Source organism: Salmo salar, chromosome 18 (genome assembly GCF_965601325.2).
Source record: "Salmo salar chromosome 18, fSalSal1, whole genome shotgun sequence".
NCBI lineage: Eukaryota > Metazoa > Chordata > Actinopteri > Salmoniformes > Salmonidae > Salmo > Salmo salar.
The window spans coordinates 85,962,965-86,035,053 of NC_138308.1; the positions used below are offsets into that span (position 1 = coordinate 85,962,965).

A 72,089-nucleotide genomic window follows, 5' to 3' on the forward strand; every position below is an offset into this window, starting at 1 on the left:
GCGTGACATCATGACACATACTGTCAAGTCCTAATTATTTTTGGGGGTATTTACAGCCTCCAAGTCAAAGAGAACAGTGGTGAGGATGAAGATCCAATCAGATGCTGATCTGACAGACCAGGCGGTCGGTGACCAGCTCCTACAGCAGGTGAGAGAGAGGGAAGGGGGACAGAGAAAGAGAGAAATATAATGTCTTTGTTTATGAACATTTGTGCGAAAGAGAGAGGGAGAAAATAAAATCTAACTGCTTGTGCTTTCATCTAGCTGCGTGTAGAGTTTCTGAAGCAGGGTCTGTCAAAGGTTCAACTACGCTGGAGGCCTCAACCAGATGGACAGATTTTCCACCGTGAGGAAGAAGAGGAGGATGGACCCACACAGGAAGGTAACAGCAAGGAACGTATTAGACTGTTTTCCTTATTGCAACAGACAGGCATTGAAGACATTGTGCTTTCATCAGAGTTGGCATCTGTTCCATTTCAGAAAATAAATAGAACATATTATTCCAATATTCCTCAATGTGTTTCAATTATGAAACACATAATTGAAACCCTAATTCTGGGTCTTATTATCTTATTGCCAAGTTGTTATTGTAAGAAGAGAACGTGTTAGCGAGTGATAACTCAATTAGTACATGAAAGAGTTGTTGTATGTCATTTCTCTTCCAGGTGTCTGCAGACCTGAAGGGGGCTAACCTGGTGAGAGACTCCAAGGAGACAAAATAGTTTTAAGATTGGACTGTATTGATGACATAATCTATCTACTGTAAAACTTCAAAGAAATTAACTTCAATTAAAAGTCTCAAATATCCGCCTGTCATTTTAAATAGCCAGGCAACAGCACACATTTCAGCAAATAAACACCTGTTTCAAATAAACACAGGGTCTAAAATTGTTTACGGGGATACCGTGAATTACCATGGATTGTTTATAAGGTTTAATGTTTGATTTTAGCAAGCACAACACCAGTCAACAACTTTGGGAGTACAGACCCACAGAAATTGTTATAATTGACCAAAATGCAGTCAAAGATGCCCTGCAGAAATGTAGTTAACATAATAAAAAAAATCCCCATCGAAATCAGAGATGTTTTTTTTTGCATGGCCAATGTCTCAATCCACCATATCTGTCAATATTGCCCTTCCGCATCTCACAAAACATCTGTAGCATACTAACGGTTTGGGCCACACACACTAATATGACCCCTCTGTGGAAAGCTGAGACCATGGTGTTTGCTCTAGGACGCGCACAAGCCTCACAAGACTCGTCTGAAGGTCCCAAGCATCAGTAAAAAAAAAAAAAAAAAAAGGAAGTATCATTTCAATTGTTTCCTGATCTTTCTTATATCTCTCAGATATAGGATAGAAACTTCAGAACAAACTCCCGTTATATTTTCTTCAATCTGTTATTCAATGTGTTTCTATTGGGTAATAGCATTAATGCCAAATTCAATGTGTCAAATATATATATTTTTTGATTCCTTAAAGTGTCTTAAAATTCAAAATCAAATAGCTGATTGATCCCTGGTATGACCGTCTGTCACCGTTGTCTGAAGATGAAGTGGACCAAAGCGCAGCGTGATTATCGTTCCACATATTTTATTAAACTGTGAAACTATGTGATACATACAAAATAAACTGAACGAACAAAACGTGATGAAGAATTGCAACATACACTACTCAAAATGAATCTCCCACAAACCCATGTGGGACAAACACCTACTTAAGTATGATCTCCAATTAGAGACAATGATGACCAGCTGCCTCTAATTGGAGATCATCCCAAACAAAGCCAAACATAGAAATACAAAACTAGAACATCACAACATAGAAAAACTACACTAGAAAAACCCTCCTGTCAAGCCCTGACCTACTCTACCGTAGAAAATAACAGCTTTCTATGGTCAGGACGTGACACCGTCTTAAAAACAATTCCATATGTTATCTTAGTAGACCCCCCCCCCCCCCCCACATTTAATATGATTAAATACAATAACCTTAGAAATATCGCAGTGTATTGTCTGCTCTTGGAATGCACCTGCTGTATTACAATGGATATTCACTCATTACTGTATTTCAACTGATTCACTCATTCATAAGTGCCAGGGAAGACCAAGACTACTGTATTTCAACTGATATTCACTCATTCATAAGGGCATTTATACATACACATACGTTTTATTTAACCTTTATTTTGTCAGCGAATCATACTGAGACCAAGGTCTCTTTTACAGATGAGCCCTGAATTACATCAAGTATAGAAAATACACACAAAATGTAAGTATAAAACGTAAGCAAAAAGAAAAACAGGGTCATAAAATTAAAAAAAAAATCTGTAATAAGGTCCTCAATCAGCTTTTCGTAATATCCCTCGAGGCACCAAAACATCAAATGTAGGAACATTTCGAAGATTTTTCTTGAACCATATTTGTGGAACACTAATAGCTGATTTACCTAGCTAACTCATTAGAGACCAAAGGAATTTCCAGAGTTAGACATCCCTGTGGTAACTCCTATGTCTCAAGTTTAGCAAAGAGGTTCATAGCCTACAGTGGGACTTTTTGTAAAAAGGCTTTATAAACGAAAACATAGCAATGTATAAACCTTTATGACATCAAAGGCGGCCAACAAACTTTCTGGTAGAGAATACAATGATGAGTACTACAATTCTTGCCCATAATGTTAAAATGTGCTCTTAACATTCCTATTACATCAGAATGACTATGATTTATAAGTTTCCACTTATTTGGAAGTGATGTGACGATGAAGAGAGGTGGGTTGGGAATGCGAACTTGGCACGTACTACAGTGTTCTTTCGGTCACACCATTTCCTGGAAAACTAACATGTACATCTGCCACAAAATAATATGCAAAACATATTTAGTCATATTAGCTGGCTAACCCACTGATCCTGCTTTGTTGTAAACCCCTCAGGTCTAAAACCTGTATGTGTATTTTATCCAACAGAATCATTTCTTTGTATATTTGAATATGTCACAATGGGGGATAATCTTCCAAGTCCATGAAAAACATAGAAAATACAGTATTATAACAAATTGATTAGGGGACCATATTTTGTAACCTTGATATGGCTGTGGAGGAGTCCAGTAAGATATACAGTCAGGAACTTTCATATTTTTGTTAGAAATACATGTATACCTTAATGCATTTCCTGTGATAATGCTGCACATTTTGCAGGAAAAAGAAACAAAGCACCATTCACAACCATCCAACTCGGTTTGATTTACAGTGAAATGTAACTGAAGTTAAGAATGACATATTAATCATCACTGGCATCCAATCTGTCCAGTTCATCCAGTTTACCTTGGAAACTTGGCACAGACTGATGCATAGAGACTAACTACACAGGGGAAAAACATCAACCTGAACCTGTTTGAATGTGGGTGACTCAACTCAAATTTGACTATAAAAGGACACATCATCCAGGGCCAGCCACTGCATTACACGAACCAAGACAGGTAATAAAGTAGCAACCTACGATTATTAACCAGAAAATGCATGCAATAAAAAGGTTGTACCTTTAGATTAACCTTATTTCAGATAAAAGTAATTGATTCTCTGAAGTTTTACAGATAATGTAACTGTGATATCATGCGTTCCTTTAAAGATTCGGCTGTGATTCCCACAAAAAGATTGAAGACGGTTCTAACAGACAAAGGTAACGACAATGCCAATTTTTTATTTTCCATTTTGTATCGGTATACATTTGTATTGCCGAAGTTCAGTGCTATAGCGCACTTGAAATGTAAAGATAATTTATTGTTGAGCCGACTCATGCAGCATTTACCGTGAATGTAGTCTCCACGAACACATTGCCTTTAAATTCAAATCACGCTGTAATGCAGAACTTCAGCATTATGGATTAAATTGAGCCATTAGTCAACAACGTTCAGAATTATAAGATGATTGATTAACTTTACACTCGAGGGAATTGGCATATATGGACTGGGCCAAATTTCGAACAAAATCAATGTATTTATTTTACATGGACAATGCACATCAATTATCCCATACAAGTCTAAGGGGGGGGGGGGGTTCTGCTAAGCTAACATATGGAATTATTTTAAGATGGTCATACCATGGATCATTTTGCAATTTGATTTTGAATTTTAGGACCCCTGTAGGGAAGGGAAAAAAAAGTATATATATATATACACACTATCAAAAAAATAAAGGGAACACTTAAACAACACAATGTAACTCCAAGTCAATCACACTTCTGTGAAATGAAACTGTCCACTTAGGAAGCAACACTGATTGACAATACATTTCACATGCTGTTGGGCAAATGGAATAGACAACAGGTGGAAATTATAGGCAATTAGCAAGACAGCCCCAATAAAGTAGTGTTTCTGCAGGTGGGGACCACAGACCACTTCTCAGTTCCGATGCTAACTGGCTGATGTTTTGGTCACTTTTGAATGCTGGCGGTGCTTTCACTCTAGTGGTAGCATGAGATGGAGTCTACAACCCACACAAGTGGCTCAGGTAGTGCAGCTCATCCAGGATGGCACATCAATGTGAGCTGTGGCAAGAAAGTTTGCTGTGTCTGTCAGCGTAGTGTCCAGAGCATGGAGGCGCTACCAGGAGACAGGCCAGTACATCAGGAGACGTGGAGGAGGCCGTAGGAGGGCAACAACCCAGCAGCAGGACCGCTACCTCCGCCTTTGTGCAAGGAGGAGCAGGAGAAGCACTGCTAGAGCCCTGCAAAATGACCTCCAGCAGGCCACAAATGTGCATGTGTCTGCTCAAACGGTCAGAAACAGACTCCATGAGGGTGGTATGAGGGCCCAACGTCCACAGGTGGGGGTTGTGCTTACAGCCCAACACCGTGCAGGAAGTTTGGCATTTGCCAGAGAACACCAAGATTGGCAAATTCACCACTGGCGCCCTGTGCTCTTCACAGATGAAAGCAGGTTCACACTGAGCACATGTGACAGACGTGACAGAGTCTGGAGACGCCGTGGAGAACGTTCTGCTGCCTGCAACATCCTCCAGCATGACCGGTTTGGCGGTGGGTCAGTCATGGTGTGGGGTGGCATTTCTTTGGGGGGCCGCACAGCCCTCCATGTGCTCGCCAGAGGTAGCCTGACTGCCATTAGGTACCGAGATGAGATCCTCAGACCCCTTGTGAGACCATATGCTGGTGCGGTTGGCCCTGGGTTCCTCCTAATGCAAGACAAGGCTTGACCTCATGTGGCTGGAGTGTGTCAGCAGTTCCTGCAAGAGGAAGGCATTGATGCTATGGACTGGCCTGCCCGTTCCCCAGACCTGAATCCAATTGAGCACATCTGGGACATCATGTCTCGCGCCATCCACCAACACCACGTTGCACCACAGACTGTCCAGGAGTTGGCGGATGCTTTAGTCCAGGTCTGGGAGGAGATCCCTCAGGAGACCATCCGCCACCTCATCAGCAGCATGCCCAGGCTTTGTAGGGAGGTCATACAGGCACGTGGAGGCCACACACACACACTACTGAGCCTCATTTTTACTTGTTTTAAGGACATTACATCAAAGTTGGATCACCCTGTAGTGTGGTTTTCCACTTTAATTTTGAGTGTGACTCCAAATCCAGACATCCATGGGTTGATAAATTGGATTTCCATTGATTATTTTTGTGTGATTTTGTTGTCAGCACATTCAACTATGTAAAGAAAAAAGTATTTAATGAGATTATTTCTTTCATTCAGATCTAGGATGTGTTGTCTAAGTGTTCCCTTTATTTTTTTTGAGCAGTATATATATATATATATATATACATATACATATATATACATACACACACACACACACACACACCAATTATTTGATTCAACATTGAATTTGACCTTAGTCCATAGGAACGCATTGAACAACATGTTCATAGATGGCAAACTATACTAAACAAAAATAGAAACGCACTATGCAACAATTTCAACGATTTTACTGAGTTACAGTTTGTATAACGAAATCAGTCAATTTAAATAAATTCATTAGGCCCAAATCTATGGATTTCACATGACTGGGCAGGGGTGCAGCCATGGGTGGGCCTGGAAGGGCATAGGCCCAACCACTTGGGAGCAAGGCCCACCCACTGGGGAGCCAGGCCCAGACACTCAGAATGAGTTTTTCCCCCAAAAGGGCTTTATTACAAACAGAAATACTCCTCAGTTTCATCAGTTGTCAGGCGGTCCTGCAGGTAAAGAAGTCGGAGGTGGAGGTCCTGGGCTGGCTTGGTTACACATGCTCTGTGGTTGTGAGGCCGGTTGGACGTCCTGCCAATTTCTCAAATTATGTTGGAGGCAGTCTATGTTAGATAAATAAATATGAATTCTCTGGCAACAGCTCTGGTGGACATTTCTGCAGTCAGCATGCCAATTGCACACTTCCTCAAAACTTCAGACATCTGTGGCATTGCGTTGTGTGACAAAACTGCACATTTAGAGTGGTCTTTTAGTGTCCCCAGCACAAGGTGCACCTGTGTAATGGTCATGCTGCTTAATCAGCTTTTTGATATGCCACACCTGTCAGGTGGATGGTATATCTTCGCAAAGAACAAATGCTCACTAACAAGGATGTAAACGAATTTGTTCACAAAATTTGAGAGCAATACACTTTTTCTGCATATGGAACATTTTCTGGGATTTTTTATTTAATCTCATGAAACATACACCTTACATGTTGTGGTTATATATTTCTTCAGAGTTTTAGACCTAATTACCACTAAAATTCCATGAAAACAATAGAATGACAAACATAATAAATATGTAGGCTATAGCAACCTATTGGTAGGTAGCCTAAATCGTGGTTTCTACCCTGTATTCTTTGTATATGGCGCTGGCCTGAATGATTTACTGTAGGCGTGTGTGCAGAGGCCCGTCCATTGGAGACGTGACCAGATTGTTTTTTGACTAACAGGAAGTTTGTTTTGAAGTGTCTGAGAGCTATAAGAAAGATCAGGAAATTATAGAAAACATTGTGACCCATATTTAACCCCTTTTTGGCACTAAACTACTTCCATATATACAGTGCATTTGGAAAGTATTCAGACCCCTTGACTTTTTTCACATTTTGTTGGGTTACAGCCTTATTCTAAAATGGATTCAATTGTTTTTTTCCCCCTCATCCATCTACACACAATACCCCATAATAGCAAAGCAAAAACAGTTTTTTTGGACTGAGGAGTCCAATCAAGTTGTACAAACATCTCAAGGATGATCAATGGAAACAGGATGTACCTGAGCTCATTTTCGAGTCTCATAGCAAAGGGTCTTAATATTTATATAAATAAGGTATTTCGGTTTTATTTTAAAATCAATTTGCAAACATTTCTTAAAACTGTTTTCATTTTGTCATTATGGGGTATTGTGTGTAGATTGATGAGGAAGTTTATGTATTTAATCCATTTTAGAATAAGGCTGTAATGTAGCAAAATGTGGAAAAAGTCAAGGGGTCTGAATACTTTCCGAATGCAATGTACTTCCATTCATTTTTTTAACTGGTACTGGGCTACTTTCAGATGAGTCTTATGAGGCTTTAGGACATCCTAGAGCAAAACAACCAACGTACGTGTTCATGAGAGTCTCACCTTTCGATGGTGGGGTCATATTATTATCATACTATTTGGACACTACAGTTATTTTCGAAGACCTATTTTCGGTTGTCTCCTGGTCTGACAAACACTGCTGTAGCTCTGTCACCTTCCACTGCAGAAGCGGAAGGCCTACATCGGCAGATGCGGTGGATTGAGACGCAGCCCATGCAAAAGACAACTCTTGCTTAAAGTGGCAATCAACAGTAGAAACAACAAAGTGTACTCCCCACCCTTGAGCTGAGGGATGGGGCTGGATAAATTAAACCACTCAAATTCATGAACAGAGTTATGGACTGACCATGCATGATATCAAAATGATACACTACATGGCCAAAAGTACGTTGACACCTGCTTGTCGAATATCTCATTCCAAAATCATGAGCATTAATATGGAGTTGGTCCCCCCTTTGCTGCTATAACAGCCTCCACTCTTCTGGGAAGGCTTTCCACTGGATTTTGGAACATTGCTGCGGGGACTTGCTTCCATTCAGCCACAAGAGCAATAGTGAGGTTGGGCATTGATGTTAGGGGATTAGGCCTGGCCTGTAGTCGGCATTCCAATTTATCCCAAAGGTGTTCAATGGGGTTAAGGTCAGGGCTCTGTGCAGGCCTGTCAAGATCTTCCACACTGATCGCGATAAATCATTTCTGTATGGACCTCGCTCTGAGCACAGGGGCATTGTCATGCTGAGACAGGAAAGGGCCTTCCCCAAGCTGTTGCCACTAAAGCTGGAAGCACAGAATCATCTAGAATGTCATTGTATGCTGTAGTGTTAAGATTTCCCTTCACTAGAACTAAGGGACCTAGCCCGAACCATGAAAAACAGCCCTAGACCCTCCGCAAAACTTTACAGTTGGCACAATGCATTCGGGCAGGTAGCGTTCTCCTTGCATCCGCCAAACCCTGATTCGTTCGTCGGACTGCCCGATGGTGAAACGTGATTCATCACTCCAGATAAGGCATTTCCACTGCTCCAGAGTCCAATGTCGGCGAGCTTTACACCACTCCAGCCGATGCTTGATTTTGCGCATGGTGATCTTAAGCTTGCCCATGAAATCCCATTTCATAAAGCTCCCGACAAGCAGTTTGTTGTGCAGACGTTGCTTCCAGAGGCAGTAGTGAGTGTTGCAGAGGACAGAGTTGATTTTTACGCGCTTCGGCACTCGGCGGTCCCGTTCTGTGAGCTTGCAAGGCCTACCACTTCGCAGCTGAGCTGCTGTTGCTCCTAGACAATTCCACTTCACAATAACAGCACTTACAGTTGACCAGGGGCAGGGCAGAAATGTTATGAACTGACTTGTTGCAAAGGTTGCATCCTATGACGGGACCATTCTACTGCCAATGTTTGTCAATGGAGATTTCATGGCTCTGTGGTCAATTTTATACACCTGTCAGCAACGGGTGAGGCTGAAATAGCCGAATCCAGTAATTTGAAGGGGTGTCCACATAGAGTACCAGTCAAAAGTTTGGACACACCTACTCATTCAATGGTTTCTCTTTATTTTAACTATTTTCTACATTGTAGAATAATAGTGAAGACATCAAAACTGCGAAATAACAAATATGGAATCAGGTAGTAAACAAGAAAGTGTTAAACAAATGAAAATATATTTAGTATTTGAGAATTTTCAAAGTAGCCACACTTTGACTTGATGAAAATTTGGCACACGCTTGGCATTCTCTCAACCAGTTTCATCTGGAATGCTTTTCTAACAGTCTTGAAGGAGTTCCCACATAGTGCCTTGCAAAAGTATTCCCCCCCTTGGCATTTATCCTATTTTGTTGCATGACAATCTGTAATTTAAATTGATTTTTATTTGGATTTCATGTAATGGACATTCACAAAATAGTCCAAATTGGTGAAGTGAAATCAAAAAAATAACTTGTTTCAAAAAATAAAAAAAATGGAAAAGTGGTGAGTGCATATGTCTTCACCCCCCTTGCTATGAAGCCCCTACATAAGATCAGGTGTAAGTAATTACCTTCAGGAGTCACATAATTAGTTAAATAAAGTCCACCTGTGTGCATTCTAAGTGTCACATGATCTCAATATATATCACACCTGTTCTGAAAGCCTCCAGATTCTGCAACACAACTTAGCAAGGGGAACCACCAAACAAGCGACACCATGAAGACCAAGGAGCTCTCCAAACAGGTCAGGGACAAACGTGGAGAAGTATAGATCAGGGTTGGGTTATTAAAAAATGTCAGAAACTTTGAACATCCCAGAGCACCATTAAATCCATTATTTAAAAAATGGAAAGAATATGGCACCACAACAAACCTGCCAAGAGCGGGCCGCCCACCAAAACTCACGGACTAGGCAAGGAGGGAATTAATCAGAAAGGCAACAAAGAGACCAAAGATAACCCTGAAAGAGCTGCAAAGCTCCACAGTGGAGATTGGAGTATCTGTCCATAGGATGACTTTAAGCCATACACTCCACAGAGCTGGGCTTTACAGAAGAGTGGCCAGAAAAAAAGCCATTGCTTAATTAAAGAAAAAAAATAAGTAAACATGTTTGGTGTTCGCCAATGGGCATGTGGGAGACTCCCCAAACATATGGAAGAAGGCACTCTGGTCAGATGAGACTAAAATGTTGCTTTTTGGTCATCAAGGAAAACACCATGTCTGGCACAAACCCAACATCCCTCATCACCCCGAGAAAACCATCCCTGCTGTGGGGATATCCTTCATTGGCAGGGACTGGGAAACTGGTCAGAATTAATGGAATGATGGATGGTGCTAAATAAAGGGAAATTCTTGAGAAGCCTGTTTCAGTCTTCCATTGATTTGAGACTTGGACAGAGGTTCACCTTCCAGCAGGACAATGACCCTAAGTATACTGCTAAAGCAACACTCGAGTGGTTTAAGGGGAAACAAAGTATTGACTTTGGGTGTGTGAATAGTTATGTACGCTCAAGTTCAGTTTGTCTTATTTCACAATAAAAATAAATATTTTGCACCTTCAAAGGGGTTGTCTAAATCAAATTCGAAAGCCAAGATAACCTCTTGAGGATACCCTAGGATAGGGGGCGCCACAAGATAACAAACAGATCACCTACTATTTCGAATCCCACCGTACCTTCTCCGCTATGAAATCATGGGTGCACCTCAGCCACGCTCAAGGTCCAAAACGATATCATAACCTCCATCTATAAAAGACAATACTGTGCAGCCATCTTCAGCGACCTGGCCAAGGCTTTCGACTCTGTCAATCACCGCATTATTATCGGCAGACTCAACAGCCTTGGTTTCTCAAATGACAGCCTCGCCTAGTTCACCAACTACTTCTCAGACAGACTTCAATGTGTCAAATCGGAGGACCTGCTGTCCGGACCTCTGGCAGTCTATGGGGTGCCACAGGGTTCAATTCTAGGGCCGACTCTTTTCTCTGTATACATCAATGATGTTGCTCTTGCTGCTGGTGATTCCCTGATCCACCTCTACGCAGACGACACCATTCTGTAGACATCTGCCCCTTCTTTGGACACTGATAACAAACCTCCTGACAAGCTTCAATGCCATACAACACTACTTCCAACTGCTCTTAAATGCAAGTAGAACTAAACGCATGCTCTTTATCCGATCACTGCCCGCACTCGCCCACCCGTCCAGCATCCCTACTCTGGACGGTTCTGACTTAGAATATGTGGACAACTACAAATACCTAGGTGTCTGGTTAGACTGTAAACTCTCCTTCTAGACTCACATTAAGCATCTCCAATCCAAAATTAAATCTAGAATCAGCTTCCTATTTCGCAACAAAGCATCCTTCACCATGCTGCCAAACCCTCGTACAACTGACTACCCTACCGATGCTTGAATTCAGCGACGTCATTTACAAAATAGCCTCCACTTGTACAGTCAGTACATATCACGTTCAATCTCACTCGTATAAAAGGGGACTATTTTGCTGAGGGCTTCACGACTCACGACTGGTCTGTGTAGATGTCTGCCAAAGTAAAGTGTCTAGACAGGGATACTGATTATAAGTGTGTGAGCTGAGGGCTCCTGATCCTGAAGTAACCTTCACGGGGGTCCTAAGATCTCAAAAACACCTAAACAAACTCTATAATTGCACAGTCACGGCCACCACTTTCTTTGGGGGAAAAAACTGCCTTCTCTCCTATTGCCTCGAAACGCACCTCTCCCCACACCCCCTCTTTCCCTACCCCCAAGTGCCAATGACCAAGACTTTTATTTCCATCGCAGTTTCTGTGATCTGGTTTTGTATTGCTCGCTGTTAAACGTATAGTGTTGGAACTTATTAGTATCCTATGCACTTATCTTTGATATATACACCTTCACATGTATTATCCTCATTATGTAAACCAGGGACTGTAATCATGAAACGCTTTAGAATAGGATTCCTGATCTAGGATCAGGTCCCCCTGTCTATATAATCATTATGCATTATAATCTGAAAGGCAAAACTGATCCTAGATCAGCACTCCTACTCTGATACTAATGAATGCGTCCCAAACTACTGAACTGAGTCAAAAATAGTATTGTAAATATATTCAGGGCGAGTTGTTTGTAAGGTTGATTGCCAAGCAAGCCCCCCGTAGGAAGCCAGCACCCCTTTATGGTGAAGCGGTGGCTGCTGTTAATGAACCCTGTGCCAAAATGTGTAATCTGATCCTAGATCTGTTGTTTGGTGCGACTTCTAATCTACTGTAATTTGTGCTGAATGGGTTATGGTTAGGATTATCTGTTGCTAGGGAGCAGCAGTTCGTATTGCAGGCAAGGGCAATCAGTTGTACTTACCGCTATGATCTGTGGGTGCTGGTAGACAGGGTAGATATGTGCTCACCTTGCTGGAGGAAGAGTTTGTGTCAGATGACCATTATAGATCCTCTTAGGCTTACTATTTCACTTACTACTAACAGCTGAAGAAAAGCAGAGAAATTGTCATAACAGTAATAGGGAGTTATAAACAAAGTGTGTCCAAAAACAAAAATACATATTTTTAAATATTTTTTTTTGTAGATTTTTAAGAGGATCGCAAGGGAGGTGTTTTTTTGTCTTGTTTTTGTTTTGTGTGTTAAAAAAGATACTTAAACTGTAAGTAGGGATGTTTGAATCCGTGTTTGTGACCATGTTGCTTAGGTATTTTTTTCATGTCAGAATTCCACAATGGTTAATGGACTGTGCCATGTTAGCGATTGTGTGGTAGGATGTCAGTAGATAGAGTGATGGGTGAACCTCACACACACACACCGATAAACTCAATAATACAAATCAATTGCCCTGTACCAATAAGGACCAACCTTCACGATTCTCCTCATATCTAAACACATTTGTATTTGGGATTGTTTACGTGTTGTTGTAGCTACTGTAGCCTATGCATATTTTTATATTTCAGCCCAGAAAATGAATTCAAGCAGTGAGGAAGTTGCCATATGTTTTACTAAGAATGCAACCCCCCCCCCCCTCATTCCTGTTCTCAGAAAAAAACACTGAAAGCACCTTTCTCTCTTTCTCACTTCCCCCTCTTCCACATATCCTCTTCCACTCCCTTCCTCCCTCCCAATGGCAACTCTGATATAGTCCTTTCCCCATTGGCTACAATGCAAAGACAACAAGGAAGGACTCACACTGTGTGAGATACAACCATAGGTTCTTAGGTGACGTTTTAATTTCTTGGTTTCTTTTTAATCCAAGCTTACATATGCCAAGTACAGTAAAATTGATAGAACTGGTCGTAGCTAAGAAGGCAGAGAAATTGTTCAATTCTGATTCATTGGGGCTTTATGACATCAGCCTAATGTTCTATACCTATGGTAAAATCTCAAACCCATAAGGCTCTGTGTGGATTTCATATCTTTCTGATTGGTTAGAAATTATGTGTATGACATCGTTTAGCTTTTTATGTGGCCATTGGCAGATACAATAACTACATATCACTCACAAATGATGTCAATTTGGAATTCTGTGTACCTATTACATATCAAGTTACAAAGAAATGCTGAGAAAAATATATATTAAAAAATGCAACAAAAAACTATAATAATGATAATAACAACAATAATAATAAATATAGCATATATGACAAATATCTAAGAATATAACCAAGACATTCATAAATTAGAATTATATTTTTAAGATGTACAACAAAGCTTACCGTTAAAATGAGCTCATCAAACTACAATTTAAATTCAAACTTTTCAAACTACAAGAGTTTTACCTTGCCCTTTTCCCTTAGTTTGCATTCAATACACTTAAATTATGATTGAAGGAATTTTAAAGTAGTTAATTTTCCTACGTTTTTTCTTTTCTTTTTTATTAGGTTGTACATATATATTGTGAATGTATATCCATGTGTTTGTTTTGTAATGGATTAATGTATTTAATGCCAATATATTGTTTGTTTTTGTATTTTTTTAAGTATCCTGATATGTTAACTAACTGGAGACAAATCATGGGATAAAAACGTGTCACTTAGCTGATGTTGAGTAAGAATTTATATTACAGAGACCACACTTCAATTTAGCTCTCTATCCATGTTTTAATCTTTATATATGGATTTAGAGGTTGCATTGCTTTTAATAATTAGTAGATATGACCAGCTTTTCTTAAAAAACAACAAACAGATTATATTCCAGTATTTTATTTCACATTTATTTTTATTCTTATCATTTGATGTATTTAAGGGCAGCAGGTAGGCTAGTGGTTAGAGCATTGGGCCAGTAACCGAAAGGTTGAAAAACCTGTCGATGTGCCCTTGAGCAAGGCTCTTAACCCTAATTTGCTCCAGGGGCATCAAACTACTATGGTTGACTGACCCTGTTAAACAGCACATTTCACTGCACCGATCCGGTGTATGTGACAATAAAAAGATCTTCCTTTTTTTGGGTGGACTACACACCCAAAATACACCCAAGATTATCCAGACAGTTGCTAAATTACAACAGAAGATCCATTGTGATAATCCCTTCACATCATTGTTGTGGCTTTGTTGTTTTTAATCGGATTATTGTCATTGTTTTTGATAGAAATGCTTTTCTTTGTTGTGTTGTGAAATGCAATGATCAATTGGTAGGCCACTGGATAGAAAAGCAAAAATCAAAAGAACTCTAAATACGTATTCTCACTCAGAAGTTTGTTCCTTCATTAAATTTTTTTTTCTCCTGTAGAATAAAGTGTTGATCTGCAGTTGTGACCACATGGATAGATAGATAGAGACAGAGGAGGGGGGATTTGGGGTCAGTGAAGTGCAGTGAACTAGTGGATGAAGACCCTCGTCTTAATATCCAATGACAATAAGGTCTGCGAGAGGAACAACTTACTGGGCTTATCGGATTTAATGGGTTTCTACAGGTTAGCAGTTTACACTTTCGAGAAGTGTTAACAAAGTGCACGACCCCACATTGTGGTTTTTCTTTATCTGTAATAGATTGAATCAAGGGTCTGAGTTGGATTTGAAGTAGCTGGTGAACTATAGATTACAAAGGTTTTAGGATGAATTCAATATTTTACAACTTATGGTTACATGGTTCCTTACCATGAAACCAACCCGAAACATGGATTACAGTTTCTGTTTCCAAAGAATCCTATGGAAGGAACCATCTGCCATTAAGTACTGAAATAAAGAACTTCTAAGGTGTTGAATGTTCACAACTTGCACATGATGCTGTACAATAGGCTAGGCAGGTTGTGTTGGCTATGTTTGTGTGGAGTTCTGTGTTGTTAGAGAGAAATTAGTGAAGTTGAGGATGTTGAATGTCTGAAAGATTTGTTAAGGAGAAACAGCAATGACAAACATGCTTGATTTTACAATTACCACTGTTCATCTTTGAACCATGAGAGAAAGAGAAAGATTGGGTTAGAAAAAGAGTGAGAGAGCAAAAATTATTTTTAATTGTGCACATGCTTTTTTAAACCATCTCTATTCAAGCCTCTAGGACTAAATAACAAATGTAAAATGTGAAAATTGACAAATAAATGTTTACATTAAGCAAGCTTTCACACCAGAGAAAAAAGTGCCAACTTTAGTTTAGTTGCTTATATGTGCTGTTGACATGAATGAATCCAAAAATGGTATGTGTACTGAACAATCTCTCAGAGGTTACACTCCAAAAATCCACACTAGCATACTATCTAGATTGCATTCCAGATAGGCCACATACATTGCTCCAATGTATGTGGAGTATATTAGTGTGAATATCGGGACGGAACCTCGTTAGACGGAAGTTGAAGATGGACGTTTTTGGTGGCTGTAAGAAACCATTTTAAAAGTGTGTGCTTTTGCATTAGAGACTAGCTAGCGGGATTTGTATGTCATTTTATGAGGTGCTCAGTGAGAGGTGAGTTCAACAAGGTGAACTGTTTGCGATTGTTAGCTAACAGAAGCTAACACATTCCATTTTGGTTTGTGTTAGCTGCAAATATTCACTAACATTAGCTTGCTAACAGGTATTAGCTAGCTAACAGCCAACAGGTAGTGTGCGGGAAACATAATAGCATATTAAAGTCTGTTGCTGGTCTAAACTTCCACTACAAATAATCATGTGGTGATGTAGACGTTCTATTACATGTAGTAAAAATAGCAAAAATCTTTTTCTGTTTGAATATTGTTGCTCAACTGCCACAGTAATCCCTTCAAAAACGTACTGTTTACGGCTTCTCTGTAACACTGGAATGTTCATTTGAATCGTTCATCTGAAATTGTTACTAGGTAGAATAATATGTTCGCGGCAAATGAAATCTTTGTTGAACTCCCCTCGTGCCGGTGTCAGAGACGTATATTTAGAAATGTTGACAAATCACCAGCCATGTTAGCTCCCCATTATTACATGGGCAATATTGACAAATAGCAGGTCATTGAATTGTCTACATTTCACCAATGCTATAACTGAACATCTAGGATTACAATTACAATCCAAACATTTGTCATGAATGGATAAATAGAATGCTCAAATGTGCTTTCCATTCTAAAAGTTGGCCGAACTCTCTAAATGGGTTTATCAAGACTCTGATCAAGAAGTGAATCAAATTTAATTAACAAAAACTACCAATTTTAGAAGGAAAAACATTGTGTATAATAACCATAAATCGGTAATCAATATGATTTGCGGTGAGGGACTTCAGATGTGCCAAACATATGAGAGGCTAGCTAGCTAGCTAGCTGGGCTAGAAACATCTGGCTAGAAAAATGAATATTCAGTCAATGCAAGCTAGCTAGCTAACTAGGTGTCTTTTCTGAAAGAGTTAGCTACAGACAGTAGGGTTGTTAAGTGTCCACTCCTATTAAATCAATTGCAGCAAGTTACCTAATAATGTTGCCAATGTCCATAGTGAAATCCAAAATCCATAGTAAAATCCTGCACTGTAGCAAGCTGATCTGCTAACATCACTAGCTAGCAAAATATCCATCAATGTCAACTGAGCTTGCCGTGGTTTTGGACTAGCTCGCCAGCTATGATAACCCCCTTTGCACAGTACATTTTTGTTGTTGTTCAATTTATCATTCATGCCATGTTACCTGGCTAGTCTCTAACAGGATATCCTTCTAAAAAAGGCACATATTTTCATATTTTTTTATTGTTATCAAAATGAAAACAATGAGGCTACTAACATGCATTGTAATCTGGGCTGCCTGTCAGAGGAACCACTCGACTGATGACGTCATTAAGATGGCGGCACTCATTAGTCAGATGAGGCAGTTTTCTAAGCGTTTTAACATAAATATGGGTTTTCAGCAGTTTTAAGGGTAGGAACATGCATATTGATCACATTAGGTTTTCAAAATCACCTTTACTTACTAAAATGTTTCCGTTCATCTTTTAAAATGTAATAATCGTAACTGCAGTGGTGTGGTCCGTCAATGTGAGTAGAGGTCATCATAAGGTCATGAGTCACACCATTCCTGTGCTTGGGTTGGATAGAGTAGGGTCTGCGTCCCAATGATATCTCCTTCTTCCTGAAGTGTACACTTGTTCACTTCTTCCCACATATCTAAAAACACTGTATTGGTGGAGAAATGGGCCAGTCATTTTCTTTAAATCAGCAAAGGGAGGTAAACAAGTCCACACAGGAGGAGGGATAGATAATTGGGACGTAGCCTAGATAGAGGCATCTAACTGTTTGATTTTACCATGTAGGAACTTTAGATTTCCCGGGGGAACTCAGGCAGTGTGGTATAAAGCAGGCAGGAGGTATCCAAATGCACATGACCATAATCTTTTCCTCCTTTTAGTCATTTTGAGCCTCAGAAGTGAATACAAGTAAGATAAGGTTTTCCTTATGGATCACTGCATTTTATCTGGCTGTTTTAAATGTGGTTACCATTTGGTAAATACAGGTCAAAGGTCAGGTTCTCTCTGATTAGCCAATGAAACGGTCTCATTCTTACCCAGATGACAGGATGTTGCATCAATCTGAATGAGGGATGTGGCTTGGGAGAGGCTATACGGTAAGCTAGCTGGGAAGGGCTCATCAGGACGACTGACTAAATGAACTGACTTAACCGAATCCGTTCGTCTCCACTTGACTCTCAATTTGCGACATACATAATCAATTTGGGCGTCGGGCGTGTCCGTATAGCATCTCCTATGTTGCTCGTCTTGAAACTCTGTTCTAACCATGTGATAAAAGATTGGTCATGTTCCAGGCTGATCACATTGCAGACATTGCACTGCATTTACCAATAGTTGCGTGCCACGTCATGGACTGTGCATTTGGGCATCAGATTGCTATATCATTTGATGGGGTTAGATTAAATGTTAAACACCTATCCATGCATTGTGCGATCTGGCATGCATCTGCAATGTAGTCAGCCTGGAAAACTGTCACAACCATTACAACACGTTTTATTGTTATATCGTCCACTGGATGCCATAGGCTATATGCTGTTAGATTGGATTAGGATTTTTCTTTTACAGGACCAAAAGAAAGTTCTAATTATTTATTTTCCAATGACAGCAACAAATAAATAAATAAAAGACAAGGTATTAGAATATGTATTGAAATAAGTACATACCTATAAATGTGTCACGGTTGTCGTAAGGCGAAGACCAAAACGCAGCAGGGACATGAATGCTCATCTTCTTTTATTGGTGAACGAAGGGGAAAAGAGAAAGAAAAAAAAAATTGGCTGTCTTGTCATGCACACTCAGCAAAACAAGAAACAATCTCCCACAACACCAAACCAAACAATTACCCATATATAGGACTCTCAATCAGAGGCAACGAGAAAGCGCCTGCCTCCAATTGAGAGTCCAACCCCCATCAACCTAAACATAGAAATACAACAAACCAGAAAGAACATAGAAATACAAAACATAGAACATAGACAAAAACCCGGAAATAATAAGTAAAACACCCTACTACATACACCACCACCCCGAACCACATAAAACCAATACCCTCTGCCACGTCCTGACCAAACTACAACAACAAATAACCCTTAATGCTGGTCAGGACGTGACAAAATGTGGCTTTTGTCCTGATTTAAATGAGACTAAACTGAAATGATGCCATTTTGTCATTGTGCTAAAATGAATATAAATATTATATATTAAAATATATTTGCTAACCTACTGAGAGCTGTATCATGTGATCATTTACCCCTAATTCCCTCGGCTCTGGTCAAAAGTAGTGTTCTATATAGGGAATAGGGAGCCATTTTGGTGGCAGAATATGGTTTCATCATCCACCATTGCTATCATCTACACCAGGTACAAGTAAGCCTACACTGATGTGAGTAAAAATGATCTTTGTCCTGCCACATTAACATCCAGTATGTGTCCTATTCCTCATATAGAGAATAGGGCTCTGGTCAAAAGGAGTGCACTGCAGGGGCGCAACCTTCACTGGGGACATGACCCCCGCACATTCTGAAATTGCTTTTTTGTCGTCCCCCTGTTTTATCATTCCACTGAGATGCAAAACAAGGCTGCGTTGTGCGTTAAGACCATGCGGACACCTCAGTGCAATTGGGTAGGCTGTTTTCCGGTTTGGCTGTGTGAAGGCAAAGCTTCTGAAAGGCTGGCGTATAGGACCAGCACTGGAGAGATGAACAGAGGCAGCTGCTGTCTGTGTTGAACTTTTTCTCCGAGTTGTAAAAGCAAGGAGAGCAGAAACTGGCTACTGATCTAGCTGGCAAGGTAACTACTGTTTGACAGAACAAATTATATTTTTTCCCAGTGCTGAGCTAGTACTTTAACTGACATTTTACGTTAGATAATGTTTGTGGCATTGTCTAGTCAGCTCAGTGCAATATATATATATATATATATATATATATATTATATATATTGCACTGAACTGACTAGACAATGCCACAAACATTGTATATATATATACACAGGACCAGTCAAAGGTTTGGACACACCTACTCAATCCAAACTTACGGTAATGTATATATCAAAGGTGGTCAGGAAATATGAGATTGAGTAACTCCCACAAACACCCATGGTACAATACGGCCGTGCCCTTCTGGGAGGAGACTGAACTAAATTGCTGCTGCTTACCTTGACTAACTTTCCAGTTTGCTAGTCTACACTCGACAATATGTATTTTGATGGTCTAGATTATTTGCTTGATTATCTGGTCTGTAAATAATATTTGCCATACATTCTGAATATGGGGAGACACCATGGAGGGAAGTAGGATGAAGACACTGTGAGTACTGTAACCTAATATTCTGTGAAAACAATGTCTCTGTTCCCTGCAGTGAGTAGGCTAACATCAATCATGTTAAATGTATTTAAATGTGTCAGAAGTAGTTTTTTTTTGTTTTTTTTACACATGAAGACCACATTATTAATTTTAAACTGTGTAAGTTTTCAAGGCTGGTTACTGTTATGTTCATGTTAAATAGGTGTTTGTCCCTTTGAGTACACAAGATTTATTGGCTAAGGGCGAGAGAAACAGGATATACAATGTAAAATTAGCCTACGAGACAGAATGCAAATAAACAAGCCCAGGGTTGAATATTCCTCACACTGGATTTCCCTCTTATCACTAACAGGGTGGCAGGTAGCCTAGTGGTTAGAGCGTTGGACTAGTAACCGAAAGGTTGCAAGATTGAATCCCTGAGCCGACAAGGTAAAAATCTGTTGTTCTGCCCCTGAACAAGGCAGTTTATAGGCTGTCATTGAAAATAAGAATTTGTTCTTAACTGACTTGCCTAGTTAAATAAAGGTAAAAAAAAACAGGTAACAGTATGTTTGTGCTAACATTCCACTCTGCTGCTCCTTGTCTTGACAAGTTTGTCATATGACACAAACTACAAGGAGTAGAATACCAGCACAAAACAGGTCTGGATTTCATGCAAACTCAGATTTTGTAAGTCAAGAAAGTATTCCCATTTACAGTTTTTTGTCAACCATAGTAGCCAAGTTAGTTTTGACTTAAATCTGCTTGAAAATCAATAGCAAGACTTGCACATCTAGACGTTCCGCTAGCGGAACACCTGCTCCAATATCCAATGATAGGCGTGGCGCGAATTACAAATTCCTCAAAAATACAAAAACTTCAATTTTTCAAACATATGACTATTTCACAGCTTTTTAAAGACAAGACTCTCCTTTATCTAACCACACTGTCCGATTTCAAAAAGGCTTTACAGCGAAAGCAAAACATTAGATTATGTCAGCAGAGTACCCAGCCAGAAATAATCAGACACCCATTTTTCAAGCTAGCATATAATGTCACAAAAACCCAGAAGACAGCTAAATGCAGCACTAACCTTTGATGATCTTCATCAGATGACACACCTAGGACATTATGTTATACAATACATGCATGTTTTGTTCAATCAAGTTCATATTTATATCAAAAAACAGCTTTTTACATTAGCATGTGACGTTCAGAACTAGCATACCCCCCGCAAACTATCGGGGAATTTACTAACAATTTACTAAATTACTCACGATAAACGTTCACAAAAAGCATAACAATTATTTTAAGAATTATAGATACAGAACTCCTCTATGCACTCGATATGTCACCTTTTTGGTGAAAGCACATTTTGCAATATTCTAAGTACATAGCCCAGCCATCACGGGCTAGCTATTTAGACACCCGGCAAGTTTACCCTTCACCAAAATCAGATTTACTATTACAAAAGTTTGATTACCTTTTGTTGTCTTCGTCAGAATGCACTCCCAGGACTGCTACTTCAATAACAAATGTTGGTTTGGTCCAAAATAATCCATCGTTATATCCAAATAGCGGCGTTTTGTTCGTGCGTTCCAGAAGCTATCCGAAATGGTAAATCAGGGTCGCGCGCATGGCGCAATTCGTGACAAAAAATTCTAAATATTCCATTACCGTACTTCGAAGCATGTCAACCGCTGTTTAAAATCAATTTTTATGCAATTTATCTCGTAAAAAAGCGATAATATTCCGACCGGCAATCTCCTTTTCGGCAAACAGAGGAAAAAACACAAAGACGGGGGCGGCCAGTGCACGCGCCTAAGCCCACAGTCCCTTGATCGGCCTCTTTAGAAAGGCGATAATGTGTTTCAGCCTGGGGCTGGAATGACGACATTCAGGTTTTTCCCGGGCTCTGAGAGCCTATGGAAGACGTAGGAAGTGTCACGTTAGAGCAGAGATCCTTTGTAATGAATAGAGATGGCAAAGAAGTTGAAGAAATGGTCAGACAGGGTACCTCCTGTACAGAATCTTCTCACGTTTTGGCCTGCCAAATGAGTTCTGTTATACTCACAGACACCATTCAAACAGTTTTAGAAACTTTGGAGTGTTTTCTATCCAAAGCTAATAATTATATGCATATTCTAGTTTCTGGGCAGGACTAATAATCAGATTAAATCGGGTACGTTTTTTATCCAGCCGTGAAAATACTGCCCCCTAGCCATAACAGGCTAATATTGCACAATCCAGGTGTGTAAAGCTCGTAGAGACTTTCCCATTAAGACTCACAGCCTTAATCCCTCCCAAAGGTGTTTCTAACATGTAATAAAATGTGAAGAAATCCACAGGGTATGAGTACTTTTACAAGGCACTGTCATTAGCATCATAGGCACCATAGATACTAGTGCAATAACTATTGATCAAGCGGACTATTCGATTAAAAGTAGGTAGGCAAACAGTGTGAAATATTGTGATTAGTATAGCTGTACAATCACATATTGTTGCCCATAGTGAAAAGTGGATCTTGTATTTGGTAAAATGAGAAACCGGAAGTCCTACCACTTGCTCTGTCAGAGTATTAAAGCTGTGAGATTGTATTGAAGTATTTTGAACGCTAATGTGGAGTGTACTGAAATTGAAATCAACATGGTCATGGATTCACTGAGTGGACATAAAGTAATATAGTTCCTACATGGTAGAGTACTTCCTTTGTCATCAAACTGATCTTTTGTCCTTTCTGTCATCCTATGAACCCTGTTCATTGCTGCTCGCAGCTATATTTGGTATAGCTTCGAGTACATTTTTTTAAAGTATTCACAAACCTTAACTTTTTCCACATTTTGATTAAATGTAGATTTTTGTCACTGGCCTACACAAAATACCCCATGACGTCAGAGTGGAATTATGTTTTAGAAATTGTAACAAATTAATTACATTTGAAAAGCAAATGTATTGAACTTGAAAAGCTGAAAAGTCTTGAGTCAATAAGTATTCAACCCCTTTGTTATGGCAAGCCTAAATACGTTCAAGAGTAAAACTTTGCTTAACAATTCACATAAGTTGCATGGACTCACTCTGTGTGCAATAATAGTGTTTAACATGATTTTTGAATGACTACCTCATCTCTGTACCCCACACATACAATTATCTGTAAGGTCACTCAGTTGAGCAGTGAATTTCAAACACAGATTCAACTACAAAAACCAGGGAGGGTTTCCAATGCCTCGCAAAGAAGGGCACCTATTAGCAGAGGGGTGGATATAAAAAAGCAGACATTTAATATCTCTGTGAGCCATGGTGAATTTATTCATTACACGTATAATGGTATAACAATAAACTCAATCACTGCAAAGAAACAGGCGTCCTTCCTAACTTAGTTGCTGGAGAGGAAGGAAACTGCTCAGGGATTTCAATGGTGACTTTAAAACAGTTACAGTTCAATGGTTGTGATAGGACAAATCTGAGGATGGATCAACAACATTGTCGTTACTTCACAATACTAACCCAATTGACAGAGTGAAAATTAAATATTCCAAAACATGCATCCTGTTTGCAGGCACTAAAGTAATACTGCAAAAAATGTGGCAAAGCAATTAGCTTTTTTGTCCTGAATACAAAGTGTTATGTTTGGGGCAAATACAATACCACGCAATACCACTCTCCATATTTTCAAGCATAGTGGTGGCTGGATCATGTTATGGGTATGCTTATAATCATTAAGGACTGGGGAGTATTTCAGCATAAATAAATGTACGAAATGCAGCTAAGCAGAGGCAAAATCCTAGAGGAAAACCTAAAAACCTACTTCAGTCTGCTTTCCACCAGACACTGGGAGATGAATTCACCTTTGAGCAGGACAATAAACTAAAAAACAAGGCCAAATCTACACTGGAGTTGCTTACCAAGAAGACAGTGAATGTTCCTGAGTGGCCGAGTTACAGTTTTGACTTAAATCTACTTGAAAATCTATGGCAACACCTTAAAATGACTGTCTAGTAATGACCAACAACCAATTTGACAGAACTTGAAGAATTTTTCAAAGAATAATGGGCAAATGTTGCACAATCCAGGTGTGGAAAGCTCTTAGAGACTCACAGCTGTAATCACTGCCAAAAGTGCTTCTACAAAGTTTTGATTCAGGGGTGTGCATACTTACGTGAATTAGATATTTCTGTTTTTCATTTTCAATAAATTTGCAAACATTTCTAAAAACATGTTTTCACTTTGTCATTATGGGCTATTGTGTGTATATGGGTGAGGGTACAAAATATTTAATCCATTTTGAATTCAGGCTGTAACATGTGGAATAAGTCAAGGAGTATGAATACTTTCTGATGACACGGTACTTGTGAAAATTGCAACAAAGTTATTGAAAAAAACGTATAAGAGAGGGTAGTGTCGTGTCTTTGGCTATGCCGGATTAAGTGATATGACATGCTATTCTCTAAAATCCTTTCTCTGTAATTAATATTACCTGATTAAGTTAACCTCACTAGGGTAGGGGGCAGCATTCGGAATTTTAGATGAGAAGTGTGCCCAAATTAAACTGCCTGCTACTCGGGCCCAGAAGGTAGGATATGCATATTATTAGTAGATTTGGATAGGAAACACTCTGAAGTGTCTAAAACTGTTTGAATGATGTCTGTGAGTATAACAAAACTCATATGACAGGCAAAAACCTGAGAAAAATCCATCCAGGAATTGTGGAAATCTGACGTTTGTAGTTTTTCAAGTGATTGCCTATACAGTATACAGTGTCTTAGAGGTCATTTTGCACTTCCTAAGGCTTCCACTAGATGTCAACAGTCTTTAGAACGTTGTTTCATGCTTCTACTCTGAATGGGGAGAGAATAAGAGCTCGTGGAATTAGATGACTGAGAAAATGACGTGAGCTTAGTGGCCCGCGCTCCCGTGAGAGTTAGCTGTGTTCCTTTTCTTTTTTGAAGACAAAGGAATCGTCCGGTTGGAATATTATGGAAGATTTATGATAAAAGCATCCTAAAGATTGATTCTATACATCGTTTGACATGTTTCTACGAACTGTAATATAACTGTTTTGACTTTTCGTCTGAACTTACTGCGTGAGCACAGCGCCTTTGGATTACTCGACCGAACGAGCGAACAAAAAGGAGGTATTTGGACATATATATGGACTTTATCGAAACAAATGAACATTTATTGGGGAACTGGGATTCCTGGGAGTGCATTCCGATGAAGATCATCAAAGGTAAGTGAATATTTATAATGTTATTTCTGAGTTTTGTTGACTGAGTTTTGTTGACAAAATGGCGGGTTTGGTTTCGTGTCTGAGCACTGTTCTCAGATTATTGCAAAGTGTGATTTCGCTGTAAAGCTTTTTGGAAATCATACACAGCGGTTGCATTAAGGAGAAGTGTATCTATAATTCTTTGGATAACAGTTTAATATTTTATCAACGTTTATGATGAGTATTTCTGTAAATTGATGTGCTCATTCACCGGAAGTTTTTGGAGGCAAAACATTTCTGAACATTACGGGCCAATTTAAAATTGAGTTTTTGGATATAAATATGAACTTTATCGAGCAAAACATATATATATTGTGTAACAGGAAGTCCTATGAGTGCCATCTGATGAAGATCATCAAAGGTTAGTGATTAATTTTAGCTGTATTTCTGGTTTTTGTGACGCCTCTCCTTGCTTGGAAAATGGCTGTGTGGTTTTTCTTGTCTAGGTGCTGTCCTAACATAATCTAATGCTACGCTTTCGCCGTAAAGCCGTTTTGAAATCGGACAATGTGGTTGGATTAACGAGAAGTTTATCTTTAAATGGTGTAAAATGGTTGTATGGTTGAGAAATTTGAATTATGACGCTAGCATCCCACATACCCCAGAGAGGCTAATCATGTAAATGTAATTAACTACAAAGTCGGGGCACAACGAAAGAATGTTTATAGAGCTGTTATCTTCCGAATAAACTCTTAAAGACCTGGTAATCTTTTATCTAAATAGCAGTCTATATTTAATCGTACCTTATTTCAGTCTCATCTGAAAGTTGTAAATTCTTGGTTATCTTCACGAACCCTGGCTAACAAGTTGAATCAGCAATACAAAATTTGGTTTAATTATTTATTTACTAAATAGCTAAATAATCACACAAAATGGATAATACATTGAATACAAATTATGTCATATAAGAAAACGTCCCCTGTGGATGGAACCGTTATGATGGCCTAGATACACAAAGAAAGGTGGTTGGGTTTTGAATGAAAGAGCGGGAAGACTGAGGAACAAAGGTAGAAGCTATGTCTTTATCGGGCCGTAGGCAGCTACTCTATCGTAAATACAGAATCTTAACCGCCAATTTGGAATAGGAAAATGCAATAAATATTTACTCTGAGCTGCACTTCGATCGGTTGGTAGTAGATGGGAGGCTGTGTTGCCCAACAGAGATCTTTCTTGTCCTTTGAAGAGTGTCTCTGGTGGTAAATTAGATACGTTGTAGTATCTTCGTTGTGTGTTAGACTGGATACGTAGTCCGTCCTTTCCTAGCCCACGTTTACAGCAGCCACTGCTAACTCAACGGCTAGGAGGTATCACTTCTGGAGTGAATAAGAGTTCAAAGTTCATACCAAGTTGCCATACTTTTAGCTCATGCTATATTCTGGCTGGTATAGTCGAAATGCATCCTTTCGGTGTGTATAGGTTGTCACCTTCACATTGAAATTCGATGCTAATTTCGTTAGGTCCTTGTCGTTCAACCAGAGCTCACGCTGAGGTTGGCTTAGTTCTTTAGGTGGTCAGGTGTCCTTTCAACGTGGGGACCTCAAGTCCACACGTTCTTGGAACAGCTTATTCTCTGAATCCTTCTAACATAGGGCTTCGCCCTAATGTACTCGGAACAGGAGGTTACATTTTCGTCAAGGGCTTATATAGTGGAGGGAGAGAAGGGTGTGTTTCATAGTTTATAACCCATGTCTCTTCACAGGGGTGGGCCACTGATTGAGCAGAGCTCTAAATTTATGAAAACCCTATTCTCTCATTTGGAAGCTAAAATTACATTTAATCTTTTCACAAATAGTTTAATATTGAAACATATAAATTGCACAACAATTCCATGTGCATCTGATAACTAGAATGTGTAGACTTTCCCAGATACAGTTTATGTCGTCCTGTCATCAGTCATAATGTCATATTCATTAAGTACCAACGCATATTTTCAACTGGTTCTATTACTGAAATATGGTTCCTTTCCCCCCACTTGTTTGATGTTCCCAGACTCTCTATGTTTAACAAAGGCTATTCAAGAGTCCTTCAGTAGAGTCAGAGAGAGAGGGAAGGGAGAAAGGTGTTTATGGGGGGTCATAAACCTTAACCACAGACCAACGTCATGACAGTAGCAACAAGAAGCAAAACACACACAGCCTGCAATTATCAGCGGCATGCATTGTCAGAAGATAAATCCAACAAAGTCAAAGATACAGCCTTTTACTGTATACAGCCTTTTGTTTATAACCGTTAATGCCCTTCGACATTCTTACTTAAACATTATTGTCTCCTTTTTCAGTGTCCATGCCACCACATGAAGAACAACTAATATTCAGAAAACTGGTTCAGCTTGGGACGGGAGACAATAAAGATGGCACACAACAAGGGGTCGTCCCTGTCCAATTCCCGTGGTCGTGAAATTTATGTTGGAAGTGAAATCAGGGATTCCATTTCACTTCTGGATGTTTTGTACTCAAATGCATTTGAAGAAGAGGACATAGACTACGCAGTAGCTAAGAAGACCGAGGTAGATTTTTACAGAGGAGCCCCACCTCAATGGCTTAACTTCTGCTGGGCTGAAAGGGCAACTTCAGCTGATAAAACTACCCCCTTTATCAAAAGAGACGGGTACACTGAGCTGATACAAAATATTAAGAAAAAGCTTAAGGGTGACCTGACTTCTACCATGAATCTGCTGCATCAGCCAGGCAGTGGGGGAACCACTCTGGCCAAGCAGGTGCTCTGGGACATGAGGAAAACACTGAGGTGTGCTGTTCTAACAGGCCCTACCTCAGATATCACTGCTATCGCCAAGCAGGTGATTTACCTTTTCACTGCAGGCAGTCAAGGCCACCAGAACACTGTGCTCTTAATGCTGGAAGATGAACGTATTCTGGAGAATCTGCAGGATGCCATCATCAAAGAGATTGCAGAGAGAAACATCACGACCCACATGCCAGTGGTCATCATTTTAAACTGTGTGCATAAGGCAGTTATCAAACAAGAGGACCATAACAACTCAAGACATGTTATTCTCAGGACGGAACTTTCTGAAGCAGAGAGACAACAGTTTGAGGAGAAACAGATTGAGTTCAGTCGAAGCTACAGCAATGAACACAAACAGTTTCATGGCTTTAACATAATGCGAGAAAATTTCAGTGAAGATTATGTTCAAAAAACGTGTGCCCTTTCAGGAGATGTCAGGAAACATAGAAGACCAAAAAATTCCCAGCTTCTTGCATTCTTATCACTAGTGAATGCCTACGTCCCTGGCTCCCACCTTCTGCAGTCTCAATGTCAGGCATTCCTGGGGCCTCCAGATCCCATTTATGGAGGTCCTTCCTTTGAGCAGCGAATGAAGCCTTTCACTCATCTGATAGTGACATTCCCTGCACGACAGGGACAAGACAAACATGTCCGCATGGCTCACCCACTGATTGCAGAGCAGTGTGTTAAGGTACTGGCTACGGCAGGTGTGACCAGGAGTGATACAGCAAGAAACTTTCTGACTGAATTTTGTAGAGAAGAGGTACAACAATTTTTAGTTCAAGACATGTTAACGAAAAGGGAAATGGGAGAAGAGAGAAAAGACACGTTTTCCAGGTTGATTCAAGATATTGAAGGCGAAGAATCCAAAAGCAATGTTGTATCTGTTTTACAATTAGCTTCAGAGATATTCAAGCAAAACCCATTTATTCCTCAAAATCTTGCTCGTTTTCATTACATTGAGACAAGAGCCTATTTTAAAGCGGAGAAGTGGGCAAAAATTGCGAAAGACAGAGATCCTAAAAGTTCATTTGTTGCTGATACACTGGGGCAAGTATACAAGAACCAATTGAAGAGCAGGGTCTATGATCCTTCCCTCTCTGCACAAGAAATTTTGCAACTGTCAAAAAAGGCCTTTGAGGCTTTCAGAGATGAGGAAAGGGCTGCTGAAAATGAGCAGGGAGCAGACATGCAAGACGATGGTATGACCAAAGTCTCACGGATCTTTAACAACAGAGGACTATTTGGATATCTACAGGTTGCCAACATTGTTTTTGACTCGCTTGTCTCTCTTGACAATAACTGGAAAAAGGTCCTTACCATGGAAATATCAGCTGACTCCTTTTTCATATCAATCGGACAGAAAAAGCTCTTCAAGTACAAGCCACTCATCAGCAGCCTCAGGGATGAGGTGGAGAGGAAATGTGAGTTTTTTGATGGTTACCTGACTTACTCCAAGCCCAGCATAGAGAAAGATGAACCTCATTACTTTCAGACTGATGTCAAGAACTGCTACCACAAATATGTGGGGACATGCACACCTATACACTCAGAGTCTGGAATAGGTGTACCCCTCCAGAAGCTCAAAGAGGAAATGGCCATTGCCTTCCCTGGACTGCTTTCTTGTCTTGATAAGGGCTATGATAAAACTCACTTGCGCCGAATAACAATTTTGTGGGAGGAAATAAAAGAAGAATGGGAAAAAAAGAAAGATGGTGGTGGTGAGAACAAAGCTGCCCAAAACTTCATCCTTGCCAACATCATCTTAAGCAAAGTGGAAGCAGCATCTCCAGTGCTTACCCCTTTGCCAATCCTAAGAGGTATTCTGGAAAGACACCTATTGGCCAATTTCGGTAACCAAACCCCAGAGTTTTACTTCTTAGTCCTTTTGCTGTTTTGGCCCGAGGAGTATAAGAAAATGGGATTCAATGTTGACCTCAACAAATGTGTTCTAGAGATGCAAGAGTCCTACAAAAACACATACAAGAAGCATCTTCGCTCAAGGTACCTTCGCCCCCTTATTTTCCTGGGAAAGGGTGAGGGTTTGAGCAGATTGGTTCATAGATCAAAAATAGAGAAACTATTGGCAAGGGAGAATCCAATGGCAGGGCCAGACACTATAGATCAAAAGTGGAGCAGTGGTGAGGTGTGGAGAGAACCCATTGTCCAGGATCTTCTACTTCCAGTCATTGGAGTGGTTAGACAGCACAGGGTGTTTGCGTGCGTTGATGGCAAGGAGATTGAAGTCTGTGCCGACCAACGAAGAAAAGTTTGGAAGTCCGAAGACGTCTGCTTCTACCTAGGCTTCACCATTAGAGGTCCTGTGGCCTATGGCATACAGTACCCATCCCATCACGGATATGTCTTATATTCAGGTATGATGACAGGGGGGAAGCCTCGTACATTTTTGGAAGTAACTGACATCAAATAGATAAAAAATGGTAAAACCATTCTAATCCTAATCTTCTCATTTTCATTTCTACATTCTCTCACTCATGTTCAAGTTCTTGATATTTTCATGTGCTAAGTTATCCACAATACAGTGACGTTCAAACCCACCAATCCTCACAGGGAAACATTGATGCTGGGAGCATTTGTCATTCATCTCATAGAGATCATTGTTATCACTAAATATAATTGTTATTGTATTTGTGATTTTAAAATTCTTTGTGTACCAGGAAATTAAGACCACTGTATTATCACTGAGGTTAATGCTTGGTGTACTTGATTTTCTGATTGATGTGTCTGTCCCCAGGGCCTGTGAGAAGTTGCACAACCTGTGCTAATGTGATGGTGAGTTAATCTTTGTTACTGTATTCATATCGTGTACAGTAGTTGTCGATACATTTTTGTCAAATGTTTGACTACCACCTATGTTGACTGTGCTCTGTATTCATGAATATCTTTTTACTTTCATGAAAATCAAAAATATGTTGTGGAAATCCTACATTTTGCTCCAGTTTCACACCGCTGGCAGCTGCACTGTTAGAAAAAAGTAGTGCTTCATTTGTAAATTCGTAGGTGCCGGAAGAAAAAGTGAGCATGAGAGGGGCATGACTTGGGTTGCTCTCAGGTTCCAGAATGCATTAAAAAAAATCCCCTTCATAATAAACCATTGCATGCATTATCATCGTATTTGCATTCTGGCATACAGCAGTAGAGTAGAGATTCTTTAAGAAGGGAGAAACAAAAAACGGGTTCGGGAAAAAATGTGGCCTTTTCATAAACGCATTTCATACAATTTCACATAATTTTAGATGACTGGAGACTTGAGCAGAATCTTTTTTAGTAACTCACAAATTATCGAAATGACAGGCTACTTTGACCATGACAAACTCAGAATCTGAGATCAATTAAAACGACCCTGTCCTGAATCCAGCAATAGCCTAGGCCTAGGTGTGTGGACACACATATTGTACAATATAAGGAGGAAACTATAGTCCTAAAAAAGCTTTCCAGTTTCAGTCACTCACCCAATGATGCTCAGTTCACTCACCTGCGATGGCCGATGCGCTCATTCTTAAAGCCATCTCTTTCTTGTTTTACTTTGTAAAACAATGCTGTTTGCTCAATAGGCCTATTTGGAAGTTGATAACATTTTTGGTAGCTTAGTCTTTGGTAAATTAGTCTTCTCTTTTCAGTAGAATCATTTGCTTTCCAACCGGTGCTTTCCCCCGATTGTATACCGAACGAAAATATAAATTCAACATGCAACAATTTCAAAGGTTTAACTGAGTTACAGTTCGTACTTGTAAGGAAATCAGTCAATTTAAATACATTCATTTCGCCCTAATCGATGGTTTTCACATGACTGGGTATACAGATATGCATCCGTTGGTCATAGAGACCTTAAAAAAAAGGTAGGGGTGTGGATCAGAAAACCAGTCAGTATCTGGTGCGACCACCATTTGCCTCATGCAGCCAACACATCTCCTTAGCATAGAGTTGATCAGGCTGTTGATTGTGGCCTGTGGAACATTGTCCCACTTCTTTTCAATGGCTGTTCAAATTTGCTGGATATTGAACTGGTACATGGTTGCATACACATCGATATAGAGCATCCCAAACATGCTCAATGGGTGACATGTCTGGTGAGTATGCAGTCCATTGGAAGAACTGGGACATTTTCAGCTTCCAGGAATTGTGTACAGATCCTTGCAACATTGGGTCGTGCATTATAATGCTGAAACATGAGGTGATGGAGGCGGATGACTAGCACGACAATGGGCCTCAGGATCTCTTCACAGTATCTCTGCATTCAAATTGCCATCAATAAAATGCAATTGTGTTCGTTTTCAGTACATTGCGTGTACCCCTACCATAACCCCACCGCCACCATGCGGCACTCTGTTCACAACGTTGACATCAGCAAACCGCTCGCCTTACAGGTGGACTGCGGTTGTGAAGCTAATTGGACTTACTGCTAAATGTCTGGGATCTTCTATTTCAGCTCATGAAACATGAGACCAACAATTTACATATAGTTTATATTTTTGTTCAGTTTATTCGAAATATTGCGACATGCCTGTTTTGGCTTCATGCTGTTCACTGACAGATTTGCCGCAATTCCCGACTGTAGGCATGCCTTGTGATTGGGCTACACACAATCTCAGCTAGCCTATGTATTTATTATTGATCCTTTGTGGCTGAATTATAGGCCTACTCCTGGTGTATTATTCAGAATTATTTAATTTATTTCTGAACAGTCAACAGTAATTCTATAACTTTGCAAATGTATTTCAATTCATCAGGGGTGCTGTGGCACCTCCAGCACCCTTCCACGGCTATGATTCTTTAAGGAAATAAATTATGAAATGCAATGTTGGAGAGATTAGTTGCAGGCTCATGTCTATCAGAGCAGAGAGAGGATGGCAGATAATAGAAAGTGAATCTCAATCTAGTTCTGTGAGAGATACAAGAGCCCTTCTCTGTCTCACCACAGCAATGGCCACGCTTTGGTCTATAGGCTTCAATGTTGCGCAAACCATGAACCCGGGCCGGCCCAACACAAATTAATTCTTAGAATATCAGGCACGTTATCACAGCACGTTTTTAAGGGGCAGGAGAATTACAGAGGAGGCAACTTGTATTGACTCTGATTTTATTATTATGTTTACATTGCAAACAGTGAAAATAAGTGTTCATGCCACCAGAGGTACCGAATCCTGGCAAATAGGTTACGGAACGAAACAGTGCAAAACTGAAAGTTGCAGGATCCTGTTCCGGCAAGATCCGGCTGAAATTAAGCACTGGAAAAAAATATTATAAAAGGGTTCTTTGTGGAGGGATAGGGTTCTACCAAGAACCGTTTTCATCTGAAGAACCCTCTTTGGGAGACAATGGTTATTTGTAAGGCAAATGGTTCTCCCTAGAACCTTTAACATGCTAAGAACATTTTTGGGAAGAACCCTTCAGAATCTGAATAAGTTTATTTATTGTAATTTCATTATTTTACATAGTGCTTGGGCTTTTGTGTTTACCTCAGTGTTTAAACTTTAACATCAGGATTTTAAAAAGAGTGGTGTGAGATTGGTGTGAGTAAACCCCAAAAGTTCTGGAAAACGGTTAAAGACCTGGAGAATAAACCCTCCTCCTCACAGCTGCCCATGCCCCTTAATGTTGATGATGTGGTTGTTACTGACAAGAAGCACATGGCTGAGCTCTTTAATCACTACTTCATTAAGTCAACAACATAGCTCAGGCAGTAGGAAGCTCTCTCATCCATTTATATACATATGATACAGTCTTATACTCAGCTGTCCCCTACCCGGATGTTGTGTTAAATACTCTACAACAAAGCTTTCTTAGTGTCCAACAAGCTTTCTCTACCCTTAACCTTGTTCTTAACACCTCCAAAACAAAGGTAATGTGGTTTGGTAAGAAGAGTGCCCCTCTCCTCACAGGTGTGATTATTACCTCTGAGTGTTTAGAGCTTGAGGTAGTCACGTCATACAAGTACTTGGGAGTATGGCTAGACAGTACACTGTCCTTCTCTCTGCACATATCAAAACTGCAGGCTAAAGTTAAATCTAGACTTGGTTTCCTCTTTTGCCCCAGCTGCCAAACTAACCCTGATTCAGATGACCATCCTACCCATGCTAGATTACGAAGACATAATTTATAGATTGGCAAGGGTGCACTCGAGCAGCTTGATGTTCTTTACCATTTGGCCATCAGATTTGCCACCAATGCTCCTTATAGGACACATCACTGTACTCTATACTCCTCTGTAAACTGCTCATCTCTGTATACCCGTTGCAACAGTTTTATCTCAATCTCTTCATTCAAAGACTCAATCATGTACACTCTTACTGACAGTTGTGGCTGCTTTGTGTAATGTATTGTTGTCTCTACCTTCTTGACCTTTGTGCTATTGACTGTGCCCAATAATGTTTGTACAATGTTTTGTGCTGCTACCATGCTGTTGTTATGTTGTGCAGCTACAATGCTGTGTTGTCATGTGTTGCTGCCTTGCTATGTTGTTGTCTTAGGTCTCTCTTTATGTAGTGTTGTGTTGTCTCTCTTGTTGTGATTTGTGTTTTGTCCTATATTTATATTGTATTTATTATTATGTTTTAATCCCAGACCCCTTCCCCGCAGGAGGCCTTTTGCCTTTTGGTAGGCCGTCACTGTAAATAAGAATTTATTCTTAACTGACTTGCCTAGTTAAATAAAGGTTAAATAAATACAAATAAAAACCTATATGGGAATATTTGTGCATGTATCTGGCATTCCCTTAAAACCTGTTTGGGATAGGGGGCAGTATTTTCACGGCCGGATAAAAAACGTACCTGATTTAATCTGGTTACTACTCCTGCCCAGAAACTAGAATATGCATGTACTCGTGCTCCTGGGTAGCACAGGATTTTTGCCATGGGGACCGAGATGTTTCTCACCATAGAGCTGTCTATGATGACAGCTGGTGATGTGAATGGTCCGGTTTCTCAGGCAGCCTCAGGTTCTGGTTAGGCTGGGAGCTCCGAGGATCTGAACTTGAGGTAGAAGCCACCGGAGAGGGAGACAGAACCGAGGACGAAGACGTGGGTTCCCCAGCAGCTTATGCAGGTTTGCGACTTGCTTGCTAAGAGTAGTTAGTTCGCTCCTGGAGTCCTCCGCAAGCAATCAGTTGCTACATTGAAAGTCAACACGGTCCACATTGTCCCGGAACAAAGCAAAGTAAACACAGCTCCTGCAACTCTGGAAACGTTCAATAGCGGCCTCCATTTGAGACCGCCGAGCCAGCAAAGCTAGCTGGGCTTTCGCGTCTCTCCCCCTATACGGAATCTGGCAGGATCCCTGGACAGATAGCAGCGCTCACAGCAATTTAGCCCAACAGAGCCGCAGGATTCAAAATAAAATAAAAGTATATAAAAACACTGTCGCTGTAACGCCCTGGCCATAGAGAGGGGTTTTTTGTTCTTTATTTTGGTTAGGCCAGGGTGTTACATTGGGTGGGCGTTCTATGTTCCTTTTTCTATGTTTTTGTATTTCTTTGTTTTGGGCCGTGTGTGTGGCTCCCAATCAGGCACAGCTGAAGCTCGTTGTTGCTGATTGGGAGTCACACATAAGGAGCATGTTTTTCCTTTGGGTTTTGTGGGTAATTGTTTCTGTTAGTGTTTGCACCTGACAGGACTATTGGCTGTCGATTTTCTCTTTTCTTGTTTTTGTATAGTGTTCAAGTTGTTCAATTAAATATTAAATGATGAACACTAACTCCGCTGCACCTTGGTCTACTCTCTCTTCAGACAGCCCTTACAGTCGGCTTTTAAACCGAGGCCTTTAGTTCAGGTTTCGGTGTTTGACAGCGTTCAATATCAACAAACATATGTCGCGCTCTGATGACGTTGATTAGGGCTTTGGCTTTGTTTTTAAAATTGTTAAATGTAATGTTTATTTAATTATTTTACATGTAGCTGACATGGTGGTGTAAAAAATATATATTGTTGATCTTAATAACCAGAGTTGAGTGTGGTTGTCATTTGTAATCTATGCAGAGTATAACATTCAAAACCACGCCTATAATAATAATATTTCCCACTATGCTCTATTGTAGGTTCATTTTCAGAATTGTTTGTTTTAATATCTGTGTTTTTGCATACACATTGATTGCATGATTAATGTTGTGCTACACAAAGATAAATAACATACATTTTCCTAAACCAATTCTATCTGTTAGTAGTTGGACTTATTGCATAACTGAGATGGTTGTTCCAGTTTAGATGATTTAGGTAGTCTCATTTATTAATCTTCTCTGCAGGTTGCGGTTTATAAAAATTATAATTGTTGGATATCCTCACTCTGGCTGGATTCCAATAGGAATTACACATTCAGAGTGTTTAATTCAGATTCAGATGGTTTACCTCGAGGGCTCTAGGTACACCATCACTTGCAGGCGAGCAGAATGTGACTTGCAGACCTGATGTGGCCCGTAAAGCAGGAGTTTCCTAAAACCACCGTTTTAGGGTATAACTAAGCCCTCATAGAAATGTCTTATGATATACAGTATGTCATCTATTGTCATAAAGAGTTTAATTTTGAAGGCTAATTAGGCTGGTGGAACCGTTCATAGAGGGTTCTAGGGAAAACCCTTCAAAGATCAAAGGGTTCTTAGTAGAACCATTCATAGGGGGTTCTAGGATGAACCCTTCAAATATAAAATGATTCTATGAAGAACCATATATAGAGAGTTCTAGGCAGAACTCTCTAGAAAGGATTCTACCTAGCACCAAAAAGGGTTCCACTATGGGGACAAAACAAAAAACCCTATATGGTTCTACATAACACCTTTTTTTCTAAGAATGAATAATCACAGAAACCATTCTTCAGTAATTTGCAAATAAAGGTATAGAATAAGCAGGTTCAACAACATTGCAAAGGCAAGTTAGCCTTTAAAGTACAAAGTACAACCTTTACCAACCTGGTCTCAGAGCAGTTTGTATTATTTTGTATGTAAATCTCAGTCCCTCCATTTAGTATGATATGTTACGTTTCGTATGGTATGTATTAATTTGTTGATGTCCATCATCCATTTCAAATGTTATGAATGTTACGAATAAAAATGTGCATTATATGTTATGAATAGCAATTTGTTAGCGAATTCCCCGGAAGTTTGCTAGTTCTGAACGTCACATGCTAATGTAAAAAGCTGGTTTTTGATATAAATATGAACTTGATTGAACAAAACATGCATGTATTGTATAACATAATGTCCTAGGGTTGTCATCTGTTGAAGATCATCAAAGGTGAGTGCTGCATTTAGCTGTCTTCTGGGTTTTGGTGACATTATATGCTGGCTTGAAAAATGGGTGTCTGATTATTTCTGGCTTGGTACTCTGCTGACATAATCTAATGTTTTGCTTTCGTTGTAAAGCCTTTTTGAAATCGGACAGTGTGGTTAGATTAACGAGAGTCTTGTCTTTAAATAGCTGTAAAATAGTCATATGTTTGAGAAATTGAAGTAATAGGATTTTTAAGGTTTTGAAAATCGCGCCACAGGCTGCCAGTGGCTGTTACGTAGGTGGGACGAATTCGTCCCGCCTAGCCCAGAGAGGTTAACCTGTTAGGGCTAGGGGGCAGTATTGACACGGCTGGATAAAAAACATACCCGATTTAATCTGGTTACTACTCCTGCCCAGTAACTAGAATATGCATATAATTATTGGCTTTGGATAGAAAACACTCCAAAGTTTCTAAAACTGTTTGAATGGTGTCTGTGAGTATAACAGAACTCAAATGGCAAGTCAAAACCTGAGAAGATTCTGTACAGGAAGTGCCCTGTCTGACCATTTCTTGGCCTTCTTTGTCATCTCTATCCAAAACAAAGGATCTCTGCTGTTACGTGACACTTTCTACGGCTCCAATGGGCTCTCAGAAGGCGGCAAAAAGCTGAATCATGGCTTTGCAGGCTCTGGTTGAAAAAAAGTAGCGCGTTTGGGTAGTGGCTGGTTACAGTACTGTGAGACTCAGGCTCGTGCCCGCGTCGACCGAATGCTTTGTTTTCTTTCCTCTGTTTACCTAAACGCAGATTCCCGGTCGGAATATTATCGCTTTTTTACAAGAAAAATTGCATAAAAATTGATTTTAAACAGCGGTTGACATGCTTCGAAGAATTTCTTTGTCACGAATTGCGCCATGCTCGTGACCCTTATTTCCCACTTCGGATAGTGTCTTGGAACGCACGAACAAAACGCCGCTATTTGGATATAACGATGGATTATTTTGGACCAAACCAACATTTGTTATTGAAGTAGCAGTCCTGGGAGTGCATTCTGACGAAGACAACAAAGGTAATCAAACTTTTGTAATAGTAAATCGGAGTTTGGTCAGGGCTAAACTTGGTCGGTGTCTAAATGGCTAGCCGTGATGGCTGGGCTATCTACTGAGAATATTGCAAAATGTGCTTTCACCGAAAAGCTATTTTAAAATCGGACACCTCGATTGCAAAAAGGAGTGCTGTATCTATAATTCTTAAAATAATTGTTGTTCACTTTTGAATGCTGCCGGTGCTTTCACTCTAGTGGTAGCATGAGACGGAGTCTACAACCCATACAAGTGGCTCAGGTAGTGCAGCTCATCCAGGATGGCACATCAATGCGAGCTGTGGCAAGAAGGTTTGCTGTGTCTGTCAGCGTAGTGTCCAGAGCATGGAGGCGCTACCAGGAGACAGGCCAGTACATCAGGAGACGTGGAGGAGGCCGTAGGAGGGCAACAAACCAGCAGCAGGACCGCTACCTCCGCCTTTGTGCAAGGAGGAGCAGGAGAAGCACTGCCAGAGCCCTGCAAAATGACCTCCAGCAGGCCACAAATGTTCATGTGTCTGCTCAAACGGTCAGAAACAGACTCCACGAGGGTGGTATGAGGGCCCGACGTCCACAGGTGGGGGTTGTGCTTACAGCCCAACACCGTGCAGGATGTTTGGCATTTGCCAGAGAACACCAAGATTGGCAAATTCGCCACTGGCGCCCTGTGCTCTTCACAGATGAAAGCAGGTTCACACTGAGCACGTGACAGACGTGACAGAGTCTGGAGACGCTGTGGAGAACGTTCTGCCGCCTGCAACATCCTCCAGCATGACCGGTTTGGCGGTGGGTCAGTTATGGTGAGGGGTGCCATTTCTTTTTGGGGCCGCACAGCCCTCCATGTGATCGCCAGAGGTAGCCTGACTGCCATTAGGTACCGAGATGAGATCCTCAGACCCCTTGTGAGACCATATGCTGGTGCGGTTGGCCCTGGGTTCCTCCTAATGCAAGACAATGCTAGACCTCATGTGGCTGGAGTGTGTCAGTAGTTCCTGCAAGAGGAAGGCATTGATGCTATGGACTGGCCCGCCCGTTCCCCAGACCTGAATCCAATTGAGCACATCTGGGACATCATGTCTCGCTCCATCCACCAACGCCATGTTGCACGACAGACTGTCCAGGAGTTGGCAGACGCTTGATAAATTGGATTTCCATTGATTATTCTTGTGTGATTTTGTTGTCAGCACATTCAACTACGTAAAGAAAAAAGTATTTAATAAGATTATTTCTTTCATTCAGATCTAGGATGTGTTGTTTAAGTGTTCCCTTTATTTTTTGGAGCAGTATACACACTGGATGGGCTGGTTACCTTATGCTACACTCCAAAAATGTTATCCATGAGTCTGGGAGAGAACATATAGCCCTAGGTGATGCTGTTGGTTCATTGATTGTGCAGGGCTGCTTAGAGTTAGCCTGCAATTAGTGCACTTGTGTTTGATTTTCAATAGCCTAGTAATAGGGAATTGTTTATATTTTCTGAATTAATTGAGTGACACATCACCTTCAGCTATACAGAATATCTCACCACCATGCATTTCCATCTTCTTCTCTCTTCTTTATTCCTTTCTTGAGCACGCAGATGGGCTGTCAACAGTTAAGTGAAATATGTTTTGTTGTGAAAACATGTTACTATTGATGTTCCCGAACAGATTTCACTTGGTTTCCCAATTTAAGCACTGGGTAGCTGCAGGAACAAAGTTGGAGAGCCCAGTGAAATAAGTGATATTATATTTATTAATAGCTGATCATATTAAGCACATGCTCCTCTATCAAACCCAAGTCGACCGGTGGGAAAGCGCACAGCCTCTATTCGCTGTTTGAGTGCATACAGATGACGTCTTTCCCCCCCAGACTCTGTTCCTGCCCATTTGATAATGGGCCATTCTAAATCAAAATTAATTTTACATATAAGTAAAGACAAGATTAAATTGAGAATGCTTTCACTTCAAAGACATTCTAAGGTTTATATAATTCACAACTAAAGTTGCCAAATAACTCTGAATCTAGCATACAAGACCTGTTTCAAATGATCACTTTTACCCTCAACATAGCCACTTCATATGCACACTCGCTACGTAACGGAGAAAATATCCTTTCTTTTTTATTCATCTAAGTTCAATTATAGTCTGGCAAGGGACTTATAAGCATATTGTAAGCTATATGAACTAGCCTACAGTCTATGGCATGGTGCATAGTCTTACAGTAGGCCAACTCATATGTCTGAGAAAAAAAATTCTTCATATCATGTTTCTTTAGACCTGACTAAAATCCATCAGGGATTTATTCTGATAGTGTATATCAAATTGATTTATTATATTTTTTTAAATGTAGATGTTCCAAAGGTGCACATCAGTGGCTTGTATGATGGAGGCCTGGAGATGTTACATGTGTTTAAGTTAATTAACAGTCAATTACCGTGAGACCGGCACGCTTTTGCATGACAATAACCGGCTGACAAAATGTCATAACCACCACAGTCCTAGTTAGGAGTTAGGTTAAAGGGTTAGGGTTAACTGACATGCTAAGTAGTTGCAAAGTAGCGAAAAAGTAGTAAGTATATGCAAAGTTGCTTATTAGCTAAATTACTGAAGTTGTTCATGAACATGCATATAGGTCGCTAAACATTTGTGTTAAACAGCTACCCATCCACCCTGACCAGCCACCTTTTGTTTTTGCCTTAAGTAACCTATGTCTCATGTAACCGTACAAACGTAACATATCATACTAATTTAAGTGTCCCTGATTAACATTGACTATGTCACGTCTAGTCTATGAGACCAGGCTGCCTTTACACGATGATGTTTAATATTTATCTAATGAATTCAGTGTATCTGTGATAATCAGAGATCAATGTTCCCTTATTCAGGAATCTACCAACTGGGTTCAGGTTGAACCTGTGGCCATCACTAAAGAAGCCCCAATGTTCAGGTACATTCCTGGAATGTATTAGTCCCTCGCCATAATACAGACGATTAAAAACTTTAAGTTTTGTTATCCAACAATTCTGTTTTAAGATACTAATAATAATGACTAGATTGAATATACCTGCTAACACTTATGTAAAGAAGACAGTCTGACTTCATAGCCTGTGTTTAATTAATTGTAAAAAAAATAAAAAAATAAATAAGAAATAGAGTCTATGTGAGGATTTACAGAAAAGTTTAACAAAGTAAAGTAACCATTATTATGTTGGTCAACTGCTGATAAACAATTAAGTACATGACTTACTTACTTACTCTAAACCCATTCTGTCTTCTTTTCATGCCGTCCCTAGCACGTCACCCCCGGGGCGCTACGAGTGCAGAGTATCAGGGCTCCGATGGGTGTGTAAAACCTATGTCAGTCTGCAGTATCAATTCAGCTCCTGGGAACCTCACAGGGCAATGATGAAAAGCTTGGGGTACAAGCAAGGAGGCCCCCTATTGGACGTCACAGTCATTTCAGGAGAATTGGAAGAAGTGCAGCTGCCACATTTTGCCTGTTTTGGTAGGGGCGTATATGTTTTTAATTAAAATATAACTGATGCAAACTACTTTTAAAAAGCCTTGTTGTTGATGTCAACCTGATGTTTATGCAAACGTGCCTGTTTTTCTCTGCAGGCGATTATCCCTCCTTTAAAGAGAAAGTGAGAGTTCTACATGTACAAGACAGTGGTGTGTCCGTAGAACAAGTGGATGAAGTCACCCGCTTCCACGTCAAGATCGTCCATCCATCCTTCTCTCCAAAAGGAGTTCTCATGAGATCTGGCTGTCCAGTGAAAGCCCACTGTGACTTGCTGCTCTACCAGGCCAAGACAGCATTCCTCACGCTACATGCATATCTGGTACCCTGTGATTCTTCTGTGGAACAGGTAATTTCCACTTATTGTTCTCCTCTGTGGTTAAATAATCTCTCAATGTTATCAATGCAGATAATACCAGTGGGTAAAAAAATAAGACATTTAATATACAGTATATAATTGTCTAGACATTGCCATGCTCCTATTCAGTGCTTGACTTGGGCAGGAGCTCACTGCTTGAGATCCTGTTCCTCATATTGAATATTAGCTCAAAAGTATTGTGGAGATCCCGCACCTAAATATAAACAGTACCGGCACCCAAAATGAGTAAATACGGTTCCTACAGACTGAAAAACAGCTGTTTATTTTCCATCCAAAACCAGGGGAATTTGGTGGACTTCTGTTGTTGGGAAACTGTGGGGGTAAGAGTCCGATTATTATGGTGGGAGAATATAATACAGTTTTAAGTACCTCAATGGACCGTAAATCATAAAAGAAATCACACTACAAACTATCACCGTCGTGCACTGAGGGAAATTACAAATATCATGGACACATTAGAACTAGCGGATATACGAGGCTTAAATCCAGACTCAGTGAGTTAAACATGGAGGAGGCTTAATCAAGCTAGCCGTCATGATTACTTTCATGTACCCTTCGTGCTGGCACCAAAAGTTAAAAAAAAGTGTTGATAGGGGGCAGAATGCTGTCAGACCATCAAATAATTGGCATCCACATTACTCTTACAGAATGTCCAAGTGGGCGATGATATTGGAAATTGAATAAAAGCCTATTGTATGACAATCTGTTTTTAACCAAGACAAAGGATTTTATAACTGACCTTTTCCTACATAACATAGGTACAGCAGATCCACTTATTGTAAGGGACAATTTTAAATGTGTCTTCAGAGGTCATGCAGTTCAATACTCATCATTATAACAAAAACTCTTTCTGTCAAAAGAGTTCACATTAACAAAGGAAATAGAAGAAATAACAGTACAGATGGATAGCAATTAAAACTGTACAATAGAGGCACAAAATAAGTTAGAGGAAAAACACAAATAAATGGATGTCACATCCGTTAGAAGAATCGGACCAAGGCGCAGCATGAGTATCGTTCCACATCTTTATTATTATGTGAAACTTAGTAAGACAAACAATAAACTATAAACAAACAACAAACCGTGACGACAGAGGTGCAACATGCACTAACTCAAAATAATATCCCACAAACACAGGTAGGAAAAACTACTACTTAAATATGATCCCCAATTAGAGACAACAATGACTAGCTGCCTCTAATTGGGAATCATACAAAAACCGCAACTTAGAAAAAAGAAACTAGAACACAACATAGAAATAAATAAACTAGATAACCCCCCAGTCACGCCCTGACCTACTCTATCATAGAAAATAAGAGCTCTCTATGGTCAGGACGTGACAATGGAGGAACTTATTTGAGAATGATCAAGTATAATGTATTATAAAAAAAAATATTAATTGGATGGACATTTTGAAAAATGCACCAAATTCTTTTGGAATCTTCAACATAGAAATACAGGATTTACCAAATTATATTTTGAAAGAGAAAAAATGTAAATAATTAACAGCTGTACAGAAAGACGTGTGAGGGTCAAATCGCAGAGGATGAACTTCTTGATGCAATTAAAACCTATAGGTCAGGGAAAATTCCAGGGCTGGATGGCATACCAGTTGAGGTACAATGCATTTGGAAAGTATTCAGACCCCTTCCCTTTCTTCACATTTTGTTACATTAAAGACTTATTCTAAAATGGATTACATTTTTAAAAATCCTCATCAATCTTCACACAATACCCCATATTGACAAAGCAATTTTAGCAAATGTATTAAAAATGAAAAACAGAAATACCTTATTTACATAAGTATTCAGACCCTTTACTATGAGACTCAAAATTGAGCTCAGGTGCATCCTGTTTCCATTGATCATTCTTGAGACGTTTCTATAACTTGACAACTGCAGCACTCTACCAATCAGGCCGTTATGATAGAGTGGCCAGATGGAAGCCACTCCTCAGTAAAAGGCACTTGACAGCCTGCTTGGAGTTTGCGAAAAGGAAGCTAAACGACTCTGACCATGAGGAACAAGATTATCTGGTCTGATGAAACCAAGATTGGCCTAAATGCCAAGCATCCCATCTGGAGGTAACCTGACCCCATCCCTATGGTGAAGCACGGTGGTGGTAACATCATTCTCTGGGGATGATTTTCAGCGGCAGGTACTGGGAGACTAGTCAGGATCGAGGGAAAAATGAATGGAGCAAAGTACAGAGCGATCTTTGATGAAAACCTGCTCCAGAGCGCTCAGGACCTAAGAATGGGGTTATGGACAATGACCCTAAGCACACAGCCAAAACAACACAGGAGTGGCTTTGGGACAAGTCTATGAATGTCCTTGTGTGGCCCAGCCATAGCCCGGATTGAACCCAATCAAACATCTCTGGAGAGACCTGAAAATAGCTGCGCTCCCCATCCAACCTGACAGAGCTAAGAGGATCGGCAGAGAAGAATGGGAGAAACTCCCCAAATACCGATGTGCCAAGCTTGTCGCATCATACCCAAGAAGGCTCGAGAATGTAATCTCTGCCAAAGCTGCTGCAACAAAATACTGAGTAAAGGGTCTGAATATTTATGTAAATATAATATTTCATTTCTATATATATATTTACACATTTGCAAAATGTCTAAACTTTTTTTTTCTTTGTCATTATGGGATACTGTGTGTAGATTGATGAGGTAGAAAAGATGTATGATTTTTGAATACACTCTATATGAAACCTTTTTGATCTACTAAATATCTGCTATTAGCATGTTTTAACCACTCCAATAAAAATAGTAAACTATCAAGTACTCAGCAAGAAGGTCTGATTTCACTTTTACTGAAACAGGACCCAAGTGGTAAGTATAAAGATCCAGTTAATTGAAACAAATTGGAAGCCCATTACACCAGTGTTTTTACATTTACATTTTAGTCATTTAGCAGGCGCTCTTATCCAGAGCGACTTACAGTAGTGAATGCATACATTTCATGCATTTTATTTATAGTGTTGTGATGCAAAAATCATATCTAAATGAATAGCACATAGAATTGAAAAGGTGTTGTCGGATATAATTCATCTTGATGAGACAGGTTTTTTTACATGGAAGATACATTTGAGATAACGTAAGACAAGTACTTGAAACAATAGAACCCTATGAAAAATCTAGGAAACCAGGTATGTTATTCATAGCAGATTTTGAAAAGGCTTTTGATAAAGTACAACTGGAATATATATATAGATGCCTGGACTATTTTAATTTTGGAGAATCTCTTATACAATGGGTTAAAGTTATGTATAGTATCCCTAGGTGTAAAATAGTAACTAATGTCACCTTCTCAGAAAGTATTACTGTAAACTGTCAAGAGGAGTAAAACAAGGTTATCCACTGTCGGCATATCCATGTATTATGACAATCAAAATTTTAGGGAATAAAATTAGATCCAACAATAATATAGAGGGGCTAGAAATCCTCAAAAATAAAGGTGTCATTGTACTCTGACGATTCAAATGTTCTCTTAAATCCACAATCTGGATCCCTGCACAGCCTCATAGAGGATCTAGATAATTTTTCTAACCTCTCTGGATTACAACCAAACTATAATAAGTGTACCATATGAGGTATATTGGATAAAACATTTTTTTGTACTTTTACATTAAGGTCTAGTTTACCAATAAAATGGTCCGACGGTGAAGTGGACCGGTGGTATTCATAACCCTAAAGAAATAAAGGAACTTACTACAAAAATGTTTTACAACAACAATTTATAAGATCTTGCTACCATGGAAAGGTAAATACCTGTCTATTTGTGGAAAAAGTCACCCTGATTAATTATTTAGTCATATCCCAGTTTACCTCTTTACTTGTGGCCCTGCTTAGACCAAAGGATTTGTCTTTTAAATGATTTGAGCAGAACATATTTCACTTTATTTGTAATGGCAGGCCAGACAAAATATAACATGCTAATTTATATAATGAATATGAGTTCGGGGGCTAAAATGATTAAATATTAAAGCATTAAACCTCTCACTAAAATAAAAATACTAATATAATATGGTTAAATTCAAATATACTAATTGGCATGTATATCTAGATGTAATGTATATCAAATTAATGTATTCTTGCTATGTAACTACTGAAGAAAAAGTATTAAAAAAATATGTGAAATATATGTAAAATGTGTGTAGAAAGTACATGTGACAACGAAAGAAAAAGCTGTAAAAACAAAGTTTATTTTTGTCCTCCAAAGAGGGGGGGGGGGCGTAGAAAAAGTCAGATATGGTGTTACTCTGTCAAAACATCTCGTGGCAGTTTTTTATGGGTTTCCGGTTTAGAATATATTATATAGTTCATTCATTGAATTCAATTTCACACCACAAAATCCAACAAAATGTCATGTGTGATTGGTTTTGATAAGGACATGTTGGCTTATGCTTCTTCAGGCAATGAAGAAAAAGGAGCAGTCTTATGGATACAGGAGTATCAGAAAGCCGCAACCAGTGAAGTCCCTTCGGATGAAGGATTGGTTCAGCCTCACAACGTCGTCTCCTTCTGCTGAAGTTAAACCTCCTGTATGGTTTGAGCTCCCACAGAATATCAATCTCATCCAAAAAGCAATAGCAATTTTAATATCCTAAACTTTAAAAAAAAATAACTCTCTCATCTACTGCCTCCACAGAAAATGAAGCTGAGATATGACAACACTACACCAAACTTCTTTGAGGTGTTCATAGAAGATGCAGATGTTGACTTCGGTATGAAGCTAATCAGTGATGTGGAGGGGGAAATCGTATGGGATCACACAATAAGAAAAGGTCAGAAAAAGATTATGCCAAAAATATCAGTGTCTCAACAGGCACCATGTCAATTAAAGTCAAAGATTATAATAATAATAACGTTTCGTCTGTGTTTTTCCCCCAGCTGACTACAGACACAAAACCACTCAGAATTCACAAAGTAAGTGCTGTAACATTCCTGTAAACACTAGAAGATCCAAAACGAAATGATTTCCCATTCACCTTGGATCCCATCTGCATTCTATGCATGCCTATTAGGGACAAGTGACGGCAATAAAAAAAATAAACAGTGATGGGTGGTACCTGGATTATTGTTTTTTGCATAATACTCCTTTAAAAATAAGTCGAAATATTTGTAGAAGAAAGCGGCAAGATTTCCAAAATAATATAGTCAAAATTACATTTTGTGAATAAAGTGGCAATATTTAGAGAATTCAAAAGGCAATATTTCAGAAATAAAGTGGCAATATTTAGAGAACACAAAAGGCAATATTTCAGAAATAAAGTGCCAATATTTCGACACACTTGTTGTGTGTGTGCTTGCGAGTGCGTGCAAATTATTAGATCATTAGATTTATAAGCGTGAGTGCGCAGTGATGCCTGTTTGAACAAGTGTATTAGATCATTAGCTTGATGGCCATTTGACTGCATACATACCTGCATACACATACCCTATGCATGCAACCACGGTTCCTCCTCCTGAAATGTTCCAAGGAAAGAAGATGGTGGACTGAACACAGCAGCGCATATCACCTCAAGATGAAGACATAATATTCAATATATGTAAATTAGACTAAATATTAACACTTCACATACTGGTGGGTAAAAAACTTCCATCTGGATAACAACACAAAACAAATCATAAGGCTAGAGAAATGTATCAACAAATATTATGAAAACAAGTAACGCCCAAACCTGATGGAGAGTAAAATAAGGAGAACCAATCTCCAAAAGAAAACGCGCCTCCTCGATGGACACAGACGATTAAAGCTTTTCACCACTGGGAATGGCAAGGGTGGAAATCAATCTGTTAAAATCCCACCCACGGTTCACACTATTCAACAACCAGTGAAAAATCATAGCGCCAAATTCAAAACCACAAAATGTCATAATTCAAAGTTCTCAAACATACGACTATTTTACACCATTTTACAGATACACGTCTCTTTAACCTGTTAGGGCTAGGGGGCAGTATTTACACGGCCGGATAAAAAACGTAACCGATTTAGCCTGGTTACTACTCCTACCCAGTAACTAGAATATGCATATAATTATTGGCTTTGGATAGAAAACACCCTAAAGTTTCTAAAACTGTTTGAATGGTGTCTGTGAGTATAACAGAACTCACATGGCAGGCAAAAACCTGAGAAGATTATATACAGGAAGTTGCCTGTCTGACAAGTTGTTGTTTTTCTTGCCTCTGTTTATTGAAGACTGAGGATCTTTGCTTTAACGTGACACTTCCTACGGCTCCCATAGGCTCTCAGAGCCCAGGAAAAAGCTGAACGATATCGAGGCAGCCCCAGGCTGAAACACATTATCGCTTTTGACAAGTGGCCGATCAGAGGACAATGGGCTTAGGCGCGTGCCCGAGTCGACCCCGAGCTTTATTTTCTTTCTTCTTTTTACCTAAACGCAGATTCCCGGTCGGAATATTATCGCTTTTTTATGAGAAAAATGGCATAAAAATTTATTTTAAACAGCGGTTGACATGCTTCGAAGTACGGTAATGAAATATTTAGAAATCTTTTGTCACGAAATGCGCCATGCTCGTAACCCTTATTTACCATTCGGATAGTGGCTTGAACGCACGAACAAAGCGCCGCTGTTTGAACATAACTATGGATTATTTGGGACCAAACCAACATTTGTTATTGAAGTAGAAGTCCTGGGAGTGCATTCTGACGAAGAACACCAAAGGTAATCAAACTTTTCTAATAGTAAATCGGAGTTTGGTGAAGGCTAAACTTGCTGGGTGTCTAAATAGCTAGCCCTGTGATGCCGGGCTATCTACTTAGAATATTGCAAAATGTGCTTTCACCGAAAAGCTATTTTAAAATCGGATATATCGAGTGATAGAGGAGTTCTGTATCTATAATTCTTAAAATAATTGTTATGCTTTTTGTGAACGTTTATCGTGAGTAATTTAGTAAATTGTTAGTAAATTCGCCGGAAGTTTGCGGGGGGTATGGTAGTTCTGAACGTCACATGCTAATGTAAAAAGCTGTTTTTTATATAAATATGAACTTGATTGAACAAAACATGCATGTATTGTATAACATAATGTCCTAGGTGTGTCATCTGATGAAGATCATCAAAGGTTAGTGCTGCATTTAGCTGTCTTCTGGGTTTTTGTGACATTATATGCTAGCTTGAAAAATGGGTGTCTGATTATTTCTGGCTGGGTACTCTGCTGACATAATCTAATGTTTTGCTTTCGTTGTAAAGCCTTTTTGAAATCGGACAGTGTGGTTAGATTAACGAGAGTCTTGTCTTTAAAATGCTGTAAAATATTCATATGTTTGAGAAATTGAAGTAATAGCATTTCTAAGGTATTTGAATAACGTGCCACAGGATTCCACTGGCTGTTACGTAGGTGGGATGATTTGGTGCCACCTACCCTAGAGAGGTTAATGTAACCACGTTGTCCGATTTCAAAAAGGCTTTACGGCGAAAGCATAAAGTTAGATTATGTTAGGACAGTTCCAACACAAGAAAAACCACACAGCCATTTTCCTAGCAAGGACAGGCATCACAAATACCAGAAATTCAGCTAAAATTATGCACTAACCTTTGACGATCTTCATCAGATGACACTCCTAGGACATCATGTTACACAATACATGCATTTTTTGTTCGATCAAGTTGATATTTATATCCAAAAACAGCCTTTTACATTGGCGCGTGATGTTCAGAAAATATTTTGCCTCCAATACTGCCGGTGAATCAGCACAACAATTTACAAAAATACTCATCATAAACGTTGATAAAATATTAAACTGTTATTCAAAGAATTATAGATGAACATCTCCTTTATGCAACCGCTGTGACAGATTTCAAAAAAGCTTCATGGGGAAAGCACACTTTGCAATAATCTGAGTACTGCGTTCAGAAAAATACACTAGGCAATACAGATACCCGCCATTTTGGAGTCATCTAAAATCCTAAATAGCATTACAAATATTCACTTACCTTTGATGATCTTCATCAGAAGGCACTTCCAGGATATACCAGGTCCACAATAAAAGTTGTTTTGTTCGATAAAGTCCATAATTTATATCCAAATAACTCCTTGTTGTTTGCACGTTCAGTAAGCTACTCCAAGTGTAGGAAGCGCGCCCAAAATGTCACCACGAAAAGTAAAAAAAAGTTATATTTACGTTCGTTCAAACATGTCAAACGTTGTATAGCATCAATCTTTAGGGCCTTTTTAACTTATAACTTCAATAATATTCCAACCGGACGTGAATGCGTGTCAATGAAGTCATGTGCTTTCCTGAGTCAACAACTTCCAACTTCTTCTGTTCACTCTCTGTTCATCATCGATGCCTCAAACAACTTTCTAAAAACTGTTGATATCTAGTGGAAGCCTAAGGAAGTGCAAAATGAACCCTAAGTTACTGTGTGTTTGATAGGCAATGACTTGAAAGGACTACAAGCACCAGATTTCCCACTTCCTGGTTAGATTTTTCTCAGGTTTTTGCCTGCCATATGAGTTCTGTTATACTCAGAGACATTATTCAAACAGTTTTAGAAACTTCAGAGTGTTTTCTATCCGAATCTACTAATAATATGCATATTCTAGTTCCTGGGCCCGAGTAGCAGGCAGTTTAATTTGGGCACGCTTTTCATCCAAAATTCCGAATGCTACCCTAGTGAAGTTAATTACTTTTTCATTGGTAAGATAAGCAAACTTAGGGATGACATGCCAGCAACAAATGCTGACACTACACATCCAAGTATATCGGACCAAATTATGAAAGACAAGAATTATAGTTTTGAATTTCGTAAAGTCAGTGTGGAAGAGGTGAACATTTTTGTTGTTGTCTATCAACAATGACAAGCCACTGAGGTCTGACAATCTGGATGGAAAATTACTATGTGTAATAGCAGACGATATTGCCACTCCTATTTGCCACATCTTCAATTTAAGCCTACTAGAGAGCGTGTGCCCTCAGGCCTGGTGTCACGTCCTGACCATAGTAAGATGTTATTTTCTATGGTAGAGTAGGTCAGGGCGTGACAGGGGGTGCTTTGTGTTTTTCTCTGTTTTGTATTTCTATGTTGTTAGGTTCTAGTTTTTGTATTTCTATTTTGGCTTGTTTGGGATGATCTCCAATTGGAGGCAGCTGGTCCTTGTTGTCTCTAATTAGAGATCATACTTTAGTAGGGGTTAATCTTCCTGTTTTTTTGGGTGATTATTTGTGAGTAGTGTTTGTTTCTCCTCTGCGTCACGGTTTGATGTTTTTGTTTATTCAGTTATTTGATGTATTGCATAGTTTCACGAATTAAATAAATATGTGGAACGAAACACACGCTGCACTTTGGTCCGCTCCTTTCGACAGCCGTGACACCTGGAGGGAAGCTAAAGTTATTCCGCTACCCAAGAATAGTAAAGCCCTCTTTACTGGCTCAAATAGCTAACCAATCAGCCTGTTACCAACCCTTAGTAAACTTCTTGAAAAAATGGTGTTTAACCAGATAAAATGCTATTTCACAGTAAACAAATTGATAACAGAATTTCAGCATGCTTATAGGGAAGGACACTCAACAAGCAGAGCACTTACACAAATGACCGATGATTGGCTGAGAGAAATTGATGATACAATTTTAGACTTCAGTGCAGCTTTTGACATTATCGATCATAGTCTGCTGCTGGAAAAACATATGTGTTATGGCTTTACACCCCCTGCTATAATGTGGATAAAGAGTTACTTGTCTAACAGAACACAGAGGGTGTTATTTAATGGAAGCCTCTAAAATGTAATCCAGTTAGAATCAGGAATTCCCCATGGTAGCTGTTTAGGTCCCTTGCTTTTTAAAATATTTACTAACAACATGCCACTGACTTTGAGTAAAGCCAGAGTGTTGATGTATGCGGATGACTCAACACTATACGCGTCAGCTACTACAGGGACTGAAATGACTGCAACACTCAACAAAGCACTGCAGTCAGTTTCAGAGTAGGTGGTAAGGAATAAGTTAGCCCTAAATATTTCTAAAAACTAAAAGCACTGTATTTGGAACAAATCCTCACTAAACCCTAAAACCTCAACTAAATCTTGTAATAAATAATGTGGAATTTGAGCAAGTTGAGATGACTAAACTGCTTAGAGTAACCCTAGATTGTAAACTGTCATGGTCAAAACATATTGATGCAGTAGTAACTAAGACGATGAGAAGTCTGTCTATAATAAAGCAATGCTCTGCCTTCTTAAGAACACTATCAACAAATCAAATCAAACTTTATTTCACATGCGCCAAATACAACAAGTAATAATAATATTAATAATAATAAATAATATGCAAGGCAGGTCCTACAGGCCCTAGTTTTGTCGCACCTTGACAAATGTTCAGTCGTGTGGTCAGGTGCCACAAAAAAGGACAGCACGGCTAGCCCTTGGATGTACACAGAGAGCTAATATTAATAATATACATGTCAATCTCTCTTGGCTATAAGTGGAGGAGAGATTGACTTCATCACTACTTTAATTTATGAGAGGTACTGACATGTTAAATTCACCAAGCTGTTTGTATAAACTACTGGGCCACAGCTCAGACACCCATGCATACCCCACTAGAAATGCCACAAGAGGTCTCTTCACAGTCCCCAAGTCTAGAACATACTATGGGAGGCACACAGTACTACATAGAGCCATGACTAGATGGAATTCTGCTCCACATCAAGTAACTAACGCAAGCAGTAAAATTAGATTTTAAAAAACAGATTAAAAACATCTAATGGAACAGCGGGGACTGTGAAGCAACACAAACATTGGCACAGACACATGCATACACACACACACACACACACACACACACACACACACACACACACACACACACACACACACACACACACACACACACACACACACACACACACACACACACACACACACAAGATAACATACGCACTATAAATACACATGGATTTAGTACTGCAGATATGTGGTGGTGGATTAGGGGCCTGAGGGCACACAGTGTTGTGAAATCTGTGAATGTATTGTAATGTTTTAAAAATGGTATAAACTGCCTTAATTTTGCTGGACTCCAGGAAGATTGGGAATCCATAATAAATACAAATACAAATGGGAGAGCATAATATTCAAGGACATTCTCAAAGCTACTAATGAGAACCTTGATGACCGTGTACCTAACCGGTGGGGATTCCGAGGGGTGCCCCCACCCAGGCAGTGGCAGTGCTGGCAACACTAGCTGCAGTAACCCATGGGGCGTGGGTCACACTCAGACATTCAGAGAGGGGGAATATTATTGTGGCCCTGGTGGCACAAAATAATCAAAGGTCTGACTGCTCAGAGATGCTTGGGAAAATGGTCACAACTGGGACCAGCGTGTTTGTGTTTCAGGGGAAGGGGGTGAGTATGATCTCCATCACCTAGGAGATCAGATGCCTGTTTTTGCTAAATGTTGCATGCCTTCTCAAACAGCTGCAACTGTATATGCATTCAAAAATCAAGTCCTTTCTTGAGTTGGGCTCTGGGATGGAATAACTGTTGAGCATCTGAGTTTATGGTTGTTTGTGAGGGAAAGGGGTTGAGTGTGTATGAGTTGTCTGTCTGTGTGTGTGTGTATACATCCCACAACTGTTGCAAGGGAGTAAAGATGTTTGGGGCAATATAGGATGAATCACAATAATTGTTTGCTAAAATAAGAATCGCTTGCAAAAATTATATTTTTGTAATGGCATTCCTGGTTAGAGGTAACAATCCCTTGCATGAACTGCCTAAATTATTAGGAATAGTATTTGTTAATTGTGGAATTTAAGATAATATATACAGTACCAGTCAAAAGTTTGGACAAACCTACTAATTCAATTATTATTATTTTTTTTACCATTTTCTATATTGTAGAATAATAGTGAAGATATCTAAACTCTGAAATAACACATATGTAATCATGTAGTACACAAAAAAGTGTGAAACAAATTCTTCAAAGTAGCCGCCCTTTGCCTTGATGAAAGCTTTGAACAGTCTTGGCATTCTCTCAACCAGCATCACCTTGATTGATTTTCCAACAGTCTTGAAGGAGTTCCCACATGTGCTGAGCACTTCTTGGCTGCTTTTCCTTCACTCTGCGGTCCAACTCATCCCAAACCATCTCAATTGGGCTGAGGTCAGGTGATTTTGGAGGCCAGGTCATCTGATACTGTCACGACTCCTACCATAGGTAGCTCCCCCTTCTGTTCGGGTGGCGCTCGGCGGTCGTCGTCGCCGGCCTACTAGCTGCCACTGATTCCCTTTTCCCCCTTTTCGTTTATTGTGTGCACCTGTTTTTGGTTTGGGCTGATTAGCCGGGCTATTTTAGCCAGGAGGCCCGCCTGCTCTGTGTGCGGGATTATTTGATCGTTGTATAGCTTGTGAATGCACGCTCATTGTATTTTGAGGTGCGAGTGCGTATTTTGCGCCGATCTGTTCTGTCCCATGTGTTTGGGCACTTTGGTTTTTGTGTGCGCTCTTGTTTGCTGTTGGGCCGGCTTGTGTTTTGCCGTTGTGTGTTTAATAAATAACACTACCCTGCATTCTCTGCTTCCTGCTCCTGACTCTGCACCCACTACGCCCAAGCGTTACAGATACAGCACTCCATCACTCTCGTTCTTGGTCAAAAAACCCTTATACAGCCTGGAGGTGTGTTTTGGGTCATTGTCCTGTTGAAAAATAAATAATAGTCCCACTAAGCTCAAAACAGATGGGATGAATTATTGCTGCAGAATGCTGTGGTAGCCATGAGGGTTAAGTGCACCTTGAATTCTAAATAAATCACTGACAGTGTCAGTAGCAAAGCACCCCCACACCATCACACCTCCTCCTCCATGCTTCATGGTGGAAACCACACATGCGGACATCACACGTTCATCAGATTTGGACTCATCAAACCAAAGGACAGATTTCCACCGGTCTAATGTCCATTGCTCGTGTTTCTTGGCCCAGGCAAGTCTCTTCTTCTTATTGGTATCCCTTAGTAGTGGTTTCTTTGCAGCAATTCGACCATGAAGGCCCGATTCACGCAATCTTCTCTGAACAGTTGTTGTTGAGATGTGTCTGTTGAACTCTGTGAGGCATTTATTTGGGCTGAAATCTGAGATGCGGTTACCTCTAATGAACTCATTCTGTGCAGCAGAGGTAACTCTGGGTCTTCCTTTCCTGTGGCGGTCCTCATGAGAGCCAGTTTCATCATAGCGCTTGATGGTTTTTGCGACTGCACTTGAAGAAACTTTCAAAGTTCTTGAAATTTTCCGGATTGACTTTAAGACCTATATGTCTTAAAGTAATGATGGACTGTCGTTTCTCTTTGTTTATTTGTGCTGTTTTTGCCATAATATGGACTTTGTCTTTTACCAAATAGAGCTATCTTTTGTATACCCCCCTACCTTGTCACAACACAACTGAAGGTACACCTGTTAATTAATTTAAATGCATTCCAGGTGACTACAGTACCTCATGAAGATGGTTGAGAGAATGCCAAAAGTGTGCAAAGCTGTCATCAAGGCAAAGGGTGGCTACTTTGAACAATAAGAAATATATTTTGATTTGTTTAACACTTTTTTGATTACTGTATTATTCCATAGTTAAGATGTCTTCTCTATTATTCTACAATGTAGAAAATAGTAAATATAAAGAAAAACACTGTAATGAGTAGTTTTGTCCAAAGTTTGACCGGTACTGTATGTGAATATATTTACAAAAAATATATGTGGGGGATTGAAAATGATGCAGACAATTACATTGATGGAAGCTACAATCTATCTGCAACATAAAAAGCTGATCTACCAATCCCCCAAAAATAATTTGTCGGACAACATTTTCCAGGTTCTAATAATCATAATCATTTGGTTATTATGTGCTAAAATAGAAAGGATTTCTTTGTTACTGAAGCCAATTGTAAAGTATAGTTTCACCAGGTCATCAAACTGCAGGCATTTCAACGGTGACGTGGACAGCAACAGGGAGCCAGAGAGACATGCGGTTAACCAGATTCACTAGGTTAATCTTGAAATAAATGTTGACTTTATTATCAAAATAAAATGTCTAGTTTATTTTCGAAATATTGCCACTTTTTTAAAGTACCATCATGCAAAAAAATTTGAAAATACAAGTACCACCACCGTTTGCCATTTATTTTTTTTCTCTTGAAGTGGCCCTAATAATCTTCCGTAGCATCCAAGCTTTAGCACAATTTATCATGGTTTTAATTTCGTTTTTAGTGTATTACATGTATGAATTTCATCGTCTTTAAATGCAATTGTCCTGCAACCAATCTTTGCCTCAGACCTGCACTTTGTGGACCTCCACCGGACAGACATTATCCAGAGAGTGTGCCAAGTGAAGCCCATATTGGATAAAATCCTGGCCAATAGAGTTATCACTGACGAGGGCTACAGTACAGTAATGGCCAAACGCACCACACAGGACCAGATGAGGGCGCTCTACATGGGACCTTTGAAGGCAAGTGGCATCAGAGCGAAAAATATTTTTTATGAGATCCTGAAGGAGCTGGAGCCACTGCTAATCAAAGACCTGAAGGGTGAATGAGGAGATGGAATGGTGAATGGGGGGCATTTTAAGTTTGTTTTAGGGGAAACTGGCATAAATTATGGCAGTTATGCTTTGTTTTATTACTTTGTGTTTACAAGAAAACACAACATAAGAGGAGTATAGCATCATTATTTTATCATTCTTATTTTTCTACATGTAAATATTAGTAGCCTGCAGAACAGCAACCCACTGTTTTACCCTAGAGGCTTTGTCAAAGACGTAACATTTGATAACAATTGTGTTGGAACTGAATTTCCTCTGAAATTATAACATTTGCTCAACTGGTTCACCTAGATGCTCTGGATTATTTACAGACAAGAAAATATATAAAGGAAATATATTATGAACATAAAAAAATATATAATATAGTGATGATGCAAACAATGAAATGATTTTATTTTGGCTGTTTCATTTTGGCTGTTTAGTGAGGGTAAGGAATACCAGTGATGTAAATAAATATAAATATATATATAAATATATAATTTTGTAAAGCTTAATGTACCAGCCTAATGAAACGTGTAACAGTAATGAATGATATGTGATATATTTGTCAGAACACGGGTATTAGAATATGTATTGAAATAAATACCTACCAACAGATGTGTCTTTTGTACTGATTTAATGATTTTGTCATTGTGCTAAAATAAATATAAATTCTAGCCCATGTGGCTCAGTTGGTAGAGCATGGTGCTTGCAACAGCAAGCTTGTGGGTTCAATTCCTACGGGGGAACAGTACAAAAAAAACGTTAAGTACAAAAAATGTGTGCACTCACTGTAAGTCACTGTAACGACTGCCATGAGAGAGAGTGGACCAAAACGCAGCGGAGTTAGTGTTCATCATATTTAATTCTTTAACGGAACACTATACAATTACAAAACAAGAAACTGACAGCGAAACAGTCCTGTCAGGTGAAACACAATGACAGAAACAATTACCCACAAAACCCCAAACATGCACTTATGTGTGACTCCCAATCAACAACAATGAACTTCAGCTGTGCCTGATTGGGAGCCACACACGGCCCAAAACAAAGAAATACAAAAACATAGAAAAAGAACATAGAACGCCCACCCAATGTAACACCCTGGCCTAACCAAAATAAAGAACAAAAACCCCTCTCTATGGCCAGGGCGTTACAGTCACTCTGGATAAGAGGGTCTGCTGAATGATTAAAATGTAAATATGTATATTTGCTAAAGTATTGGTTGTGTTGAGTGATCAGCAAAAATTTCAAGCATCCATTACAGATAAAAACCTCAGTTACTTCTCAATAAGATATACACTACATGTATGTGGACACCTGCTCGTCGAACATCTCATTCCAAAATCATGGGCTTTAATATGGAGTTGGTCCCCCCTTTGCTGCTATAACAGCCTCCACTCTTCTGGGAAGGCTTTCTAATGCCTTCCCAGGCAGCCACAAGAGCATTAGTGAGAACGGCTATGATGTTGGGCGATTAGGCCAGGCTTGCCGTCGGTGTTCCAAATTATCCCAAAGTTGTTTGATGGGGTTGAGGTTAGGGCTATGTGCAGGCCAGTCAAGTTCATCCACAACGATCTCGACAAACCATTTCTGTTGAGACCTCGCTTTGCGCACAGGGGCATTGTCATACTGAACCAGGAAAGGGCCTTCCCTAAACTGTTGCCACAGAGCTGGAAGCACAGAATCGTCAAGAATGTCATTGTATGCTGAAGCATTAAGATTTCCCTTCACTGGAACTAAGGGAACTAGCCCGAACCATGAAAAACAGCCATAGACCATTATTCGTCCACCACCAAACTGTACAGTTGGCACTATGCATTGGGGCAGGTAGCATTTTCCTGGCGTCCGCCAAACCCAAATTCGTGCGACGGACTGCCAGATGGTTAGATGGAGAAGTGTTCACTCCAGAGAATGCGTTTCCACTGCTCCAGAGTCCAATGGCGGCGAGCTTTAAACCACTCCAGCCAACGCTTGGCATTGCACATGGTGATTTTTGGCTTGTGTGCTGTTGCTCGGTCATGGAAACCCATTTCATGAAGCTCCCGAAGAACAGTTCTTATGCTGACATTCCATTCTGTGAGCTTGTGTGGTCTACCACTTCGCGGCTGATCCATTGTTGCTCCTATGTTTCCACTTCACAATAACAGCACTTACAGTTGACCGGGGCAGCGCTAGCACGACAGAAATTTTACAAACTGACGGTGCCACATTGAAAGTCACTGAGCGCTTCAATAAGGCCATTCTACCGCCAATGTTTGTCTATGGAGATTGCACGGCAGTGTGCTCAATTTTATACAACTGTCAGCTATGGGTGTGGCTGAAATAACCAAATCCATTCATTTGAAGGGGTGTCCACATACTTTTATCCATACAGCGCATTCGGAAAGTATTCAGACGTCTTGACTTGTTCTACATTTTCTTACGTTACAGCCTTATTCTAAAATGGATTAAATATTTCCCCCCCTCATCAATCTATACACAGCACCCCATAATGACAAAGCAAAAACAGGTTTTTATAAATTTTTACAAATGTATTGAAAATAAAAAACTGAGATATCACATTTACATAAGTATTCAGACCCTTTAGTCAGTACTTTGTTGAAGCAGCGTTGGCAGCGATTACAGCCTTGAGTCTTCTTGGGTATGATGCTACAAGCTTGGCACACCTGCATTTGGGGAGTTTCTCACATTCTTCTCTGCAGATCCTCTCAAGCTCTGTCAGGTTGGATGTGGATCATTGCTACACTGGTATTTTCTAGTCTCTCCAGACATGTTAAATTGGGTTCAAGTCTGGGCTCTGGCTGGGCCACTCAAGGACATTCAGAGACTTGTCCCAAAGCCGACCCGAAGCCACTCCTGTGTTGTCTTGGCTGTGTGTGTGCTTAGGGTCGTTGTTCTGTTGGAAGGTGAACCTTTGCCCCAGTCATAGGCCCTGAGCACTCTGGAGCAGGTTTTCATCAAGGATCTCTCTGTACTTTGCGCCGTTCATTTAGCATTGATGCTGACTAGTCTCCCAGTCCCTGCCGCTGAAAAACATCCCACAGCATGATGCTGTCACCACCACGCTTCCCTGTAGGGATTGTGCCAGGTTTCCTCCAGACGTGACGCTTGGCATTCAGGCCAAAGAGTTCAATCTTGGTCTCATCAGACCAGAGAATCTTGTTTCTCATGGTCTGAGAGTCTTTAGGTGGCTTTTGGCAAACTCCAAGCTGGCTGTCATGTGCCTTGTACTGAGGAATGGCTTCCATCTGGCCACTCTACCAAAAAGGCCCCATTGGTGGAGTGCTGCAGAGATGGTTGTCCTTCTGGAAGGTTCTCTCATATCCACGGAGGAACTTTAGAGTTCTGTCAGAGTGACCATCAGGTTCTTGGTCACCTCCCTGACCAAGAACTAGCTAGGTAACACTGCACTAGTCAAATCGTTCCGTTGTAAAGTATTAGTATCTACAGCGCTGCTAGTCGGTAACGGTTGGCTAGCTGGCAGTGGGTTAATGATGACTAGGTGTGTTGAGTAAGTCTGGCGCCGCGTCGCGGCTGGCTGGCTCACCTCGATAATACTCAAACTCAAACTACACAATTATCTTAGATACAGAGACAGCAAAGACAACTATGTAGCTGGCTAACTAACACTAACACCACACTAATCAAGTCGTTACGATGTAATAGTTTCTGCAGTGCTGCTAGTCGGTAGAAGTTGGCTAGCTAGCAGTGATGACTAGCTAGCTAGCAGCTAGCAGTGTTGACTACGTTAGGAGGACGAAGATAGCTAGCCTCGATAATTACTCAGTTACTCTAAACTACACAATTATCTTTGATACAAAGACGGCTATGTAGCTAGCTAAGAAGAATTGCTCAGATCAAACAAATCAAGCCGTTGTAATGTAGTGAAGTGTAATATTACCTGTGGAGCGAAGCGTGGTGCGGCTGCTCGCTCCAAACTGGCTGCGTCTGTTAGTTGCATTGTAGTCACGGTTCGTCTATTCTTTATTTGTTTTGTAATTGCATTACGTTTCACTTTATAATAAATTATGTGGAACGCTACTCACGCTGCACCTTGGTCCGATCCTTCATCTAACGAATGTGACAGTTTTAAATATCATGTTTCAATATTACATCACAGACTGAGACTGACTTTATTGAGCCACAATATAATAGCTGTCCAAAGTACAACATTTTGCCAACATGTGGTACCTTACGTAAACCACAACACATATCCATGGTAACAAACCATTCGACAAATGCAGGTCAAAGGTCAGGTTTCCTTCTTACAAACATGACTTGGTTCAAAATATACAGGTTAAGACAAGAAAATTCTAATTTCCCATAACTCTTTAAGCAACTATTCAACAAGTCCCTGATTCCGACCCGAGTTAAACGTGCGTAAATGGAACGTTATTCCCTTTTTAGGCACTTTTCTTTCTATGAGTATTCTGACCTTGAAGTTAAGCATGACAATAGTATTCTATTCACCCGCTATTCGTTAGGGGTGAAGATCTAAGGAATGAAGATGTGGAGGAGGTATGTCTACAGATAAACCGTATTTTGACCTTGATTTAATTCCGCCACCTTTACGTGGGAGGAAACCATGAATAAGGTCGAGCGAACCTGCTGGTTCCAAGTGGAAAAAGCTTTTTTTTTCTAAAGAAATAACACCATCCTCCATGAACTGTAATTTATAAATGGATAAGAGCTATTGATAATACCAAGGTAAATGAGTAATCCGTTTGGAGAAGGGATTGTAAATACACATAGAAATTGTTTTAGTTCATGTGAAACCAGCATTGGCGAACCGTCATTCAAGGCAGGTGGAGCAGAACCTGTGTATAAAAAATAAATAAAAAAAAGCAATGTTTTTGTTTGTTTTTGCCTGTTTGCATGTTATTTTGGCATTAATACGTGTCGCATATCAGTTTGCAAACAATGTAAAAAAAAATATATATATAATTTAGTTAATAAAGCCATATACAAACATGGTCTCTTTTTTGCTTTCTTGACTAAGGCAGCTTCAAAATGCAGGTGTTTCAGCCTAGCTCAGTGCTTTCTGTGCTGGTGGTGAAGCCAGTGGAAAATATGTTGGGGTTGGTAATGTTCTCTAGTTGCACCGTGATAGGCTCAGTGTTCTGTCACTCATGGGGACACTACGTTATATCTACTGTAGTATGAAGTTGACATGGACTGATCATGTCAACATCATACAGTGGTTGCTCAACTAAAAGTTTTGAGATTATGCTGCGGGAGGTAATTTGTGGTTTAGTACGTTACCCTGCGTCATTGCTTCATTGCTCCTGACCAGCGCAAGGGCGAGTTAGAGCACTGATTATGCTTTTGGGTCCCAAGGCGCTATTGTGTCTCTAACTGACAATGAACGTGCAACATAAACCAAATAATTGTGCACAACTTTAAAATTGAATTTCAATGAACTGAATGATGGGGATGAAGAAGGTGATTGAATTTAGAACAATAGCGTAAGAATTGCTATTCATCCTTCCTGCTCGCGAGTAAACCGATGTGAAATGGCTAGCTAGTTAGCGGTGGTGCGCGCTAATAGCGTTTCAATCGGTGACGTCACTCGCTCTGCGACCTTAAGTAGTTGTTCCCCTTGTGCTGCAAGTGCTGCGGCCTTTGTGGCGCAATGTGTAACAATGCTTCGTGGCTGTCAGTTCTTGATGTACGCAGAGAGTTCCTGGTTCGAGCCCAGGTTGGGGCGAGGAGAGGGACGGAAGCTAAGTTGTTACATGTGCACACCCTGAAAAATACATTTATTTTTTTATTTCTACTCGTCAGTATTTCTTACTAAAACTGTTGTTACAGTAAGGTTTTTATTCTAAGAGAAATTAAAATGTTCAATTACATTCCATGATTTCTTAAGATATGTGTTGACTGAATATAAGCAAGTGGTGTCTGCTAAATAATCAAGTTGATGGCGCAGTCATATAGCCTTGGCACCTACATAAAGCTGAGTGACTCACTCATTCATGGCTTTGGATCAAAATAAATAAGTATCAACATTCTTTCTGATAGTCTTTAATAAAGAAATGTTTTGGTTATCCTGACCTGGACACCATTTATTATAATAGTCCATTATGGGCTATTAGCAGGACAATAGACTCTTGTCTTTTGATACTTTGTGCAAGGCAATTGATCAGCATTAAAAACTTTCTCAATGGGGCCTCCCGAGTGGCGCAGCGGTCTAAGACACTGCATTGCAGTGCAAATTGCGTTGCTGCAGATGCTAGTTCAATATCCGTGCCGGCCGCGACCGGGACACCCATGAGGCGATGGTGGACTTTTGGTTTCTCTCCCTCTAAAAACAGAAATCAATTATTCTAAATAACAAACTGGCTTTATTTACAAATGAGTAATAATGTCTGCCCCACTGGGTAGCGGGGAGCTCCGCCCTGCCCCACTGGGTAGCGGGGACCCCCGCCCCACCCCGCCCCACTGGGTAGCGGGGACCTCCGCCCCGCCCCGCCCCACTGGGTAGCACAGAGCAACACTTTAAGGGACATTGCACTAATAACGGCGCTGACTAGGGAAATGTTCCCGCTGTTCTTAGTGCCTGTCTGCACGTTCAAACTAAAACAATGTAACTAATAATGGTGCGAAAAATGCATCTTAGATATGAAGTCGGAGGGCAGAAATGATTAAATATTAAAGCATTAGACCTCTCACTAAAGGCGTCAGTCAAAAGTTATACTTAAATCCGAACTGGATTTAACAAAAAATTACATGAAAAGCACACATTTGTAAATCCCAAACTCTAAAAGTAATTGGAAGGTAGATACAAATTATTTGTGACATTGTGGTTACAATAAAGAATGTAAACAAGATGTAAACAATATGCTGTGTTTTTATTCACAGTAGTGATGGACAGCTGGAGGCATTTTGAAAACAGGTTTTCAAACACTTGTTTTTCACATTTGTACTGTAGGACAGTAGCAGGTGTAGCCCTACTAGCAGGACAATATACTCTTTATAGCCTGGCTACTGTACATGTGAAAAACCCCCAACTTGCAATGTATTTGATGCTTAACTACTCTAAAGTGTTACATTTCTAACTCAAAACAGAAGTACAGTATTTCTTCATCAACATCTTTATGCTTTCGTCAATAAAATAACGAGAAAAAGTTAGTAGGCGATTCCATGGCACATGGTTTATGAATTGACACGCAACTTTCCGTTCCTCCTGAAAGCCCTTACAGTCAAATGCATTCTCTGCTTTGCTGCAGATGCTACAGATGCTGATTCGATACCCGTGCCGGCCACGACCGGGAGACCCATGAGGTAATGCACAATTGGCCCAGCGTCGTCCGGGTAAAGGGGGTTTGGCCGGCTGGGATGTCCTTGTCCAAAAACCAACAGATGGGGAAAACCTACACCAGTCGAGCAATTCATTTCAACAAAAATCTTCATTTTAATTTGACTTTCCAAAACACAAGAGGGCTTTATTGGAATCTATTTCTTTGGGGCCTAGACCTCTATAAAATAACTTAACTGGCTGAGGTAGGGTATGAGGCTTAACAGCCTTAACAGCCTAATAGAAGTGGCATTTTTTTATTAGACCTAATTACAATTGCAACTGGTCAAAAATGTAGCATCCTACATAAAACAATTAATTAAATAAAAAAGGCTGTCTGTGTCAGGATTAGCCTACTCTTGTAACGACAGAACAAACAGAACATACTGTCATCTGGAGATGTAAATATCCCTGGACAACTTCTCACAATAATATTAGAATTTACTAAATACAGTCAACAAGGCCACTAAGTTACTGACTCAATGAGAAAAGTTGCATTTCCCATCGGACACAATCTGGTGGATGTCAGGTTTGATGGATGGATGTGATTTTGATGTGCAGGCAGTCCTCGATTGACTTATGTGAAAGCCGGTTCCTGTCGTGAGTCTATACTGCGCTCATAGAGGAAAAAGAGGACTCACAGGTGTAAGTCAATTCAAACATTGTTTGCAAATAAAATGCAAGTTTCTTTATTGCGCTGTATTCCCCTGAGCATGCCACCCACAATGCACACAGGGACTCGGGCACTCCTGACCGCATCACTAATTTAGCTCGATGTCTGGAATTCAATCAGCTCAGTTTGAATTGCGGCCTCATCCAGCGAGGGTATAGTTTTCTTAGCAAGGGAGGAGTATTCGCCACCTGGGCGGACTGTGAGAGGATCACTACAAACACAATGATATCCTTGGGCATGCTGTAGTCTTCCAATCTGGTGGATAAATTGTCCCACAGCTGCTTGTTGAAATCTTACATCACCTTAGTGACAATGCTGCGGCTTTGTCCAAATCAAACAACTGAAGCTTAATAGTAATAGTAAAGGCTTCAAATTTCTCCACCATGTCCACGACTGTTTCCCTCTTCCTTTGAACTGCAGATTTAACCCGTTTAAGTTACAGAATATGTCAGCAAAAAATAAGCTGTGTGTGAAGCTTGCAGTTCAAAGTTTCTGTTTTGGGTCTCCTATATGAGGCGGGAATACCACTGAAAGTTCTATGCTTAGATTCATAATTACATCTGAGATGTAATAATTTGCAAACAGCGAATTTTCATTTCAAATTAGACACACTGGCTTGGCATTGGGAAAAGATGGAGAGATGAATGCATATCTCTCTGTCCATTCTTTTCTGAAACTTAGATTTTCATTATCCACCTTTCTTCTTGATACTTTTTGAGAGCGACATTTTAAATGTTCTAAACAAATGTTGATGTTAAAAACAGTAGTGTAGCCTACAGTAGGCTACGTACTGTAGACCTGTTTTTCCCCAGCAATCAACACAGAGAAATAGACAAAAATAATAATTGAATAGAGACATAGCGATTTTATGAGAGTAATCAAATGAAAATGATTATCTTATTGTCACTGAATTAATTTTTTACAAATGATATGTGTTAAATATGTTACATTTGTAGTGTAGGCCAATTACATGTACTAGTATTATATAGTTATTATGTTCTGGCCCGCTGACTATTGGCTGAGAAAAAATTTGGCCCAAGGTCAAACCTAGTTGACGAACCCTGATATATAATATGTCTTACAGAGCCTTTCCATAAGTCCACTCAAGTTTCTTCAACTGTCTTCTGACAGTGATTAGGGTGTGGAAACAGTCATGTTGTACAGCGCCATATTTTCCTAACGGAGTGGCGCAGCAGTCTAAGACACTGCATCGCAGTGCAAACTGCGTTGCTACAGATGCTGGTTTGATACCCATGCCAGCCGTGACCGGGAGACCCATAAGGTGATGGTGGACTTTTGGTTTCTCTCCATCTAAAAACAGAAATAAATTATTCTAAATAACAGAATGGCTTTATTTACAAATTAGTAAGAATGTCTCACCCCATGTTAAAGAATGGCATTATATCTCGCTCACTTTAGGATATTTGAAAACTAAATAATCTCCAAAATATTGTTATCTTTTAAAGAAAGCGATTATTATTGTTATTCATTCATTTAGAATTATTTAAAAGCCCCTTAGATATTCTCACAGATCAGATTTTCCCTAAAGAAAAATGCCCCTAGAATCCTCCAATCCTTTAAATCTAATTATTGGAGGAGAGTCATTGAAAAAAATATTTGTTGATATACTGTAGGCCTACCATAGGCGACTAGTGTTGAATAATGTGCTGTTAAAAGTGGTGTAGGTCTTTTTTATTTAAAAATCATATTGAAGTTAGAAGCAATAGGATTTGAAGCAAACTATTTCAGCACCGTTTCGCGCTGCTTTGAGACAAGCATGGGGACTGGTCTTAATAAATCAATGAGGTTTTTATTTTCACTGAATCTCCATTTGGGTATTGGTTAGACTGCAATTAGGGCATGGAAATGTTATGCTCTTATTACTGTAGCCTACTCCCGACCGCCACGTTGTACAGCGCCAGAGGATTTAGTTTTACGTTTTTCTTGGAATAGAAACACTATAATATTAATCAAATGAATTAAGATACATTTCTTAAAATCAATCCTGCGACTGCAGCCTCGGGTTCGATCCCAGGCTGTGTTACAGCCAGCCATGACCGGGAGACAAAAGAGATGGTGCACAATTGGCCCAGCATTGTCCGGGCTAGGGGAGGGATTTCCTTGTCTTATCATGCTCTAGCGACTCATTTTGGAAAATATGGAAAATCATTTTGAGCGGTCATCCAACTCGGAATTCCAAGTCGGGAACTCTGGCCTCTTTCTAAAGATAACAAGAAGGACCGCCGCACCACCTTACTGTTCAAGTAAGCACAGCACAACAAGGTGAGTCAAAAAATGTATTGTATGCCGCTGCAAGAATTATGTAATATGTCAGGGAGATATGTATCCTGTAGCCAAGAAAGTAAAACTAATTGTATGTTGTGTAGTAAGCTATTAGTAGCCCATGTGCATGACCCTAATCATTTGGTCATTTTCCCCCCTCATAATTTAGCCTACTGTTCTGACTTTGTGGTATGTAGCCTATAGCCTGTTTTAAAGAATTGCCTTAATCAAATATTGTAAGAGCTTTCATTGTCTGCTTATATGCCCCCTTTATTCATCCTGACTTGGTGTACAGGGAGAATACTGTAAGAATGGCCCATGTTCTGAATTATGTTGCTGTACATTTCAAAAGTGCTGAACAAATATTTATATTGACTATGTTCGTCCTAGCTCGGATTGCCTCTTATCTGCTCGTCGTTCACTTTTGCCATAGTTTGTACATCTCAATTTTCAGTAGAAAGCACATTTGTTATAGCAAGTCAGTCATATCTCCTATCTTTAAAAAAAAAGGCAGTAAATGCAGCCGAATAAACTGTTTCGCTACCAGACAAGGCTCCGCTGATAGCCAGGTGTAGCGGTTGTAAGGATTCACTTCATGGTGCTGAAAAGAAAGCTGGGACAGCTTTTTGTAGGCCCTAACAGTTTGTGGGCACTGTTAGTCACTGTTATAGTGCAATTCATGTATTGTTTATTGTTGTGATGTGTTGTGTAGTGTCTTTGCTGGCATGCATAAAAAAATGTTTTGTTTTTGTTTGCCCCACCAAGATTTATATGCTAAAATCGCCACTGGAAACCAGCCATACGGAAGCAAACTGAAAAGCATATCGATATGACATGTATTGCGGCCCCTTTTCCACAGTGAAATAGACTATAATAGCTATGCCATTATTACAAATTTGAATTGGGTGCCCTGATAATTTGCGTGGATGAAACACCCAAGCTATAGGCTTCTGTAGGGCTGAACGTGTGGAGTCATTTAAATATACCCTATGCCTGTGCTTTTCTCAGTTTTATTTTACAATTTGTATCATGTTAAACACTAGCCACTATCGGGAGCCACCATCAGTAATACCCACATGCATTTACAACTGTCTCTCTAGTCTTAGTTTTCTTCAATTTGTAGCTAACATTTAGCATTATTCCATTCCTTTCCATTTACCTTTATTTCCTCTGTCACGTCCATGTACACTTTATATACAAAAGTATGTGGACACGCTTTGGCTATTTCAGCCACACCATTGCTGACAGGAGTATAAAATTGAGCACACAGCCATGCAATCTCCATAGACAAACATTGGCAGTAGAATGGCCTTACTGAAGAGCTCAGTGACTTCCAACGTGGCACCTTCATAGGATGCCACCTTTCCAACAAGTCAATTCGTCAAATTTCTCCCCTGCTAGAGCTGCTCTGGTCAACTTTAAGTGCTGTTATTGTGAAGTGGAAACATCTAGGAGCAACATCGGCTCAGCCTTGAAGTGGTAGGCCACACAAGCTCACAGAGCGGGACCGCTGAGTGCTAAAAATTGTCTGTCCTCGGTTGCAACACTCACTACCATATTCCAAACTGCCTCTGGAAGCAATGTCACCACAATAGCTGTTTGTCTGGAGCTTCATGCTGGAGCTTCATGAAATGGGTTTCCATGGCCGAACAGCCACATGCAAGCCTAAGATTACAATGCGCAATGCCAAGCGTTAGCTGGAGTGGTGTAAAGCTAGCCGCCATTGGACTCTGTAGCAGTGGAAACGCGTTTCACGATCTGTCAGTCAGACTGACAAATCTGGGTTCGGTGGATGCCAGGCGAACACTATACGCTCCAATGCATAGAGCCAACTGTACAGTTTGTTGGAGGAGGAATAATGGCCTAAGGCTGTTTGTCATGGTTTGAGCTAGGCCCCTTAATGCCAGTGCAAAGACATCTTAGCGCAACTGCAGAGAATGACATTCAGCAGGGACTGGGAAACTGGTCAGAATTGAAGGAATGATGGATGGCGCTAAATAAAGGGAAATTCTTGAGGGAAACCTGTTTCAGTCTTCCAGAGATTTAAGAATGGGACAGAGGTTCACCTTCCAGCAGGACGATGACACTAAGTATACAGCTAAAGCAACACGCGAGTGGTCTAAGGGGAAACATTTAAATGTCTTGGAATGGCCTAGTCAAAGCCCAAACCTCAGTCCAATTGAGAATCCGTGGTATGACTTAAAGATTGCTGTACACCAGTGGAACCCATCCAACTTGAAGGAGCTGTAGAAGTGTTGCTTGAAGAATGGGCAAAAATCCCAGTGGCTAGATGTGCCAAGCTTATAGAGACATAGCCCAAGAGACTTGCAGCTGGGGGGGGGGGGGGGGGGGGTAAATAGTGAATAGTTATAAATGTTTAAATGAAATGATACAAACCCCCCAAAAAATCTATTTTCATTCCAGGTTGTAAGGCAAAAAATATACAAAATGTCAAATAGGGGTGAATATTTTTGCAAGCCACTGTATGCTGAGCACTTGTTGGCTGATTTTCCTTCACTCTACGGTCCAACTCATCCCAAACCATCTCAATTGGGTTGAGGTCAGGTGATTGAGGCCAGGTCATCTGATCCAGCACTCCATCACTCTCCTTCTTGGTCAAATAGCCCTTACACAGCATGGAGGTGTGTTGGGTCATTGTCCTTTTTGAAAAACGAAGAGCATACCAGATCGGATGGCGTATCGCTGCAGAATGCTGTGGTAGCCATGCTGGGTAAGTGTACCCTTGAATTCTAAATAAATCACAGACAGTTTCACCAGCAAAGCACCTCCACACCATCACACTTCCTCCATGCTTCACGGTGGAAACCACACATGCAGAGTTAATCCGTTCACCTACTCTGCGTCTCACAAAGACACAAAAATCTTGAATTTGGACTCATCAGACCAAAGGAAAGATTTTCCACTGGTCTAATGTCCATTGCTAGTGTTTCTTGGCCCAAGCAAGTTTCTTATTATTATTGGTGTCCTTTAGTATCAGTTTCTTTGCAGCAATTCGACCATGAAGGCCTGATTTACACTGTCTCCTCTGAACAGTTGATGTTGAGATGTGTCTGTTTCTTAAACTCTGTGAAGCATTTATTTGGGCTGCAGTTTCTGAGGCTGGTAACTCTAATGAACTTATCCTCTGCAGCAGCAGTAACTCTAGGTCTTCCTTTCCTGTGGTGGTCCTCATGAGAGCCAGTTTCATCATAGAGTTTTTGCGACTGCACTTGAAGAAACTTTCAAAGTTCTTAAAATGTTACAAATTGACTGACCTTCATGTCTTAATGTAATGATGGACTGTTGTTTCTCTTTGCTTTTTTGAACTTGTTAGGGTTAGTTTCTTTCGTCCTTGTCAATCATTATTGACAAAACCATTCCTACAAAGTTATATAAACAATGGCTTTTAGTGTTTATCTAAAACTTAGCAGTAAACGCCACTCCTCAAAGTTGATTTATTGTGGAATGTTTGACTAGTCTTATCTCCTCCACTCCCCTGCAGAGCTCCTTCTTCACAGTCACACATTACTCAGAGGGACCTCTTTTATAATGAAATAGAGAGAGAACTAAAAACAATTGTGGAATACTAAACCTCTACAATGAATATATATTGTTAATCTGTAGTCTACGACCCTATAAATGTAAGGAGGGAGGGGTCTTATAACCCCTCTCCTTCTATTAATTTAACATAAGCATAATCAATTATTCTAATACATCAAACATTTGTACAGCCCCAATCATGACCCCAAGGTGAACCCTAACAAGCTGTTCTTGCCATAAGAGGGACTTGGTCTTTTACCAAATAGGGATATCTTGTTTATGCCATTCCTACCTTGTTACAACACAACTGATTTGCTCAAACGAAATGATGTGAAGATGAAGAGAGGTGGGTTGGGAATGCGAACTTGGCACGTACTGCAGTGTTCTTTCTGTCACCATTTCCTGGAAAACTAAAATGTACGTCTGCCACAAAATAGTATGTAAAAAATATTTAGTCATATTAGATGGCTAACCCACTGATCCTGCTTTGTTGTAACCCCCTCAGGTCTAAAATCTGTATGTGTATTTTATCCAACTCTGACTATTGTTGTCAACATGGCAGAATAATTTGTTTGTTTAATTGAATATGTCACAATGGGGGATAATCATCCCCATATTGTTTTTTATTTACTTTTCTGCTCTTTTGCACACCAGTATTTCTACTTGCACATCTATCACTCCAGTGTTAATTTGCTAAATTGTAAATCAAATCAAAGTTTATTTGTCACGTGCGCCGAATACATCAGGTGTAGACCTTACAGTGAAATGCTTACTTACAGGCTCTAACCAATAGTGCAAAAAAAAAGGTGTGTGTGTGTGTGTGTGTGTGTGTGTGTGTGTGTGTGTGTGTGTGTGTGTGTGTGTGTGGTGTGTGTGTGTGTGTGTGTGTGTGTGTGTGTGTGTGTGTGTGTGTGTGTGTGTGTGTGTGTAGGTAAGTAAAGAAATAAAACAACAGTAAAAAGACATTTGAAAATAAGAGTAGCAAGGCTATATACAGACACCGGTTAGTCAGGCTTATTGAGGTAGTATGTACATGTAGATATGGTTAAAGTGACTATGCATATATGATGAACAGAGAGTAGCAGTAGCGTAAAAGAGGGTTTGGCGAGTGGCGGGACACAATGCAGATAGCCCGGTTAGCCAATGTGCGGGAGCACTGGCTGGTCGGGCCAATTGAGGTAGAATGTACATGAATGTATAGTTAAAGTGACTATGCATATAAGATAAACGGAGAGTAGCGGCAGCGTAAAAGAGGGGGGGGCACACAATGCAAATAGTCCGGGTAACCATTCGGTTACCTGTTCAGGAGTCTTATGGCTTGGGGGTAAAAACTGTTTAGAAGCCTTTTTGTCCTAGACTTGGTACTCTGGTACCACT

The 72,089-nt window shown here is 40.0% G+C and overlaps 1 protein-coding gene across 2 annotated transcripts; it reads left to right on the top strand.

Annotated features, from left to right (window-relative positions):
• Positions 1-19,573: 19,573 nt before the first annotated feature.
• On the top strand, positions 19,574-57,515 carry LOC106577950 (sterile alpha motif domain-containing protein 9-like). 2 transcript variants are annotated; one of them, XM_014156431.3, is made up of 10 exons: positions 19,574-19,703; positions 27,741-30,582; positions 30,963-31,000; positions 41,372-41,433; positions 41,780-41,991; positions 42,105-42,355; positions 46,805-46,933; positions 47,041-47,176; positions 47,283-47,318; positions 56,669-57,515. In XM_014156431.3, exons 2-10 carry the CDS (start codon positions 27,813-27,815, stop codon positions 56,929-56,931), a joined length of 3,897 nt encoding a protein of 1,298 aa, XP_014011906.3. In that variant the 5' UTR covers positions 19,574-19,703; positions 27,741-27,812; the 3' UTR covers positions 56,932-57,515. The 2 variants fall into 2 exon arrangements, with proteins under 2 accessions (XP_014011906.3, XP_014011905.3); XM_014156430.3 differs by lacking the exon at positions 19,574-19,703 and adding an exon at positions 20,041-20,220.
• The last annotated feature ends 14,574 nt before the right edge of the window (positions 57,516-72,089 follow it).

Coding starts and splice junctions, on each gene's coding strand:
- LOC106577950 (XM_014156431.3), top strand. CDS start 27,813: ATGGCACACAACAAGGGGTCGTCCCTGTCCAATTCCCGTGGTCGTGAA. Junction 30,583..30,962: donor CGGATATGTCTTATATTCAG/GTATGATGACAG, acceptor GTCTGTCCCCAG/GGCCTGTGAGAAGTTGCACA. Junction 41,992..42,104: donor GCCACATTTTGCCTGTTTTG/GTAGGGGCGTAT, acceptor TTTTCTCTGCAG/GCGATTATCCCTCCTTTAAA.